The 72,089-nt window shown below is 38.6% G+C and overlaps 1 protein-coding gene and 1 long non-coding RNA gene across 2 annotated transcripts; one reads left to right on the top strand and one right to left on the bottom strand.

Annotated features, from left to right (window-relative positions):
- Nucleotides 1-31,902: 31,902 nt before the first annotated feature.
- On the bottom strand, nucleotides 31,903-68,161 carry SYT10 (synaptotagmin 10). The gene is made up of 7 exons (XM_062616490.1): nucleotides 67,872-68,161; nucleotides 53,694-54,051; nucleotides 47,511-48,072; nucleotides 35,350-35,470; nucleotides 34,881-35,052; nucleotides 33,267-33,396; nucleotides 31,903-32,194 (listed from the first exon to the last, which is right to left on the bottom strand). Exons 1-7 carry the CDS (start codon nucleotides 68,020-68,022, stop codon nucleotides 32,123-32,125), a joined length of 1,566 nt encoding a protein of 521 aa, XP_062472474.1. The 5' UTR covers nucleotides 68,023-68,161; the 3' UTR covers nucleotides 31,903-32,122.
- On the top strand, nucleotides 32,126-47,600 carry LOC134162557 (uncharacterized). The gene is made up of 3 exons (XR_009964366.1): nucleotides 32,126-32,205; nucleotides 34,016-34,166; nucleotides 47,424-47,600. It is a non-coding gene; the product is annotated as an uncharacterized LOC134162557 (long non-coding RNA).
- Nucleotides 68,162-72,089: the final 3,928 nt, after the last annotated feature.

Below are 72,089 nucleotides of genomic sequence, written 5' to 3'. Positions count from 1 at the left end.
CTCAGTGAGAAATCAAAAACCATCAGAAAATGCTATACCTTTTCAACTGCACATACATATCTATGTAAATGCATATGTATTCACATATTTACATAACTATACTTATCTATACGTATAATTCATGCAGCTGTTCAGAGATTTCATCCATCATGTACAAGGCCCATCATAACAAAGCACAAGATGAAGTGTCAGATGCATGCAGCTTGTATTTTTCCCACTGAGGAGGTTAACATACAGATGCAAATATATTTTCGGTCAGTACCAAAGCAGTGGATAGCCCCAGGTGAGACTCTCACATGCTGTTTCTCATTGGCTGTATCTTATCGACCACCTTTACGGACTTGGGACTTCTCTCACCTGGCCTAGTGAAGTGAATCAGTCCTTATCAACAGTAATTTTTTCAGGACACATGAATATAAAATGTCCTGCTGAGAGGTGGGAAGATATATTTCAATGTCTGCTATTTAAAACCTGATGATCTGTGATAAAGAAATAAATTTAACACAAGAATGTTTCATAAAAGTCTATTCACTTCACAGAAAATAAATCTGTAATTCTAGAGGGAAGTAAAAAAGAAAGAAGAAAGTAGTTATCCAGTCAGCTTCTCCAAGATTTTTCTTCCCTAAAGGGTCCTTCCGTGTGTAAATTAAACCACTGCGCTTGAAAGTGGTTGATTTGAGAAGAGAGTCTTTGTTTTAAAAGCTGACTTGCTATTATGTGTATAGCTCTGGGGTTTGTGTTTTAAAGGTTTATTTTATATAAGCTGTATATAACAGTTATTTATTATACAAATAGCTAAGGAACCAACTGTAATATTGCTGTCTGGCTTTAAGAAAAAAAAATTAGAGATCACTTGGGAAAGCCTGTAGCTTTAAATGGAAAACAGCAGAAAACAGTACTGAGAAGTCGTGAAGGAATACCAAACCTCATATATAATAAATAGACAAACAAGTGTATAAAAAATTTAAGTATTTATTTTCATATATATTATTTTTAAGGAAATACTTTGCAAACTTCTAAACATTTGCAAGCATAGATCTTTAATTTTAGTTTCATTTGCTTGGATGATTTTAATTCATATGTCAACCTCTTTTGCTTTTGTCTTTAAAAAGCTGCTGATTTGTCCAAGGGAAGATACAGATGCTTTGTGACATCAGATACTGACTTTCTCTTGATTTTCAGTTCCCTGGAAAACATAAGCAATCAAGAATAGCTTCATTGCTGCCAGCAGCTTTTCCTTGGTGTCACCCTGCATGGATGGTATCACTGACTTCAGCTACGTTTGCCTATTTATTCTGCCTGGGAATCTGGTCAAATAGTTCTCAAATGCTGTGCCCAGAAAGAAATATTAGAACTCACAATAGCTAAAACAACAATACAGATCTAAATTCACTACATAATGAAATATGTACCTTGGTGTTAAGGTAACTGTTTTCAGAATTTCTTTCCCTAATGCTAGGAAAATGGAAGAGCAACTCAGGATGTGTTTGTTGTAAACCATGTCCAACATTTGAGGAAAATGGCTGTTTCTAATGAAATTTCTGCCACATTGAAATCAGAATTTTAAAAGAAAGTAGAACTGAAATCAAGGAAGTGGAAGAAAGTTTATTTCTAGCACTTTAAATTTTAAAACCCATTTCTCCATGTTTTGAAAGTTGCAACTTTAGGATGCCTTGGGGTAAACTCCAGCATATGTCTCTATGTTTTTCAGTGTCTAGTCTCTAGGCAAGCTTTTTGATTTAGTGATTGACATCTTAGTAAAGTACTGTAAAACATCATAGAACTATAATTTTTACGTGAATTCCTTTAAGGTCCAGTTCTCTTTAGGCTTTGCAGAAAAAGCAGGAGGCATTCTGGGGTTAAGCTTCATCTTCACGCAAAGACTTTTATTTTCTACACTTAAATGAGTCCAGGAATTGACTTTGAAGACATAAATAAGGGAATCAAGTGCCCAGGAAGGAAGGAGTGGGTGATGCCTGAGCTCTGCTCCATCTCTCTTCCCCTTGTCCCAGCTACTGGGAGAGCTGAAGCCATGCAGCAAATCATGCTTTGTACAAGGATTGATCTGGATCATATCAAAGGTACCTTCCAATCATTTTTGGTTTGTAATTGAAATTATTATAATTTCTTTGAATTGTGCACAGAAAGTTGCATGCTTGAGCTGAAGTATTCCAGTTTATGCATTTGTGCTGGACCTGACTTGCTACAGCAATGCAAAACTGTTTCTGGTCTGCAGAAGAAAGGCTGGGACCTTGCCTTGAGCTGCCAATTTCTTATGCTGACCTGAACCTAAATCTCATTGTCACATATTTAAGTCAAAAGGGAGAAGGATCTCCAGCTGGATAACACCCTAAGTACCAGGATCTAACTGGTCTAAGTTAGATCAACAGATATAAGTTGGATCTGAGTTCAAAATTGGCCCTCCCGTGTGAAGGGTTTTGGACAAGAAGACCTTCAGAGTTTCTTTCTGGACTAATCATTCTAGAATTCCTCAGTATGGTTAAAGCTGTGATTTTAAGTTGCTAAGACAGGTGATACACAAGGGCATCTGGAGTGTAAAAAGGATTTAAGAAGGGCAAACCTGCTGCCTTAAACTTGCTGTGCAGACATGTGCACCTTCAATGGAAGCATTTTAAGTTCCGTATCAGGGATCTACTAACTGAGAGGACATTTAGTCAGAGGTCACTGACTGTAAAAAAGAAAAAAAAGAGTTAACGAAGTCCATGTCTGGTAGTTCCCAGACTGGCAAAGTGAAGATTCACGTAACTGTAATGATTAGGACTCTCAAGCTGTTGATGGGTGAGTACCTTTTCCTTAGACACCTCTGCCCATCCTTTTCAATCATTGTCTTTTTCCAGTCTTGTCAGTTCTGTGTTTTCTTACACAGGATTATGGAAATTCATGCCAATTAAATCTATTTTTGTTGGAAATTACATTATTTATAATGCACCCAAACAATTATGCAGTTGATTTTCAGATCAGACGTTTACTAACCATATTGTTCAACCTCTAGCAAAGAAAGTTTCTGCAGGAGCTGTCAAATAAAAACATTTTAGCTAAGGTACGTAGTCTCTGGTCTTCATCTCTGTGGGTTAAATACTTTTAAAATTTTTTAAATTTTAAATACTTTAAAAATTTTAAATACTTTTTACAACTTGGTTAAATACCAGTTGTTCAGTGGATTTAAGTGGGCTATGGAACAGAGCTTGGTTTCATGATACTATTTGTAAAAGAAAATGAAAATAAGAAACCCTGTCCCAAACCCCGAGATTATTTTTAGGCTCACAGCAATCAAACAGTAAAACTAACACACAAAGCAGTAGGAACTGACATCATTAAACTGATGTTGCATTTTTAGTTTTGCATTACCATTACCATTTGATTTTAAAGCAAAATGGCAACAGACACCACAAAAAGAATCTACTGCAAATCAACAGGGGTGTTAAAATGTTTGCCATCAATCTGCCAGGGGGGGCAAGACTGGGCTGGAACTGCTACAACTCAAAATTTTATTGTCAAATATATTGCTGATATTTTTCTCTAGAGGAGAGGAGGAAAAGAAGTACCTTCCACACGCTATATATGCAACAACACTAACACAGAATCATAATTTTAGGAAGGTTCATCTTGAAGGTGAGCCACTGTCAGTGATAAGTCTGTGTTGCTCATAAGCATCTCTTTTTATTGCTATTAATAATTTGTTTTGGAAAGTTATCCATTTTCTTTGTTAAATCACTCAGACTACTGGTGAAATTTGGCCTGTGTTTTAAATTGTCAAGGACTCTGCTGTCTCAGGGCTTCCAGAGGTCTTGTGAGGAGACAGCTGCTGAGAGAGGTACAAAAGACTTTTTTCAGTGAGAGAATTAGGTTTATCTGATTGAAGCACTTCCACATGATGAAAGCCTTTCTATACATGTAGTTATACTTTGACTATCCATTCTTCTAGGGTGTTTATTTTCCACCTACTCCCAGTGTTAATTCATATAATTTTTCCTTGCTGTTTTTTGATCTCTTCAGTCTTCATTTGTTACCATAGTTTTCTCTCAGTCAAGTCTACATGTTTTCATGGTAAACAAAACATATTCAGGTGAAGGTAGACCTTTTCTTTATAAGGACAGAAACAAACCTAAGCAAAAATCACGCACCTCTTCCACTTGGAGAAGGGTCAGGCAACATCTAGCACAGTTTCTGTGTGCTAAATGCTTACAGTGGAGACGGGATAGATACACAAGATCTCATTACTAACACACATCTTTGTACCATTCAGATACAGCAAAATGCCCATCTTTGCTTAGCAGAGTGTTGCCTTAAGAGAGGAGCTTGTCTTGGATATGGCATATTAGCTGCTTACCAGTCACTCTTCATATTCCACATGGAATACTTTTAGGGGAGGAAGGTACTCAAAAAGTGGCCAAAGGTTGCAAGAAAAACACATAACTCACCTGTACCAGTGTTTCTGGCTGCTTTAACATCAATGTGGAGCAAAGAAAGAGTAAGAGAATTGACTTCCATAATTTTACACTTAAGCAGCTTGGATGCAATGAAGGATTTTCGTTGACACACCTGGCAATGCAGTGCTCCAAAACCCACACAGTATTGTCTTAGTTGATCACTGACTCACTGGTGCAGTGCCTGGCTTTTTCTGAGACATGGTCCTGTAACAGAACACTTCAATCTTCTGCAGAACCTTAAAGTTAATTATATGAATGCAAGCTCATTTTTTCTTACCTGTTCCCTTGGATTATAGTCAAGCCTGTTGTTTGGCTGCATGAACAGTTGTTAGCTGAAGCTTATACTTTGTTCTTCTACATCTGACAATCATCTTTTTGAAACTATACAATGGGAAACTTCCCAGGATGACACTGTAAGAAACAAAAGTGCTAAATGTGAAGTTCCTCTAATGAGTCACACCTTCAATGTGGACCACATGGGGCTCACGCTTTGCATTTTCTTAGCACAACTAAACAATGGCAGAAGCAGAAATATCAATCTTCCCTTATTCTGATTGACACATGTTAATTTAAAATGAAAAATACATCAGGACAACCACACTACCTTGCCTGTTCTCTCTTTATTCCTTGATTTTAGCCTTTGGTATTCTTTTTTTTTGTACCTTTTATCTTAGCATTTTATCTTTGGAATTCAGGAACAGACTCAACAGAAATACAAAATTTAGTAGTTTACAAGTGAATAGGAAACATGCCCTATTCCTTCCTTTTTGAGGCACTATTTTGAAATTTACATTTCGATCTTTTGCAATTTTGCATTAAAAGGAATATTCTGATTGAAACTACAAGTGTTTAAAATTTGAGGCTTCCGGTATGGGTGCAAACCCCACCTGCTGGACTGCGTTCAGCTCTGGGGACCCCCAGCACAACAGGGACGTGGACCTACTCAAGTGAGTCCAGAGGAAGGCCATGAAGATGATCAGAAGGCTGGAGCACCTCTCCTATGGAGACAGACTGAGAGAGTTAGGCTTGTCCAGGAGAAGAGATGGCTCCGGGGAGACCTTAGAGCAGCTTCCAGTGCCTAAAGGGAATCTCCAAGAAATCTGAAAGAGACTTTTTACAAGGGCGTGTAATGACAGCACAAGGGGGAATGGCTTTAAACTGAAAGAGGGTAGATTTGGATTAGATATTAGAAAAAAGTTCTTCACTGTAAGGGTGGTGAGACACTGGCACAGATTGCCCAGAGAAGCTGTGGTTGCTCCGTCCTTGGAAGTGTCCAAGACCAGGCTGGACGGGGCTTTGAGCAACCTGGTCTAGCAGAAGGTGTCCCTGCCCATGGCAGTGGAACTAGATGAGCTTTAAGGTCCTCTCCTACCCAAACCATTCTATGATTCTATGATGTAGCTTTGCTGTGCAGCTATACAGTCATAGCTGTTTTGAACATCATGAATGTGCCAGCCTCACTGACCACTGCTCATGTAGTTTGCAGGAATAGCTATTGAAAGGGTAAGAGGTGATAAGACCCATTTCCCACCATGCTTTCCCTCATCCACCCACTGCACAGCATTATGTAGCTCCTTTGCTTTTGTGCATTTTGTCAGGCTGAGAGAAATGCTAGTGTTCTGTTAAGCTGTTGGCTACCTGAAAGCAACACAAAAAGTGCCTGAGGCAAGATGTGCCCTATCAATCTATCAACATGTAGCATATAAGAGTGATGCAGAGACTTTAAAGGAAGAAACATTTTAGAAGATATCTATAAGCCTTTCGGTAAAATTGTAGATGGAATTTGCAATGGTCCAGAGTGCAGGGACTGTGGTGACCTTCTTCATATGTGTCAGGGGACACTGGGGAAGGGTATGCTTTGTACAGAAAGGCTGCAGTCACTTTGTCTTTCCCACATAGATAAACAAAGGACATAGGGATCCTTGGACTGGCAAGGCAGGCCTCAGATGAAAAATCTTGTGTTCAGAACCACTGCTTTTATGTTTTAGTGTAAAGAACTTTGGACAACATGCATAAAAAGTTGCACGGAAAAGTAACCCTTGAGCTGTAGAATAACGTTGGAGTTCCATTAAAAAATGGCTTTTATTTCAGAATGATATGAAAAATCTGTCTAGGTCCTTGCAATTGCACACCACACCAGTTTACAGGTATAGATGTGTATTTAATAGGAAACGCTGAGATTTCCATTTTGTGCTTTCTCAGCTAATTGTCTTACTTTTTTTCTCTTTCAGTGAACTCTACAAAGGACAGTATTCAAATTTTCTGTCAAATACCCCCAAACATTTCTGAATGCAGAAGAAGAAAAAAGAGTATAAGCCTTGAAGGCTCAAAATCATACACAAATATAAAAGTCACAAACAAAAATGACAACAATCTCATGCACATATATTGGCCTAATAAAATATGTTATTTCTTCTGTCAATCCCTCCATCTCCTTAAAAAGCCAACGTGATATTTAAGGTGCTGTTGCAATTTTTAAATAGCTGGTTTGAGTTGGAGGGTCTGGCTGAAGGGAAAACACGTTTTTTTCAGAGGTTATTGCAGAAAAATTGCAGTATTACTCATCTATAGTCAGCTGGAATGCAACTCCATGCACTCCTTATGGTTATGTCTGCCAGATGATGGGTTTAGTCAGTGACAAGTCATAGTCTTTTCTCTATTTCTTGTTGTTTTTTTACATTACTGTTATTGCAAGACTCTTTACAGGCATGTATATTATAATAATATATTATAATCCTTTCCCAAGACTTTTCATTTAGTTACAATTAAGACCTGGGGTCTAACTTCAGTCTGTTTTTTTGCATGTTAAATATCCAAGGCTGAGGTCTCTATTTCAGTATTATGAGCAGAATAGAATTTTATCATTATAGCAACATTATTAGATAAAAGCTACAGAATTATCTTGACCCATTTAAAGAAGAAAGGTTAAGAAATTACAGGTATCAGTTGTACCGGTAAATGAAGTATTAGAGCAACACAATGTTTTTTTAAGTTTTCCGTGCATACAAAACAGTAACACTCCTCACAATACACAGTTTCAATGTTCAAGTGATTTTTGTCTTTGAGTTAAAATAAACTATTTTGTAATCTTAAATTTTATCTGCATGCTCAGGAAATCTGTGGTGAGATTGAAAGTCTGATACTCTTTCAAATGTCATAAAGATAGGGTACATATAATAAATTCTCAAAAGAACAGTGTTAATAACAACTAAAAACCAATCACAGTATTCCAATACTTGAAGGGTGGCTACAAAGATTGCAGACACTCTCTCTTCACAAGGAGCTACAAGAAGTCAAGGGGCAATGGGTGCAAGTTCTTCAATCCTGACATAAGAAAGAAAATATTTCAGAGTAAGAAGAATCATTCACTGGAACAACCTCCTCAGGGATGTTGTAGAGTCCTTATTGTGGAGGATTTCAAGATGGAATTGGACAGGATGCTAGATGATCTCATCGTCTCCCTTTCCATAAAATGTTGGACCAGATGGTCATTTGAGGCCCTTTCTAGCCTTGTGTATTCTATGATTCAAACGAGGCTTACTGTAAGTTTCAAGGTGACTATTTAAATTGCACAAAAGACCACACTGTACCTTACAGACGATATGAGCAACAGCCAAGAAGATTCAATCTAGCTGCTGAGATGCTAATACTCTTAACAAGTCCAAAGATCCTTCCTACCACGTCATAGAAGAAGTGTGAAATGAAGAAAATTAAAGCAGGCACTGATTCTTACCTTAAGCTAAGGCTGAACTCTGAGGACATCTTATTTTTATCTGGAGGAACAAGGAAGGTAGCGAAAAGAGGAAAGGCTGATTTTCGAAGTTAAAGAAGGATTTATCTTAAAGCAAAACTAATTTTGAAATAGCAGATGTGCACTGTCTGGAGTTAAACTATTATCCTGAGAATGTGAAATTACAAAAGCTAGATATTTCTAACTAATGAGTCTATATTTTATAATATTCATAAAAAACAAGAACTTTTTGGGTGAAACCACCCTACCACTACTTGATTTTTGCCTTTGCCCTTCCATGATACACACCTTCCTTGTCTAGCCTCTGTGATGTTTCTTGATGGCACTTGAGCAGGGAACCATTCTGCTGACCTCCATCCCTACACACTTGCAAAGTAGTTCTTATATGCCATAGAAGACCTTCACACAGGTGGATGTGACATATCTCATCTTTAGGTAGGTAGATCAAACAGTGCCTCTGTCAGTGTAAATATTCTCTTTTACGTCCATGGCCTTTGTACAATTCCATAAGATGGACATACCAACGTGGAAGTTGGATTTATTTTCAATGGCTTCTCATTTCTTTCCTTTTCCTGAAGACTATATTACTCACGTATATTTATACACGTGTTTACAAGATCACGTTTTTAGCTTTGTAAGCTGTAAATGTTCTTTCTTCTTTCTTTTATTCTTTTTTTTTCTACTTAGCAATTGCAAGCACACTGCAAGGAGACAGACTAGGGCATGAAAGATGAGGAAGGAAAAGATGTTTGCTGTGATCCAATTGACAGTCATGTAATTAAACTGCCAGGGAAAAATATACATGCTTTACTTGTCTAAAGAATGGTTTCAAGCCAAGCACATTTTGTACTGCACATTCAAGGAAGTAATTAGCATATCTGGCATTGTAATAGCTTAGGTGATGGGCAACAAGATATTAGTCACTGCAAATAGCTGCAGTATGGGACTAAAGTACATTACACGGATTGTTGTTTGACGCCATTTATCTGAGGAGAAAGAACGTATAAATGCATTTAAATAAATTAGAACGCAAAATTATGTTTCTCCCTTCCTTTTGAAAACAAGATTAAATTGACTGAAATAATTTGTACATGCTTGCCTCACATTGCCTTTTGTACATTTTTTAGAATAAATGGGTTGAAGACAGTGGGTAATCACAGATCTTCTAGCTTGTGTATTAGCCCATCCTCTCTAGGAGTAGCAGAGATGGGGATTACTGTATCTGAGTCCACACTTTCCAGTGATGATATAAACAAACTCAGTAATATCTCATAATTTTGTTTGTGTAGGACCCCATGTTCCTCAGATGAGTTAAGAAACAATTCGTCTGAATCAGTTAATCATAAAAACGCAGGTGTAATACAAAATTCAGTGTAGAATAATGCTAAGGTAAGGAAATTGATGTAAAAAACTATGCTTAGGTCCCAAATCTCTGTGGCAAAAAGAAGGCAAGTCAGCATCTGTATTCACACTGGACAGCCTGAAATCAAGGACAACCACATTATTTTTGTCTGGTAGAAACAAAACAAAGCATAAGAAATGTCAAGCTGTCGAAAGGAAATTCTTGCCTGGGGTCCAGTCTTCTTTCCAAGTATTGCCTTCCATAAAATTTCCACTGAGGGTAACTATTTGAGTCTTCAAATAGTCCATGTGACCCTGTGCACTCAAGGATAACACATGTTCAGCTAAACACAATATGAATGGCAGACTTAATACATAGCACTAAGTAGTTGTGAGCTTAGATGTGACAGCAAGTTCAGAATTAAATTATCCATCAACACTCACTAAATGAGGTGCTCTAAAAGTAAGGTCACAACTGCATAGCAGACCCTTGTGCACTGGGGATACTAACAAAAACTCATTGCTAAAATAGCATTGCTGATGTACACACTTCTTTGACACTTTGGTCTGTGGCTGTAAAACATGCATATAACCTTTTACAAGATGCTAATCTCAGATAAATTTGATGTAGACTGAGTGATAGAAAAGACCTATCAAAAATTCTACATTCAGGAATGCAGAGATTAATTTTTTCAGCTAGATGAAAACTCTGAATTTAGGCACACAGTGAAATGTCAACTGTGATTATTAAGATTACTACTGTAGGCAGGTATCCAAAAGCTAATTATAGAAAAGAGCTAAAGCAGCATATTACCTGCATCTGTTATTGATTACATGAGGAAGGTCTGGGAATATATGGAGGTCTGAAGAAGGCATCCAAAGAATATGTTTACGTTTCCTTGTCTCTCAAAAGGCATCAAATCAGTTTAGCTCTTTGTCAGAGGGCTTATTTTTATATTGACAAAAGCAGACTAGATCAAATGGAAATTCAGGAGTCTTAGATATAGTGTGCTTGGACTAGTCATCTATTGGGAATCTCTGTGTATCATTAACTAGTACTTGCTGGCAAAAATGCACAAATGGTAGCATCTTTTGTGGAGAAACACAGACATAGAACTGAAGACTTGCAGGTAGAATTGCAGTTTACATGTAAGGCGGAGGAACCACAAGGGAAATTTAATCCTCGTCAGAAGAAAAATTCTCTTCAGAAAGGATTGCATTCTGGTTTATTTTTCAAGAACTTCTCTCCTCCTGCTGGTTTTATTTTGATTTTTTTTTTTTTGGCTTTCTGCTACAGCTTATACTTTATAAATTGGCAGTGGGAGTACTGCATGCTTCCAAATTCTCACTACTGCAAATGTTCTCATTGTTCATTCAAGAATTAATCTTGCATCTGGAACACAGTTATACTCTATTCCTTGCCCAGGCAGTAACTGTGAAATGAACTATTCAGCTTTTCACTCTTGACATGAATAAAAAATTCAGATTATGACTCGCTCTGACTATTAGGACCTGTCCTTGTCTCTGGGATCCTTCCTAAAAGAGCATGACACGACTGACAGATGAGGAGTGCTCTCCTGAAATAATTTATTTGGGTGGTGTCACTGGGGTCTGTTTATATTCAGCTGATTGTAACACTGCTTTGTTCCTGGCACTCTCTGGGGCATCCTCTCTGGTTGACACAAAATCCTTTCTACTGTAGTTAGAGTTGAGTGGGCATTTTGTACATACATATATGTCTGTACAAACTGCAATATGACAGGCAGATCAAAGTTCTTTTGTTTTGTCTGTTTTTTTTGAGACTAAAATGACTTTTGAACTTTTTCAAGTAATACATGGGAAAATATCAAATAATTATTTGATCTTTTTTGTTACAATGCCACATTACCAAACTGCATGTTAGCCATGACTAGTATTAAATTTTGCTGATTTAAATTTTTTGAGGGTTTGTTGTGGGGTTTCTCTGGGATTTTTTTTTTTTAATTTATACTTCTTCCACATCAAATTTTTTTAGTGCAATTTAGCAGGTGAAATAGGCCACCTGCAATTTAGCAGGTGAAATGTTGTTTGGGTTAGTGGAACATCACCAAGTATACTAGATGGCAACTAGCTACATAATGTGCTGTCCACAGGAGCTTATATTTAAGCTAAACATGGATTCAATCGTTTGGCAGGGTAATTCTAGTGAAAAAGTGTGAGAAGAAAAACAATAAGAAAATTTATTAAAAATGCATTGAATTACTGAAGTATGCACGTGAGTGCAAAAGTTAGCAAAAGAGTTAGCAAAAGTTAAGCCTACTTGACAACAGTGTCAGCGTAAGTAGATGAGGTTTAGTTAAGCCCCTTAGAATCAGGGTCTTATGACTAAGCTAAGTTTTAGTCATAGGAATAGAGTAACTTAAGCATAAACAATCTGTTATTCACTGTGAATGGTGTAAATGTGTCAAGCTCCTTTAAGACAAGCAGATCATGAGCGTCATTGCTCATGGGAGCCAGTTAGGGTTACCAAGTGTAAGGAATGAGTCCACTAAAAATGGGGTATTCCCTACCCCACTGAGACTATTAGCAAGGCAGAAGAAAGGCCATGTCTTCAACAGTCAGGTTACAATTTTTATGTCCAATCTTCTGAGATTTCCTGTGTTGGAAGCTTCAAAATAATTTTAATGGAAACAAACCAACTGTTCTAAGCATGTATGTGTGAAATAAAGAAAATACAGTTATTTATTAGTAACAGTCTGTCATTATGTTAAATGAGACCAAAACAAGGAGTTTGAAAAAGTTAGTTCAGCTGCTTCATTTTTTCAGATTCAACAAAGTAAACAATCTTTTAAACCGCAAGTGTTCACAAAGAACGTGGGATATAAGTATCACACATTTAGGAATCAACATGTAATGCTCAATGTTATCAAGTAAAAGAAATCCAGTCACTAGTTATGGTGATGGTTTGATTTTACATTAATATTCTCAGAAAATGAAGGAATTATTTCTTCATCCTAATTCAAGCACAACACAAATTACCTTCATCTCCATATGCCTGTTCAGGTGACTGTAGTGCATAAGGAAACATAAAGGACAGCCAACTTTGTCCTTGCAAATGTTCTGAGGGAAGGTGGAGAAAAGAGAAAGGGAAAATTGCCTTTTTCTGTGACAAAAGGAGAAGATACACTTTTTATATTTGTTAAGTAAGTGCTCAGCAACTTGAGGAACATGAAGATGATGCAGCTGAGGGAAGCAGCAGAGGACTGAGGGGCTTTGGAAGGTACAGCTATGAGAAATCGTTCCAGAACAGGAACTATTTGTCCATACAGATGGGTAGAACAGAGAATAAATAACTTTGACTCTGCTCATGCTCTCTACAGCTCAGAAACCTTAATTCTGCCTTTCATTAAGAAGGAGCTATCCTGCAAACCCTTGCACTTGATCTCTCTAGTAATCTACCCAGCAACTGCTTAGCTTTAGTTGCCATATTTAGAAGTGAGTGGAACTATAGAATTTTCAAGAGCGTAAATGCAATGAATCTAATCCAAGCAGTCACAAATTCATCGAATTATTTAAAAGCATATGTGATATGTACTTGTGGATCCTGAATATCAACATTTACATGTATCTGAATTTGTAGTTTTCCACTTGTAGATATGCTACAGTTGCACTTTCAGATTTAGGGCACTATATAATGGTAGCATTTGGTTTGATAAAAGCTTAAAACCTAATGCTTTCTCTTGGAGACAAAGGCCTAAGTTTTGGGAAGCAAAACAATACCTCAGAACAAACACTGTAGTATTCTTAAGAAACCTAAGATATCTGGCAACTGAAAGTTCAAAAGGACCAGGTCTGTGTTTTCATTTGTACTTCATACAGACAAAAGCCTTATACCACTGTTAAAACAAAGGCTGTAGTAATCTTGAAAGGCAATAATTAAATCTGTCACTTTGAAACCCTTTTCAGATTATATACAGCAGCCAGTGCTGTAAACCAGTACACCAGTGCCTCTCATAAGTAAGAAATGAACAATGTTATCTTGGCAGAACTCACCACAGAGGGCAACAGGATTGCTTTGGAAACAGTCAGGACTACTGTAACGAATGTACCTGAATATTCAGAAACTCTTTTTTAGATGCAGGGGACAAAACCGCTCCTCTTTCAGGGAAAAATACGCCTTTGTGCATAGAGAGATATTACTGCTTTTTGTATTTCTCATTTATTTCTTTGGAAGACCTAGTTTGAATCAAAATGTTTGCAGTTTGAATGTATGTTCCATAATAAGAAGATTCATTAGTTTGCTAAATCTAAATAATACAGAGTGACACTAAATGCTCAAAGTAATTTGTCTGACTGCTGTCATTAAGCATTACCACTGAAGATGGATGATAAAAGGCATTGAGTTTTACTGTTTCCTAGGTAAACAGCTGAAGGAAATGTGTCTGTGTTCCTCTGTTCTTGCCTTAGGACATTTTGATTAATATTGACATCAGAGACCCTCATGCCAGTGGGCCAAAAGAAGAATAACATATTCTGGTGACTAATCCAATACTGACAGCAGCAGGCAGCCTGAATTCAACATAGAAAAATATTTCTAGTGGATTTCTCCTGAGCCTAGGACTGAAGCTAGCACTTGGCAAGAGTCATCACTCACCAGACAATCAGCTGCAACTCTGAGAGCTTTTGAAGATATGAAACAATATCTTCTTATTCTTTAGCATCTCACCTCACACAATAGTTTTTTTAAGGATAGTCCAATGTTTTAATTTGACTTCTTTGGACAGAGCAATTACTTAGAAATATTTGCCAGCCTGCAGTGTTGAACACACAAAGTTGTATGAATGAAACCAAACAACAGCAATTGTGGTATGCTTGCAGAATCACAACTGCATGACTTCAACTAGAATTTAGTAGGTTCAATATCATTCCCTTTCCCTTCCCCTTTATGTCGGTGGGAAACATGTTTCAGGGCTGTGCTGATCGAACTCCACCTTTGAGTGCAATAGAGGACCTGGATGTAGCCAGTTGTCTTGAGTACAAGACATGGTCTTGCTTACACACTGAAGGATGATAGACTAGCATCCCACAATATCTTCTAAAACTGTTGCATGTCAGGGCTGCAGTCACTTGGAAGAAAGTGGGGGTTTCATGTCATGTTCTAAAGGTAGGGAGGTAGAGAAGGTGGGAAAAAGGTTAAGCTCTTGCTTTTTTTGAAGTATCATTTCGAATTGAAATGACTCGGATTGAGTGGAGAAGAACTTGTGAGGAGAGTGGTCACGTGCTTTCTTTCCTGAAGCAAAAAGACAAGCCATGGAGACAGTGAAATGTCACATATTACACTTACTTCCCCAGGCTGATCCTGGATTTTGTAGATTCTTATCCTGGGGAGAGAAGTGAAGCTCAGTCCAGTCACCTATATACCAAATATGAAGGGTAAAGGAAAGAAGCTGATTGAATGGTGCAGAAGGATTTTGGGTTACATGCCTGAAAGGGAACAGTGCAGTAGTTCCTTTCAGTACAGTCTCACGGTTTGCTGTGGTAGTGTCTCTAGCTGAGACAAAATAGAAGTTCATTGGTGAACAGGAAAGAATACAAGTGTGAGCTTCCTAGCCACAGGTACTATTTCTGAGGGAACACTTTTTAACACTTCAAAAGAATTTAATGTCATAATATGCTTATAGAGTCAATGATACTGGATGCACTTTTAAAACTTTACTTACAGATTTTCAATTAGATTTCTGAAAGCTAGTCTTGATACTTGAGTATTCAGGCTGTATTTGTCTGCATAATATAACTTAAATCTCCAAATTCAATTAGCGCTCAATGTAAATATTTAAATCCAATTATTACTAACAGCAAGCGCACAGATAAATATTTCCAGGCAACAGCGTCAGTCAAAATTAGATGTAATTCACTGCACTTGGAAGACAGTCAGACTTTATATGAGCTTGTGAGTTCTTTATGCAATAAAATGGATACCAAAATTAGCCTGTATTACTGCACTGTAGGCAGGTTATCACAATCAGCTAGCTAAGACCCCATGTGGCACCACGAATGTGTAGTGCCAGGAAGCTTTCCTTCTCTCATTTGGAAGAATTAGAAATCAGGCTCTACTGCTATTCAGATAAATGGTTCTATCTGCCTGACTGACATTTGTTTTTCTGCTAGGGATATTTATGTAAAGACACTTTAAAATGAGGCCAAGGGAACTAGTGGGAGTCAGTGGAGAGCAACCAAACATTGTGTAGCTTGACAATACATTTTGTTTCCTTTTTCTTGTCTAAACTGGATTTCTTCCTTCTGTCTCACCCCAAAGGCTGCTTCTCTGAAACATCCTGAATGATGGTTGAATTTATGGTTATGCTGATCTCATTAAAGAGCATTTGTGCTGCAGACAGAGCATGTGAATCAGTTTTTGCTGCCAGTGAAAATGTCTGTGAGACAACAAGAAGGATCCCCTGTGTTTTGCAGTGGATGGTCATTTTGAATACATAAGTGGTTTCATGCAGCTTGAGAAGAAGAGGGGAGAATATTTTTTCATATACTTGCCACTGTTTATGCTTGTGTGACAGGTTCAGTTCCTAGCCTTTAACTTTATTGTATTGATTTTATGAGTTTTTAGGAATAGAGATATGGATTGACATTTTAGAAATAAAGAACAGACATACCTTTCCTAGAACATCTACATTCACTTTTTAGCCAGCAGCCACAACTCCAAACCAAAGTTTTGCCAGAGCGTCCTCCTGTGAAATACTTCTCCTCCTGATTGTAAACACAGATAAAGCTAAGCTGCCAATTCCCTGTGCTAGTGAGCTGCACGGAAGTGGTGCTCTCCAGTCAGGTGTTTCCCATGCCCACAGTTAGAAGGCCTGACATTAGCTGTCAAAATCTCAGCATGTTTACGTTAGAAGTGCAATCCACAAAGGAAAATTGAAGAATTGCAGGATGTTGTCTCTCTGGATAACTTCCAGGTTTGGGAGTTCAGCTGCTGTGCTAGTCAGGGCTCTGGCCTTAAGGATCTGGGCATGGGTACTTTTCTGTTTGGTTGTAGCTTATGAATGATATCAAAAGTGGTGGATGCCTATCTAAGATGGTTAGCTAGCTAGTTTCAGACTGACTTGGTATCAGAGGGATTTTAGCAAGATGTTTACTTAAAAGAAACATACCTATTTCATTATTTTTAATTCAGGGATATCTGAAACTGATAGTTATGACTTGCTTTTAACAAGAAGGCTTTAACAAACGTATCCTAAAAAACAAAATTAACAGGCAGAGAAGCTTATTAGGTAGGTATCTTTGTGGCCTTAGTGGACAAGGAACTCAGAAATTAAGAGCTCAAAAGTCAATAATTCCCAAATGTAAGTTCTAAGTTAAATAAAATCTGAGTATAAAGAGACTTATGTTTCAGTTAGTTTTATCTATATTTTAGTACAAAATTAATATCATGTTTCCATCTTTTTCGGATTTTTTTTTACTTTTGACAAAATTAATCTTCAGTGAGTAAACCACAATAGCTCTGCATAAAACATTTCTTCCTAATCCCAGTGTTGCAAAAACTTTACAAATAATTTGGTTTTCTATAACATCACATATGGTTTTGGTATGTGAAGAATCAGATCCTTACTTGATTCTTGAATTTCAGTGAGTGCCTCCTAACAGCCAACCTTACAGAAAGAGTTCTTCAGTCACTCCAAAGAAAATATTGATCCTCAAAGGTTCTATGTTTGAAATTCTGTTAGAGCTGGGACAGGCAACAAACTCTTGTCAATCTCACTTACTTTTTGGAGCAAAGAAATTTTCTTTGCCGTTTTCCTTGAGAAGAACATTGGAGCAGAGACAATTTAGTTTTTAAAAGCTATGAAAGAAATTAAAACGGGAAAGTGTCGCTGGTCATCTTAACTGGAAATACACTACTCAATGGGATGTATTCACTAACGCAAAAAAAAATGCTGTTTTTTGAAGAGGTGTAGTATGAAGCCTGAGGACATTAAAAGATCTATGCTGGAAAAGGCAAAAAAGCTCCTGAGTGGGAGTGAGTATGCTCACCACTTCAGCAGAAGAGCTTAGGCTTTGATTGCTCCATTTTAAAATTCCAAAGGAGAGAGTAGTTGAGCCATTTAAGTGTGGTAGGCCTGTTAAGCAAAATCAGTACTTGCGCAAATCAGAGCACTTGCACTTCTCCAAAAATACCACCTTCAGCAGTGACAAGTGATAAAGGTTTTTGTCTTTATACTGCCATAGACTTAAAGCTTTGAAAATAATCTGGTTTGATTATAGCCAACATTGTGATCAACTGAGCTGCATACAAGTAGCATAGAGAATGAAGTTCATGCAGAAACTTTTGTTCTAAAAATATATGCGTCTTTTAAAAACCAGATTCCGTTATCTACAGTAGCAGCAGGAGGGCTTTTAACCAACTTCCAGAATGACATAGTAGGCAATACTCTGAGAAACTAATATTTGTTTCCTTATCTGAATCAATGTTTTAACAGGATAAGAGGGCACTAAACACATTTTTAAAAAAAAATCATTTTCTGCCGCCCACATGCAGGACAACTCTTCCTTTGGGAGACTGTCATATATTCCATGCAAAGTACAAATCCATCTAGAGGAACAGTAGTTTTGTGGTCTAGAAGGCAGGAGATCTGGATCCAGTTCTGATCCAGAATTTTCTCTGCATCTCTTTTAATGTTGTGGTAATTGTGTGTATTGCCTGAGAAACAGTGCTCTTCTTTGTGTATAAACCTATTTCATAATTTGTGAAACTGTGTCATATTTATTTTTGACTGGGACAAAGGGTAGAAAAGGGTGGCTTTTTACATGACCCATTCTCCCCTCTCAAAGTCAATAGGATGTAACTGGTTTAGTCTATTTCTGAGGCAAGCTGGAAAGGGAGGCAACAGCCACCAAAAGTTTCCCCAAACCACAAGATTGTTTGAAAACACAGGGTAGTCGGGAAAAAAACAATTCACAGTGCATCATGAGCCTTTCACTTGCAAGAGGAAGTGGAGGAGAGGGTAGGGGCAAAGCCACTATGCAGCACAACCTGATCCCCACTCTGGGTCCAGGCTGGGGTTGTGGCACTGCAGAAAGGGGAGACATCTGTACCACCAGCTTGACACTATGCCCCATGCAGCCTGCATTGGGGAGCTGAAGAAAAGCCACCACACTGCCCTGGAGAATGCCCATTGCTTGCTTCTTGGTTGGAGCATAACAGTAAGGCTAAATTTCTCAGTGCTTTGTCTGCCCTCTTCTTTTCCTAACAAATCTGCTCCTGGCTTCCCTTCTGGGTCTTGCAACATTTTAAGCTGCATGTTCTCCAGCTCCTCTGTGGGAAGGTAAATTTGATTATTGTAAGGAATGCAGAAACATTCAGCAATTACTGAAGTAGAAGATATAGGACTTTAAGAGGAAATTGTATGGCACAGACTGCAATGCAATCTTAAAAAAGGTGGCACTGTTTCTAAGTTAATTACAGCTAATTTTCCAAAAAAAACCTATACTACTCGTGAACATCAGAACCCATCCCTCTAATGAAAATGAGTATTTTTTTAATACTAAAGAGGAAATATTAAGACTAAAGACAGCGGCAAAATGGAATGACATTACCCATGTTTATAAAGACAAGCAGTTTTTCAAAGAAAACTGAATCTTTCAATCACAGATGCAAACCAAGTCCCTGAATTGAAGCAGAGATCGCATTTAATATAGTAGAAATTTGACTTAGAATAGATTAATGCTCAGCAAGAGAGTTCAGAAACAGGATTGGAACCTCATACCTTATATCAAATTTCACTTCTGGAGAACCACAAAAGCATGTCAAGGGGCAATTGCTTGAACTTGTTGAGCTTGGATACTATTTTTGTCCAGACAATATTCTCCAGTGCTGCAGATATACTACAGCGGTGTATTTTCCAAATTTTTATCAGATCAAATTTAGCAGCTGTTAGAATGAAAAAAGATCACAACCAGCTGAAACTGAACCCTTGCACCTTAGGTTTCCTCTTTTAATGCTGCTGTCCTGCTAAGTGCCAACTGCTTAGCCAGTACTTAGCCAAAGTATATGAAGTGCTTAAGTATGTCTGCCTTGGACCATTGTAGCCTCATAAATGTCTTGCCATTAGCATTAATTCAACTTAAACATAAATTAAGCCCTGTCCAAATCTGTCTTTTTTTTTTTCCTTTTCATGGTCCTAAATTTCTTGTATGTTTGATCTAAACAATTAGGCAACTAGGAACAAGGAAGTTGGACATTAGGCTTTTGTCTCAGTGAAATACTTTGATAACCTTAAATACTTTAATAATCTTAAATTGAATAATTAATCCATTATTTAAAATATGGTCTAATGACTGAAGATTACAGTAAACAATATCATAGCAGGAAATGGAAGATAATGTGAAAAGCATTACACAAAGTACTAGTTAATAATGGAGCTGCTTGATTTAATTGCTTTCATTGAAATATATTCTGTCTTCAACCCTGCAAAACTGGTGGCAAATATCCTACACCTCTTCACAGTGTAGAATTTTACAGTAATACTTTCACGAGAAGAAAACATTTTTTAAGATACTTGGTTATAGGCAGGAGTGCTCAACCTGGAGTGGAGTCAAAAGGTTAAGAAGGCTAGTTTTCCCACCCATGGAAATTAAAATGAAGTGATTTTCCTCTTTTAGACTTGATTTTAAGGCATTAAGTCAATGGAAATATGCTGTAGGTGCACAAGGAATTCTGGCATGGGAAAGGGAGAGAATAAATAGGAAAAGATGACCTCTTCAATTGCAATCCAGTGATCTCTATTTACTTTTGAACAGTTTGTTTTTGTAAGAAAGATAAAACCTGAATAATTTTAATCACTTTATTTCTTTTTCAAAATACATATGAAACAATTAGAATAAAATTATTTCAAATGAGTTTTCACTTGTATTTTTAAATATAAAATTATCACAAACTGTACACTTCATAACATCTTTTGAGGTTTCATTGTTACATAGTTTTTCAGAACTGACAAATAGATTCACACTTTCTCAAGAATACATTGTAAAAATACTGAAATGTATTACAGCTCTCAAAGGCTAGTGCAAAAGAAACATTTACGATCAGTAGTACAGTTTTATGCTGTCAAGTTTCACAAATGGCCATTTAGCGCATACAAAAAGCCAGTAACACAGGTTCAAAAAGTTTTTGTTTTATTGTCTCTATAACGCAGAAGCCAAGGATATTGACTTGAACAATGGCTAGGTATCAATTCACAGACTTCATTTAAAAAGTCACATCATGAACACTGAATAAAGGGTACTAAAACAGTCAGGTATTTAATATTAGATCTTGGTCAGCCAACACCACATAGCAAGAAGAGACAAAATCTTAGAAGGACTCTGCAGTTCTTTGTAAGCTACATAGACTCGGCAACATTTCTGATCTAATCATAATGATTATTTTAAAGGTAGGGAGTTCTGTTAGAGTTTGGGCCAGTTAGGTCCTAATCTAGAACCCCACACTGTCATAGCAAAAATACTTCTGGCAGGCATTGTATTGGATGTTTTCTTTTAATATTTCAAAATATTGTTTAAATTTTGAATGGGCTTGTTTGTTTTTTTTTTTTTGTCTGTCAATGTTTCCTATGGCCAGGAACTCCAATTTAACTTCCTACCTTTTGAAGCATACACTCTGGAGAATGCCTTCCCCACAGATAAGCATATATTAGGAAAACATAATATTCTGTGCTGAAGAAAAGATGTGGCTAATTTCTGTATTCTATTCCCCCTCAATTCAGTACTCATGAGTGTACTGAAGCCATCCAGTTTGAGCACAGCATGGACTACTAGCTCATGAGTAGAAAGGAGAAGCTTTCTGGGACAACCCTTGCAGTGGCTAGAGGAGTCTCTGCTGGTGTGCAGAGAAGCCAGTGCTGCAGACCTGCTGCCTAAGGTGGTGAAGACCAGTCAGAGCAGGACAATGAAGAAATGCAACTTGGCTTTGCCCACTCTCATCCTGGCTAGCATAGCTATGCCATCAAGCAGGGTGCTGAGATGTGCTTTTAGTACAGGCTAGCCATGAGACTCCTCATATCACTCCATTCCTAGCCAGCAAAGTACCTGAGCAGCTGCCCTACTCAGGCTGCCTGCCCAAGCCATCATGACTTTGGGGGGAACTTGATTAGCAGGTCATGTTTGAAAAATACTTCACATGGCTTGCTGAACCCCACCAGAAACAGGAGAAAGCACAAGTTAGCAGTGTGTCTCCAAATCAGGATGCCAACAGTGCCTACTTGAGAACTATCCATACCCCATCCTTAGATATGTGTGTTTAAATCCAATGTATCCTACTGAGACTATTCACCTAAATAGATAAAAATAGAAGGAATTTAGACTCACACTTGGAAGAAAAAGAAACAAGAAACAATATGAAATTTATATCTATACTTCTTCCTTTTCTTCAGAAACAGTTTTTTATTTCTTTAACAAAAGTAAATTTTGTTCAATATTTTTCCATAGAAATATAGAGTGAAAAGAAGTGCTTTATATCTGATGTGCAACAGGACTCTCTAAATATTACATATTAAAGGTTTAGTCTATACAGACACCCTCTGAGCTTCAACAGCAAGATGGCATCATGTGGAAAAATGTGGACCACTATCAAAAAGAAAAAATCCAGTGAAAATACACCTGACCTCCATTCCTGACTACAGAGACCAGAGACTTTTATTTACCAAATCAGGCAGCTGAGGCCCATATCTCTTATCAGTATTAGTAAAATCATAATTTTCAATAATATTTCATCCCCTAGAGATGCGCTGAAGACTTTTATATAGTCTGAGTTGTCAGCAAGCCACAAGCATCCATGGTGGATGTAAGAATATTCATTCTGCTTGCTTTGAGATTTCCTACTGGGTTCATTTCATAAAATGATACAATACATAGTCACATGTAACCTGATGCAAAGCCATCTAAAATCAACAGCAGTGCTCCTGCTCAGTTTCAGTGGTGGGTTGGTCAAATATGCAGTGCTGTGCTTTGAAATGGAGTGACATATTAAAAAGACCTACAGAGTAAGTTTGCTGGATATATTTAATGGTCTATTGCCATGATATTAAAAATAAATATTTTCTTTTTAATTAACATGAGAACAACTGTCATATAAACTAGAAAGTGACCTAAAAGAAAGCTCCTTTTGAAAACATAATTCTTCTATATTGGAAAAAGGTAATGAATAGATTTCAGTAAGCTTTTGTATTAATGCAAAATATATGAATATGTATTGTTAAAATTACACCTGAAAAGGCTGAAATGAATCACTTTTTTGTGCTATACTGTTTCAATTAATATTAAAGTTATATTAGATATATTTACCACTTTGTGTTTCTCTTGAGATAGCGCATAAAAGGGAGATGAATTCTATTTTAAAAAAAAAGAAAAAACCTGCAGAAAAAGCAAAATTTCTTTTTATCAGCATCTTTATGTTTTGCTGCCTCAGATATTTTTGCTAAAAGTCTTTTTAATTTTTTTTTATCAATATTATTTCCAGTGCATGAGTAGATTGGTACTTTAGTACCACTAGTAGCACTTTTTGCCCTGCTAGAAATCAATTTATAAAGTTTTGTCTTAAGAAAACGTTCACTTTTAGCAACAGTACAGAAAACGAGGCAAAAAATTCTAGAGGATGCCTTGGAATAATATGAATGAAATCTCTCTTCTCAGCACAGATTGCTCATTATCAAGCCCTCTTTAGGTAGGACTGCTCTTTGACTTCATAGGCTGCCCTGTTTCTGGAGGGCATGCAGATCCAAGATTTTAGAGTTTAATCCTCAAAGCTTTTCTGAAACCTGGCTATGACCTACAATTGTCTGTCTGCTACTGGCAAGTAGCTAAAGTGCAACAGTGCCAGGCTTCCTTTCATAATAATAAGGAAAAGGTCTAGCTGTGCAGATTCAGTTGCTGGCTAAGATAAAGCTATATTTTTTTGTTAGTGATTGTGATTCCCTGGCCCCAAGTTACCTTGGTGGACTAAGAACTGAAAGGTTGTAGGTTTAAATAAATGAATTGAATTATTGAACTATAAGGATAGTTAAGATCATTAAACACACTGTATAAAGCTTGAAAGGAATAAATGTAAGAGTGTAAAGTGCTCTTTGGAGACTATGAAATCTCCTCTTTCATTTTCTGTGGTAGCCAAATCTCCATTTACATGAAGAAGAAAACCACACCCATTCACACATACCCATTTGCAAAAAATAATTACAGATGGCAATTCTGTGTCTTGTTCAGCTATGCAGTCATTTCTCTCATAACTACTATTACACAGCTAAGCCTCAGAAAACCGTGGTGAGGGAAGTAATGGTCCTCTATTGATCACTCTGATTTTCAGTAAAAGGCAGCCACTCCCAGGGTGAAACAATCACGGTACTCCCATTACTATGTGACAGTTTAGGACAAAAGAATAAGAATTTATTATTCAGCTGAATCTCCATGAACAGGAACAGGAGGAGATGGGATTTGTCTGGAACATCAGTTCCAGGACTCTATTCATACACAAAGACCTGCGGGATATTAAGTGAGAAGTACCCCGTAATTATGACTTCAGTTTTCTGAGTCATTGGAGAATTAGCACCTGCAACAGCCCAATGACTCGTCCACCATTGTGTGACATTAGTTTAGGCTTCTCTTGAAAACAAAACCAGCACCTTGTGTATCACAGCAGCATTTTCAGAGGTGTTACCTACTGGTAATTCAAGTACTGATTATCAGAAGCTTTGAAAATGTGAGGAGGTGACATTATATAAAAATGATTCTTCACCTATTGGAGATTTTCCAACCTATGCCAGGTGCAAATAAACAGGAGGCTATTAGTGCATCCAGAGAGGAATACATCTGAACACATGCTGGTAATATGCCTTTTTTTTTGTCAATTATGCTGCAAGAGAAAGACCAGAGGGGGATGATGTGCCATGAGCAACTTCAGTGCTCTTTGCAGTATGAATCCTTTGGGATTAGGATCTGTGGGGTGGAGGGATGTTTTTATTTTAAGAGAAGACTCAGATTCTGCAAGATGGCTCCCACTACCCTTGTAAGCTTGCAAATGGCTGTACAAGATATGAGGTAGGGGAATTACATTAAAAAATTCTCTTTTTTGGAAGTTTTTGCTATATATATATTTTTGACTGCTGAAAATACTCTCCGTTCACCATCTTTTTATATTTTCCACTTTTGTTTAAGCTTTTTCCTAGCAAGCTCTTTGCATACTCAGTAGGATTTTCCCCTCCTCTCTCATATGGTGGCTCAGATGTCACAAAGATTTTATACATTTTCTTGTTCTGTCCTCTTCACTTCTGATGCAATTATCAGTCCCATAGTATATTGAAAAAACACCCCCACCCTTTATCTATTTCCTCTTGCAGACATATTCATAGAAATTTATGTTCTTCACAAAAAAAAAGCTAGCAGACCACAAGTTCTTCTCCCCTGAAATTAACCTAGAAACCATCCCAAACCCCAGATTTCTTTCTGGTGATGTTAATCTTTAGTGCTAAAATGCCTGTCTGTTATGTTGACAAGCGTTTGTTAGAACACCTCTGACACTAGGAATCACATAGGGACTAGGCAAATAGGAATTCTGAACCTGCAGAAAAACATTCTTTTATCATAAGAAACATAGCCTTTCCTTTTACCCCTAAGAGGTCTTAAGATATCGTGTCTTAAATTTACACATTATTCTACACATGAAAGCAACTTCAGGTATGCTCTAGAGCTTTATTTTTACTGAAAGTTTGATTCCCCCCCCCCCCCCCTTTTTTTTCATGGGTAGATGCACCAACTTCAGAAGTTTATATTCCTAAGGTATGAAAAGTTCCGAAACTATTTTGAAAAGCAATCCCTCCAAACATTTAAATGCTTGTATTTTGAGGGAGAAAACTGTACACATGAAAATACGTTTCTGGCACTCTTGCAATACTTTGTGTAATACATGGGTGGCAAAGCTCTCTGTGAGCTTTGAAGTTGTCATGGAATAACTTGTACCCTCATCCTTTCCTTTGTGTCTTCAGCCCTCTTTTCATGTCAGGCTTCCTGACTTCACCTATCCTGCAGAGAGGCAGAATTCACAATTCTCCTGTAATTATGCTGGGTTCTGGGACACTGTTTGTGTCTGCAGTAGCTGCGTTAACCCAGACAGTCTGAATGGATTTGCAACTTCTCTTTCAGGAAGCATGTGAATATTCCACTTCCTTAACAATAGAATTATAATTAACTATTTAAGCTTAAATATGTAAACTTAAATATTTCAAATAAATTAATTTGAAAATAGCAGTTTATATGCATATCTGTCCTGCCTCAAGCTTTCCCATGTATTAACAGTAGTGCAACCTAACTTAGTTTCTCTGTAAACAATAGCAACAGCTTGCATGCCAGCCTGCTCAGACATAAATCTTGTCCTGAAACATCTCTTGATCTTTCTTATACTTTTTTTTTTCTATGCCTGCTTGGGTTTTCAACATTTGTTATGAGATGCATTTTCAGACTGGCTGTAGAATCATTAGAATCTCCTGGGCCACCAGGATGGACATTAATGTTTTGTTAATCTAACTTTCTTCTAAGAGGCACTCCCTTGTCAAACATTTTTTTCTGCCTGTTGTTTTTTCCCCTAAAGCCTACTTACTGAATTCACCTAATTCAAGACCAATAGCCAAGTCAACATATTGTATTCATAAATTATTACAGAGCAGCTCCACTTTCATCACAGCAGCTTCCTGCAGATCCAACTTTTGGAGCACGCTGTCTTGACTTGTGTATCAGGGAGTCGATATGTCTTTCCCACTGGAGAGAACTCTGGTACTCTGATAATGTGTATAACCTGTATTTATATTTATCAGTTTTATTTTGACAATGCTTATTCTAAGGGTCTTCAACAGCACTAAAATGTTTCACCAACATGAGCTTAGCAATACAGAGTACTGTATGAAATGTACTCCCTTGGATCAGTAGTGCACCAACACTTGCCCTTAGTATGAACAAAGTAAATAGCCCTCTTGATGGTAGAGTGCAAAGCTTTAATCGATTTTTCCTGTTCTAAAAATTCAACTAGCTTTGTACCCCCCAGATGATTGAGTCTGATGTAACATAAGAGTCATGGTCTATACTTCGGTCGAAAAATTTTACATAGCAATATCAGAGCTCTTCTCTGAGCCAGTAAAGGAAAGGTTTCCCAGCAACAGCAACATTGTAGAGGTACTATCAGATAAAACATAAAATCACAGCCCTGAGCACTTCCTATCATCAAACATCCCCTAACACTCAGCACAAGATTGAAGGTTAGCTCTATTTTCCTGGCCAGATTCCCCTGCGATATTTAAATCCCACCTGCAGCTTCCCTTTCTCTTAGAGTTCCAGATCTTGGTCTCCTGTGTGCAGTTAAAAACTGCCGGTTTCCAGCTGGGGCTACAGAAAATGGGAATTGTGCAGAAGATATTTATACATTTGGGTGAGTAAAGAAAACAAAACCCACACTTTTGAAATTAAGGCATTATTTGCCTTGGAAATGGCAAATGGCTGTGATCAGCACCTCAATTAGCTCCTCTGCCTAATGCTGACTCCTCTTCAGGAACTCCCCTTTTTCTTCCTGCTTTATAGTACAAAAAAAAAAAAAAAAAAAAAAAAAGAAAAGTGATATGAATATTTTAATGTTTATCAGTTTTGAAAGGAGGCTTTTCATTTCAGAGTGTTCGCAGTAGCATTGAATAGCTTTGTGTCTACTGCCACATTTTCCTTTGTCTTTCTTAGCTCTGCACTCTGCTCTGTGCCATGATTTAGGTATTTTCTGACAAGAGAGCTCAGTTTAGAGCAGCAAGCCTCAGAAACTAAGTGAAAGTGAATCTTGAGCAAAGGGTTAAACTGAATCTCAGCTGTTGTGTGAATAAGAAAGAAAATTTTCCATCCAAACGTGCATTAATAGTCATGTCATATACAATCTACTTTATTCATACTTTGGATGGTCTAACAGATACTATGTGAACTTCGTCCAAAAGTCACCTCACTGTCTAATTAACATATAAGTCATATTTTAAAAACTGCAAAATTTACAAGCATATACATTTGTAGAAATAATGGCATATGAACTTTTCAGGTCAATGAACTGTCCGGTATTTATTTATCCAGTATTTATCATAAACTGAAACATATTTCTCATTAGACATGGGTGATCTGTTGTGATAGAAGTGCTGAATAATAATGATCATACATTTTGCAAGTGCAAGTACTTGTATGTGCAAATCTAGGTTTTTGCATGCTCTAATAAGGTGATTTTCAAATTTTGAGGCACATTCATGGGTTTCTGAGAAATTTTACATTTTCAGCAGGAGAACTCTGTTATTGAGTTATAAAATAATTCCCCTTTTAAATGTTTACATACCTTAAAAATATAGTCAAAGGATTTCAGAGGTATAAAGCTTGTTAAATTAATGGAGTTGTAATAAAAAGCTAGTACCTATAAAAGTTTCTAAGATATAAGCAGTTAATTAAAAAAGTATAGCAAAATAAGTTTGGAAATAAACTATCATGTATTTGTTGTGTACCATCATCTTAAAAACTTTCAAAAAGATCACACTGAAGCCAATTAAAAAAACTAAGGAATAGGACAAATGGATGGATCAGAGAAGTCTTTTTTTGAAACTTGAAGTTTTCTTAATATTGCTCAAAAAATGCATATATAAAAGAAATTAAGAAATAATTGTTTTGCCTTTGCAAAAAGTCAACCTAATGAAAACATTTCATGTTTGTTCCAAATTTTCTTCAAAAATATTGAATGTAGTTGTGATTCTTTAAGAAAAATACATTGTTTTGTTACTTATATATAAGAAATCAAAATAACTCTGTAGATTGAAGAAGAAATTTGGTTGGGGACCTTTTTTCCTGATAGAATAAGTTTTGTTGTATTTTAATGGCTCTGGTCACTTTTTCTGTCCCTGACCAATATACACATCCCTGAAATATGTATATGGTTCTTTCAGTGCTTGCTAGAAGCATAAAGCCAGATGGGATTACTGATTTCTGAATGTCGGATGATCATAAGATACTGCAGAGAAGGAAAGTTACTTCCTGGACATCTCTTCATGAAATGAAGATAAGCGATGCAGCTATCCCTACACCTTTTGGCCAAGACTCCACAGTTTCATAGTTCTACTTTTTTAAGGCCATGAGTCACATTTCAGCACTGTAGAAAAAGTAAGGGTCAGGTCTCTACTGCTTAACCGAAACCCAGTATAGACAAAAGATGGTGGGAAAAAGATGGTTACTTGCTAGGAGTGAGAGGAAGAGCTATATTGGTAGGAGTATGCAATACGGTGATCTAAAGTTGAGTTCATGGAGTACAATATGTGACTTACATCTTACTGAGCATTTGCTCACCAATGCTACTCTGCAGTGTGAAAGTATAAAAAAACTCTGCAGTGCTAAGTACGATTACTATTAAATACTGTTATTATTTCCAGCAAATAATAAAAAAGACTTAGGCTTTTAGGAGTGCCAGTTTTTCACACTGCTGTAGAAGTACTACAATAGATTTTACACCAACCGCTTGCAGTTTTGATTTTGCTCAAATTAGGCTAATGCTTGTGATACGGCAGAAATGTGGATAAGCAACAAAAAAACCCCAACAACATTCAGGATGGGAGCAGGGAGTTTACAACTTCTCCAAATTAAAATATTTTAAATGTCTTAATAAAGAGAAACATAAAGCAACATATTCATTAACTAAAACTGTGCTAAGCTTTTACTTTGTGCTTCTGTGATTACACTCAGAGAGTAACTTTTGGACCAGGCTCTGATGACAATGGGTTAGTTATGCTAAATACACACCCTATTTTGTAAGGTAGCTAAGGAAGCAGTGGGAGAAAAAAAATAATCTTTTGCATTAATTATATTAATCACTGGTAAGGGACTAAAAATAATTAATTAGGGGATCATTTAAGTTAGATGTTCTGATAATTTTGCAGCCTGATTTTTCCTAGATGCAGAGCACCCATAAATCAAGTTTAGATAAAGAAGTCAGTCACTACTGTTAATAACAATACCAAAAGTAACACAACAAGAGGGCACAAACTGAGCTATTATTCCTTTGGTGTTTGATAGCAATTTAAATTTAAGAAAACAAATACTGAAATACCTTAATACTCATTATGAAACATACAGGATAGTCATAGAGAACAATGAAATAGTTAAAAAGATGTTGCTCATTGCTGAACACTTATGCTACATTTGATCATGAAGTTGTTAGCTTTTTGGATATCAGGTGCAAAAAAGTGCAAAGAATATTTTAGTTAACTGTTACAGTACCACATTACAAAAAGTATTTTCTAGGCCACAAAGGTCACTGCTGATACCATTTATATTAAGATAAATATATACACAAAATAGTTTTTCAGTCTCCACATATATAGATATATATATATATCTTTCATGTCAATCTTGCAAAATCATGATGAAAATTATCTAGGCCACAGAATCTCAGGATGATAACAACAATGGAAGGGAAGAAGCCCACAGAGGAGAACTTGTTCTCCTATTTAAAAATTACCCAGAGCAAATGGAGGAATGAAATTCTGCAAGGCTGCTCTGTATTTATGGTGATGAAAATACAGCCTTGAGCAGGGAGGATCAGTGTTCAGAGTTACCAACCCTCTCTGGGAAAAACTGTTTCTGCCTATAGACCACGAATAGAAACCTGGAACACAATTTATTTATTTGCTTGCTGGAATTTTAAGACCAGCCTTCCTAACTTTTGTGGAGCAGTTAAGACACTTCAAGGCATATTTGCCTACCTTAGAGGTTAATTAATGGACTGGAGGCACTGGATCTGCATAAAAGCATTGTGTGTCAACCAGGCCAAACTAACCAAGCCAAAATGGTTCTTCCGAAGCCTGTCTAAACTGCTTTTTCCCTTTATAACTAGATTAATTCTCACAAACTCTTCTATTATCATAAACCAATCTTCCACTGGCATTTTTCTCATGTACACTTCTGTAAAAACACTGTTTTGGAAAATATTATCTATCTTCTCAGTTTTCTTTATACTTTACAAAAAAGCCACCACCTCAACTCTTTTCCAGTTGCAGTTCAGCTCTCAAAATCTGAGTCGCAGTCATGAAGTCTTTGCTATGCTCTTCACAGACAAAACACCCCAACCAACCGACCACCAGCAACAGAAAACCAACAACCAGAAAAAAGAAAGAAAATAACTATTCAATTGAAGTAAGCTTCAGTGTTGAAATGAGCTAAATCCACGAAATATGTAGTTCTCTTCTAGTTTTTAAAGCAGCTCACTTCAGCCAATACATTTTTGTATTTGCTGTCACTGTGTAGTCTAGTAAATGAGTTTACTAGTTCATAAAATTGTTACAGTTCAATTATATTGACAGAAAACATATCTCAAATTCATATTTAGCATAGAATACTAGAGGCATCGAGCCGGGGACCAGAAACTATTGCATGTGAGCTGTGCACTTAGTCAAAATAACTTCAAAGAAATCTAATACTGTCACACTAAATCCAGAATCAGAAAAATGTTATGAAAAATTGCAGTTTTTCATAAAATTTTTTAACAGCTAAAAGTCATTATATCAATTCCTTTAAGGTGTTTTCACATCTACAGTTTGACCTCCGTGAAGACCAAGTAAGGACTGCATGATGCTAGTGGCAAATGAGCTGCTTCAAAGGGGCTGGATGCACCTTCTCAGGAGACACCTATGTCTGTGGAGCTGCATCAACTTCCAGACAACTCACTGCAGACACATTAGCTTTCCAGATCAATACCTGTACATGTGCTGTTCAGTGTCATGCAGAGACATCCGAGCTAGCTCTTCATCAGCCAGTGGGTAGCTGAAGTAAAACAGCCTGGCTGTTTTGGTGAACAGGCTAACAGGTTCTTCTAGGGCAGCCAGCATCTTGATTGCTGGAAGATTGTAACTGCACAGATCCAGTTGTAAGACCTGTTCCAAAGGCTGAACTAAAACCCAGGTGAAGCCAATAGGGTCCTTCTCATTGGCTTCAGTGGGCTTTTGAGCAGCCCTTCCTCCCTGCCCAAGGGATGAATTGATCTTCAAACACCCAAAATGTGACAACAGTTGTTTTTTTCATGCAATATTCAGTTTGAATTATTATTTTGAGAAATTACACAGGATGTAGTGCAATTTAGAAGAAATTTACTACATTAGCTATACATGACTATTTGCTCTCTCTCAAAAGAATTAGGCATTACAAGCTGCAATGAGTGGTTTTGAATTGCTTGAGAGATTAATTTTTTTTCTGATTTCTTTGTCTATGCAAATATATAGGTCATATCAAAGCACTGCTTGGATATGACGCTGGACACATGTCAGCAAGAAAACAGGTAAATGAATTTGTATGAGGAAAGCTTATATTTGGCTCAATTCAACTTCATTCATACATTAAGAAATTATTATAAACTGTAATAGAATACTTAGAATAGGAAAAATGTATTTTAATAAAAAAATATGGATACAGTTCATCTGCAGAAGCCAAACCTTCTGTTTATGTAAGATGTGAGCTACAAGGGAGCTTTGGACACTAAACATGATGAATCCACTCTTGGTCCCTAGGGTGTAAGCGGTGGTTTTGGTGATGAACAAGATCCCTGGCTATCAAAACTGGTTGCTCTGCCAGGTAACTGCAAGAAAAGTGTTAAATGTTAGCATATCACAATCATTTCAGAGGATGAGAGACTCCCTCAAAGAACCCAAATCAAATCTAAACCCTTTCTTGATCAAAGTCTCCAGCAGAACTACTAATGGGAAGAAAAATCCTAAAGTGAACTAAAAATGACTCAGTCATTTCAGAGGAGTGGGTTTATTTCACTAATTGGGGGTGGTACCTCTGTTTCCCAATTTACATAATCCAGACAGAGCCACGCACCTGTAAAAATAGGTTTCTTTGCTGCATTGATTCGATTTAGTTGCACTCATACTATTCTTTAGGTGTTTTCTGCTGGGCTTTTTCTACCTGTCACTGGACATACTGTGCAGTCATGTCCAATGCAGTGGGGAAAACAAAATGGCCCATAATGCCTCAGACAGGAACTCATTTTTCTGCAGAGGTTGCTTTTGGTAAGAGCTAAGCAGTGTGTCGTCTGTGTCCCAAAACACTGCCGTCTGCTTCTTGAGTCTTCAAATGAATCTTTCCGAATCCAAAGCTGTGAGCATTTTGCATACAGAAAACCAGTAAGATATGGCTGCAGCAGGTTGAAGAGGGAGTCCAAGCCCACAAATTTGTAGGTATAATTACTCATGCACTTGAATAAGCTTCCAGTAAGTGCCTGGTCGAGTAACTCTGGAGGTATCTGCTGGTATGTTGCCTTAATTTAGCCTAATTAGCAGGCCAGCTTCAGATTAATATTTTAGCAACATATCTGATCATGTTAAAGATTTTTGAAGAGGAAAGGATTTCTTCTGAAATATTTGCAAATGATCTCTTCTAAGTGGATATATGTTCCTTATCATAATTTCTGGAAATTTATTATGTCTTTATTTAATCTTATAATGCCATCAGTGCAGCATGGAAACTTTTGAAATGGCACACTTAAGTAACCAATAAACCCATGTAACTAAATTTAGGTTGTGCTAAGGATCATAGAGCTTCTCCTTAGAGACTTCACCGATTTTCATGATTTTTAGAAGCACGGAAGCATGAGAGAGGCAGAACATTCAGTATACTGAGAAGCAGGAAATTTGGCTACTTCTTACCTCTAGTAGTGGATGCCAGTGTGTTATTGGTTTACGTGGGTAAGCCAACATTTCATTCCAGTGGTCTCTTCCAAGCCCTTCAGCATCAATTCCTGTCCGACATACCCCAATGACCTCATTGTGCCCTACTCTGAGAATTGAAGAAAGGCAATTTTTTAAAAAATAAAACCAGTTTTAGTAATATCTGATGTAATTCAGTGTACTGGTTTAGTGCAGCACAGAATACATGCACAAAGTTTCCACATTATCTATCACAGATATTAGTTTTAGCAGTAGCATAGTAATATTATGGTCTAAAATGGTAGTGTCAAAAAACCTCCAGCCACTACATGCTTCTAGTAGCTATAAAAATTGCAATGAAGACTTAACCCTTGCCATTAAAACGTTACAACCCAAAGAATACAAGGAGAGAAACGGAGCGTAATGCACCAAATGATCTAGAAGGAAAGCATGCTGAAATTTTGTCAAGAGGAAGGTGAAAGAAAATAGTGCAGAATACATTTCCTGCTTCAAATCCTTCAGATGTTATTTCACACTCTATTTTCCAGCTGTTACTGTTGTCATCATTGGAACTTCAGTCAGAATTGTGAAAGGCAAGAGGCATTGCCATGACAGGCTATGCCTTAATACTTCATACTGCTGGCAGTGCCATACAGACTTGTTGAGGAATTCCAGAAAATAATTTCTGTACCTTTCCCATATGTACGTTAGAATGTTTCCTAACTTTCTCTTACCAAATACTTTGAAAGGAGCAGCTGAAGAGACTGAAAGTGTGCAGGCTGCTGTTCTTTTCTCTTCCCAACGGCACCATAGTGCCCTTTCACATCTGACTGAGAAAGTCTTCCTGACAGAAGTTGGAGGACAATCAGAAATCTAATGGCAAGGAAAAGCAATCTGAAGGTTTGTGTTACTAAATTTGACTTTCCTTGTTTATTTGCCCTGCAATCTCAAGAGCTCACTACTAATAGCACTTGAATGAAGCAGACTTGGCTTGGGCTTGATTCTGTCAGTCACTGTCTAGTTTAACCTAAAGTCCTTGAACATCTCTAAGTAGGAATCTCTTCCTGAAGAGTTCTCGGTGAGGACATAGAAAATTGAGGCTCAGATGTTTTATCAACCAGGGCTGAACCCAAAGGTTACAAAGATTCTCTATTGACTCAAATGAAGAATTAATTATTACTTAATTCAATGAGGCAATTAGCATCTAATTCTATTTTAGTAATCCTTTTTTTTTTTTTTTTTTAAGTTCAAATATGTGCCATTTAAATAGAAATTAGAAGTGTGAGAGACTTTTTTAAACTGGGAGACATATGTGATTTATAAAGATTTTACATAGTCCAGCCACCAGATGGGGAAAGAAATGTATGCCAAGGCTAGTGGCCCGTAAGAAGTTTAAGACATGTTTCTTCTGCATCACATTTATTTATGACACAGATAAAATGGCTTGAGCTCTAAAAGGTGTGGGAGCTTTAAACCTCTACTTCCTTTTAAAGCAAAAGACCCAAAGGCTTTATCTTTTGTGACACTAAGTTCAGGGAGATGGAATGCAGTTGCTTGCAATGATCAGGTAACTTCTCACTGAAGATTAATGGCAAGAAAGCAAACTGTGCTTACCGATCGTAATCCATCACTGCAATGGAGAGGCTGACCTGGTCCACATTCTCTGGAGGGATATCAAAGATGATGGCCTCATTATAAACGGGATTGAGCGTGTTTTTCTTTGTGGTAGTCTTCCGCTTTTTCAGTCTTCGCCCCTCACACATCAGTGACACTTTGACATATGGATCTGAGTAACAGACAATCAGTTGCGTGCATTTGGACTCAAAGTCATTTAAATGTGTAGTATAAGAGCAATATATTTTTTGTAGGAATGTCATATGAATAAAACAATGCAAAAGAAAAACACGGGCATTCTGAATAAGACATGGTGACTGCCAGACCAAAGACAGCCAGTAGATCTGAATAGTGTCTATACCCATTCTCCTGCTTCTTCCATTTCACAACAATGTTAAGCACACAAAACCCAAGGAGTTCTTATTTGTCCCCTTCTTGCCTGCCTTCTTATTAAAAAAAGTAGATTCACCTGATGCGCCAGTTATGTCCATTGCTTTGAGATTCCTACATTTGATGACAGTTAATGTCATTCTCCCGGCAGTAGGCAAATAACAAAGGGAAAACATGATCTCACCCAAATCTATGCTCTCCTGAAAAAGAAAATAAATGATTAGCAATCTGACCATACTGCCAATAATTCAGTTCAGATCTCGCAGAAACTTAGAATTTCTTTTTTAACATGAAGAGACTTGTTTTGCAGCCTCAGGTGCTTCTGAGGATGTCACAACCAGTGTCCAGAAATTATTTCTATAAAATACTGAAAGGGTGCCAACAGGATAATATTTTAGTGACAGGATTTAGAATTACCAAATAGAGAAATTATTAAAAAGCAGAACCAAAACTTTCTGGATTCCTGATATGTTTGTGTTGTATTCACATAAATGAAAAGGTACGGAATGTGGAAAGTCAATTTCTGCTCTTGAAAAGACTCAAACTCCATTATTTCCAATAGAAAGAAATTTGGTGGGATATTTAGATCACATACATTTACATTACTTTTAGCCACTGGAATTTATGTAGGAGATATATTCCTGCACATATGTATGCATATAAAAAGTTTATCCTGTCTAAGTGCTTTGAAAAGATGAATGTGCTGGTAAAAGCTGCTAGTTTTATTGCTCTTACTGTGCTTTGAGGGGGGCTGCTCTGGAAGAAAAGCAAAATAATGAGTAGCACCTACAACTTCCCTGGCCCAACAGCAATTTTTTTGAAGATAACATATTTGGAAAGATGGATAAGGTCCATGTGGATCTTGATAATCCTCACAAAGAGATAGTTTCTATGTTGAGACAATGTGCTGTGAATTCATATAATATCATGTTGCTGTACAATACAGATGCTGCAAAGTTTCAGAAATGTAATCTAAGGAAGAGAGGTTCCATCAATTCTTATTTCTTCTTTTCTCACAGTTATATAATTATCCTAATACTACAAAAGTTTACTTGTTGAGTTGCTAGTTATGTCCTAAATTGTTCCTTTTAAATATAACCCCAAAGAAAAGAAAGTTGCATATTAAAAACAACTTAGGATTTTTAAATACAAGCTTACAAGGAGCGTGTAAGGAAGTCACTTCTGTATGGCAGCCACTCTCAAGCATGCTTATGTGATTGCAAAGGACTTTCTCTGACCTACTACTAAAAGGTTTATTTTTAATATCTCAGGTCCAATATTTTATCTGTTAAAACTATAGCTACCCTGAGAGTACAAATTTGTTTGAAAACTGCTCTATTTATAGTACAGCTGCTCTAACATCAGAAGGCAAGTGTGATAAATCTTTAAATGATACAGTATGATTGCTGCATAGATGATAAATGCATTACTTACAGTTATAAGACAGACTGGGACTTACTCCTCACATTTAGCTGCTTATTTGAACATTTTTATTGACTTTATTTGGCTTAATATTCTGCCTAAATTAAAATAAGCACTTCAGATCTTTCTTGATTAAAGATGGACTTCATCACATGCTTCAGGGAGGTATTGTTGTTTGTTTATTTAGGGTTTATTTTTGTCATTTGTTCTGTTTTTTTTTCTTTTTTTCCCTGCTTTTCAGTCTTTAGATTGAAGAATGCAGTCTTAGAATAGCTTTAAATTCTCCGTTGCACTGTTAATGAAATATTGACTTTTGTGTAGCTTGGTCAACTCACATGTTCAGTCATTTTTCTAGGATTCTGTTCTGAGAATTAGTAGATTGATAAGCATGTGAACATGTACTGTGGGCAAATTTCATGCTTGTCAGGATTTCAGGATTTCAGATTGCTCAGGATTTCAAAATGATTTAGCTCATTCAGTCCACATAGGATAAATACAGCTATTTGACATCTCCTTAGCTCAAGTCCCGTACATTGCCACACACAACACAGAGTTTTGTGCCACAGAGTACATTAATAAATTCACTTTTCTATTCCAGAAAATATAAATAAAACTTGAAAAAATGAAGTGTAGTTCTTTTCACTCATTTGTTAAAGTTGCAAGTGCTCTCTATTTTGTCATATCTGAAATCTCTTTAAAGCACAGCTTCTGTTATGAGCATTACTTTCTGAATTCAGAGTCTGATTGTTGTTCCTCATATCCATATGCCAAAGAGATCTCGCTTTATTGTTTGAAAAGGAAATAATGTTACCCCACATCCAGTGTTTCAAAGCTTAAGGTCTATGTTGAGAAAGGTGATGAAGATGGGCTGGATCATAAAACACAATGGCCAGCTCATGAAAGGGACTAATTCTTTGTTTTTCAGCGAAATTACTTATATAAGTGAATAGAGAAAAAATATTTTTTGCAAGATGTGAGTATGAACTTGAGTATTCTATTATTTCTTTCTCAAGAGAAATTGGGTAAACACTCAAAGGTTTGGGTTAGCTCAAATGATAAACGAGAATACAGGCAGAGCTATTTATCATCACTTTTATACTTTAAGAGAAGCATTATTCAAAAGACTTGAAAACTCCATATGGTGGTTACTTTACAATAGTTTTTTGAAAAGCAGAGAAAAGCATCAATGCTTAACAAAATGGCAAGCATTTGATGCTTATGCTCAGTCCTTTCTTTCCTTTCTGAACACTATGTACTGAAGACATATTGGAAAAAAAGCTTGGAAAATCCCCTGCAATCAAATCTAGTGTTTCTGACTGTGCAATGAATAAGCAATATGACTTAACGCAAAAAGAAATTCTTGATCAACGAATGGGTCCAAGCACAGCAGACTGCTCAAAGGGCAGATATACTGAAGTTTACCAAAGTTCTGTAACCTGTGTATTGACTACTCAGTCTGACATGGTAAGGTATGATTTTAGGATTAGGAAAAGGCTCTCTATCACACCACTGTTTATGCAGGCATTTTCTGACACTTAACACCTGGAAAAAATGTGGCTTGTGCTGCCCTGAAAGGCCTGATTTTCTTATTATAGAACGACAGTCATTTAGCTCTGTCCACCAATTCAATAGACAAATTCTGCAATACACCAGAATAGACATTATTTTAAATAAACAGTCCTACCTATATCAGAGATATTTGAGTCATTCATTGTGATTTCAATGGGCTGGAAATAAAAGTAGTAGTTACCCTGCAGTAATCTGTAGATACCATTTAACTCTACTCCTGGTGGAGAGAACTGGCCATCATAGAATGCCATCACAGACTTGGATTTCCCATGGTCCCCAGATTGAGTTAAAATAAATGTTTGCTCAGAATCCTTCAAAGAACTCTGATATTTTTATATCTTTTTAATTTAATTTGGTACTAGTTGTGGCATCTGATGTTTGCTGACAGTTTTGTAGACAGTATCTTTTCGCTTAGTAAGGAGTAGAAATTCCAAGTACTTTTACTTAGTTTCTACTTTTAGTATCTCCTGAAGTTGGTTATGTTTGAGTGAACTGATTATATTTTATTAGGACCTCTACAAGTCATAGGGCAACTGGGGATTAAGGCATTAAAATGCATCATTAAAATAAATATTCTTTGGAAAACAATCACACAGGCTAACGCCCGAGACTTACAATCTTTCAAATGTTGTTTTGAAGGATTAATATTCTGCATATATATGATAGCAGCAGAAACTTGAACAGGGATATCACCATTTCCCCCCATGCACTTTTTTGTTAACTTGAGAACTACAGGTTCATTAATTTGGGGCCGAAAATATAGGTTCAGAGCTAAATAATGAACAAAGTAAGGTTCAGCATTTAAGCTTCTCATGGCAGTCTTTCTCTGTCTACCACATTGTTTATAATGAGTAGCATTTTTAAATGCCCTGGATCCTTCAGTATTATTGATTTTAATTGAGATTTAAAAATAGAATTTAATTACTTCAGAATCCCAGTGCTCCAGCAAATTCATATTTTTCTCACTTTATAATACACTAGATAACTAAGTTCACACAAATCATCTGAGAGGAACCATTGAATTCAAGCAAATCTGAAGACACCTAGGCACAAGCCACCCTCAACAGTCATGTCTGCATTACAGCAATCATGTCTGCATTACAGTCCACCTCAAACAAAACACAGCTCAGAAGACACAAGCCTAGACTGGGTGGTTGCGATCCATACAGATTTTTAACTATGCTTCACAGCGTCTTACATGTATCGTATATTCACCTAGAACCGTGCCTTATTTAGGTAACTCACATGAAAATTTCCCTCTTTTTTAGGCCTATTATGAGTCTTTTTCTTCTTAAATTAAACTTAGATTTCAATTAACAGCTAGCTTTAAAGATGTTTGTAATGATTCCCCCCACTGACTTCCAATAACAGGTAAAATAGCATCAAGCATAGAGGCACTAATGCAAAAGGAAGCATTTGTTGGTACTCTATGTTTCTTTCATTTATTTCCCTTTTGTGTACACAAGCTGTCATACAGTACTAAGGAACTGGAAAGGTGGCAAGTGCTATACCAGCTTCAGTTACTTTTATGGCTCTCAGTTTACCTTCCTATCCAACCCATTTTCTGGTACAGCAACGCTAGAATAAAATAAAACAAAGAAAACACTGATCTTAAATGTGTATGTCAGCTATTGAGATGACCTTGGGTTTTTTAGCTATAGAATACAGATTCTTCAGATAGATAGCGTTAATTCTCATCCCACACAAGCAATCACACCCGGATGAATGTGCTAATAATATTTTCCATTAGGTTACCATGGATCTATCCACATTGCCTGCTTTAGGGACTCTTGGAGAATCAGGTGTTGGCAAAGTTAGATGAAAAAAAGGTCCTTATTCTATTATTTTTATTATTAGACCAAATGGACAGCAGTGCTCTCATTTTCACATTTATGCCTCTAGAAGTAGCATCATTTCTACAGAGGCTGTGATCCCTCTGCACAATGCGTATACACAGGGTAGTGATGTGAGGATTAGTATGAAGCCCTTGTAGGAGAGCACCAATTAGGTTGACTGAGTTTTAGAACTGTTGCTGCTGGAGAAAGCTTTGCTGTTTTGTTATTCTAATTAACTTTCCCATTTGTTTCCATTAAATTCAATAGAAGAGACAACTTCTAGCTAGGAACCTCTGCAAATTCAGTGAGGAAGTTAAGACAGAGATCCTTCCATGTTCAGGATAGTCTCTTCACCCTTAATCCTGAACTGAACAGGAAAAATTATTTATTGTCTATACTGACAGTGTAAGAACTTTCGTAGTCTCCCTCCTATGCTCCAAGATCTTAACTAGTTTCCTATGCTAGCAGGAATAAAAAGCTCATAGGGAGCTCATATTTGAAATAAGGCGTCATTTTTGCACCATTTTTTGATCACAAATGAGCTCTAGGCAATTTTTTTTACTGATGTTTGTGTCTGTTTCTTTTCCCATAGATTTTTAAATTTTGCAATTAAAAAAGTCTTAAAAGAGCAACTCTTTATGGATTCTTACAATGAGCTATATAAATGTTACTGGAACTAAAGAATTTATACACTTTTATTATTACCATTAATATCCATAGTTAAAATAAATATTTGTGTAATTAATACTGCATTAGAAATTAAATTCCCTCAGAAACTTCCTTGTTGCTATTTTATGACTCAAGTTATCATAATTCACAGTATTTTAATTCCTAATCTCAATTTTAATATCCAAAACTACTTTCCTATTAATTATAATTTAAATGGTGTTTCAAAAATTGATTGCATATGACAGTAGTGTAGCAAAACTATCGAGGGTGGCATGAATTTATCTTTTACTTGATTCCTAAACAAATGATTTGCAATTTTTTTCTTTTAATTTTCCTGCTGTATTTTGAGTAAGCATCTTTACTAACTAATAATATTTTCTAGATATCAAAGAAGTTATCCAGGCATTTACATTCCTACACTTTTAGCTGCTTCCTTTGGTCACAGAAAATTGCTTTTCTGTATAGTATGCAAATGTAAAGAAAAATGCAGTGGCAGAATCGGACCTTTGGATTACTTGGGTACTGCAGAAATATAATTTTCCTAAAGGAAAGATTTTTCTCTTTTTTTCTCTTGTTCTGTTTAGAAACATACTGTACATATTCCTGCTTTCCAATAAAAACTACTGACCTCAAGTTTCAAGAATCAGGGATAAAATAAAACATCATGATAAATGTTGGGCATTGGATGGAAAGAAGAGGCAAACCTGTTCCCTCACACAGTTAGTTAAGAATGCATTAAGATGTTCGTGTTTTGAGATATAGCTTAAGAGTTGAAAGAATAATAGTAAAAAGCCATATATAAACCTACCAATCTGCCTGTTTTCTCATCTATGCATTTAGAATTTGATGGTATTTAAGCTATCACAGGAGCTATCAAGAGTTACATGAAGAGAACTGGAGAGCTAATTTAACCACCTTTCAAAGGGATTTTACTTTGGAAACCTTGCCCCCACAGCTAATATTTATCTTCCTCTCCTGTTATTCTTTGCATATCAAATGCAGATCTTTTTGTTCCTCCCAGCACCACTTACTGATTGAGCTGCTGTCCTGGGAAATGAATCAATGAAGTTTGTGTTTGTTCTTGCCTCTGCGGAAGACAGTGGAAGCAGTGGGGCCTGTTGCTCTATAATGACTGCATCTTCTGCTTGTGGAGGCCTAATGCCTGTTTTTGCCAATCAGACATTCTGATTGCTCTGGTTCACAGTTGCTGATTGCAGTCCTGATTGCATAGAGAGGGCTCCCTGAGAAAGCATGCTGAGTCCAGCAAGCTGAATGCTCTCAGTAGCGCCTTGGGAAGCCTCCTGGATGCTTCTTTTGTTACTCCCGCTGTACATAACCATCTGTCTTGTGCACCAGGGAGGTAGTTTCATCTTGCCAGGCAGAAAGGAAGCCCATTCCTGCTTCAGAAGAGCTGAGAACAGAGGTACTTCTGTGAACTAACTGTAGCATCTACCAGCACATAAATGAACCAAAACATATTCGGCTTCCTGCATAAAGAAGCTGTTCTGAAGCAGCAATGCATTGACTGCAAAGAGACAATTTGCAGTGAGAAACTCAGAGAGCACTTAGGACATAGCACGTCAGTCAAGGGTTGCACCTTAGTATAGCTGCCATGGTACTGCCTGGATGCAGAGATATTAACTTCCCTCGAGGAAACCATTTTCCCATTTTCAAGGTAGACTGAAAGTAGCAGTTTGCCTCTAGCAAAGCAGAATATTAAAATAATTTGTCCTTTCAAACTAAAAGAAATGGTCAATAATAATACAAATCTTTCCTGCTTTCAGTAATGGGTCAGAAACCTATTCTTTCTCCATTGTCTTTTCTAGTTATCACTCTGACACAAAGTAGTCCCAAAACTAATGATAAGCCTCAATACGTTTCTGGAAAGACTGACCTAGAGTATTCGCTCATCTACTCAGGAGCAGGTAATCACGTGAAATCTTTATACTGCTGGCCTTGAGTGGAAATTACAAATGCCAGTGACTCAGCTTTAAAAATGCTATTCTCTCTATAGAGATGGTAAATGTTTGTATACTGACAAGTTTTTACTCTTCCACGCCTCTTTAACATTGGGTTAAAGCTTTTATGTACACTTCCAGAAGCATCCATTCTGAAGGACTAGGCTAGCAAGTTAGGATGACTAACTGTAGGGCATAGTCCACCACATTTCTGGTGATAAAACATTTCCTGATAGTGTTACTCTTTGAACACTAAGAAATAGGACAATCCTTACAATGCGGCCTCAACATTTGACTACCATAAGACATACCTTTTTCAGCCCTACTATTGCCTTACTCAGTGTACAGTCTAGTGTGCCATTTTTTGTCCACTTACGAAATAGTGAACTATGGAGAAAACTAAGCAAAAGATAATGCCTGTAATTGCTCTGGGTGCACTGCAGAGGTGGGCTTCATTCTTGTTTGGTCAGGAAGTCAGAAGAATCTCCATCTATAACAGGCAGGATTACCTGTGTGACATTCTACTCTGGCAAGTTTTGAGACAAATTAACTGAGACAAATGTTACTGTCCCGCTTATTAAAAAAAGAGGTATTTAAGCACTTCTGTCCTTTCCAGCAACCCTATTCACTTGTATGCCAAGCACTTTAGAAACTGCAATCACACATCATGGGCATCACATGCAGTGTGTGTCCTTACAAAACCTCCTTTTATATCCCACTTCACAAATGAGAAAGCTGTATCAGTGAAATGTCTGGTGTCAGAAAACTAAATAATAATCAAGTTCCATCTGTCTACATGAGATAATTCAAGAGGCTACAAATACATGACAGCTCCATGACTAACACCCTCAAGACTACTGAGGTGGAAATGGCTTTCATTTAAATTCTGGGCCCTATTTTTTTTTTTTTTTCCAGTTGCATAGTTTCCTATAACTGGTTCCCTAACAGAGCTCACAGATTTTTTAGGCAATGATTTTCAAAGCAATCAATCATTTTTAAAAGGATAATGGGAAGTTAATAAACTTTTATACCCAGGTGTTAAGATCACTAGAGGTTTTTTTTTTTTGTCTAAACATATTTACAACACTGAATATTTGCACTAGTGCTTGTTAACTATTCCAATGCATGAGTTTTCTTTTTAAAATATTTTTAAAGTATGTGGTATATATTGACAGTAGCAAAACATCAGAAATGTATGCAAAACTCACAAGCCCTTTACAAAAGCATAAGCTAGGTATGTTGACTAACAATCCATTTGATGCTGTTTGTCTCTGATGTTATGAATTAACTATTATTAGTGTATTAAGACTTACAGTATTCCAATGTACTGAACAACCTTCACAGGTGGTGCAAAGCTCCATCTTGAGGTTTGGGGTTTTTGTTTGGGTTTTTTTTTTTCAATTAATCAAACGAACAGAAGTAAATGATGGATTATTTATTGAAAACTCACCCATATATAAGCAAAATTTGGGAGTATTAATATAATATGATAGCTAGGATACTTCTTTTCCACAACTGATTTTATACCAAATTTACCTTGATAGTTTCACATTAAGAAATTGAGGTCCTTTAGCACTTACAATAGGCACATGCTACATGGTATATACAATAGCTGTAGGTTTTCGAGATGTTATATAACAGAGAAACGATGATATGAATGAAAAGTTAAAAGGAAAAAAAACTCCAAACTAACAAAGATGAATCAATTCCAACAACTGAAAACCATACGGATAAAAATGAGGGTGTGTGAGGGCCAATCCTGCACTTCTACAAAATAGTTTCAAACTACTATTATGAGAAAAAACAAAACAAGTATTCAAACTGTAGATTTCAACAATCATTGATTTTATGGCCAACAGGACTCAGTGCAATCACCCAGTCTGATTTTTTCCTCAGACCAAGTATTTCCTGTAACAAATAAAAACTCCTTAAAGATGTACAAGCAAACCTTGTTAAATTATGTTAACTACTGATGAAGAATCTTTGCATAGTAGAGAATCTCCTGATCTCCTGAGGTAACTGCCTTCACTAGTAAAATGTTGTCGCTCCTTTCCTTGGTAAATCTGTCTAGTAGGTGTTCAACTCCAGGACTGCAGAAAATTGTGTCATAAAAATGGGTTCTTTCCAACCAGGTAAAAGGAATGATTTTTTACCCTCACTCTACTTTCTGTATAGAAGATTATTGACTACGAAAGAGATGTAAAAGACTCAAAGCTGAGGAGAGGCTACTTCTGCTGTTTTATGAGTTTTGGACTAATCCTTTGATCTATTGCTACCATCTATCACAAGGAAACCACTGGGTGTAGAAATCATGACTGAACAAAGGGCTTGAGAGAACATACAACAAAACAGAGCAGAGGCAAAGAGCAAAAAAAGCATAAGAGAAATAAATCTGCAGAATGGCAGCTTGGTTCCTGCACTCTACAGTGCAAGTAAGGACCTTCCCACTGAGACAGCCAGTTTGGCTTTTAAAGATTCTTTATGAACACCAAAGTATGCCTGCCTGGAGTACAATTACTTTTCACTAACTGTAGAACCAGCTGGATCTTTTCTTTTCCAGGCTTAATCCAAGTCTGTTGACTCTGCCAAGCATTAGTTATATATTTAATTGCTAGTTAGCAACTTTGGCAAACTTTAGATCTGGTGCTTAAGACTGTAATTCCCCGTTGATTAACATTTTATGTACTGTTTATTCCTGTGCAGGATTGACTCCCTCATCTTACGACTTCTGAAATGGCACAACTAGAAACTTTTGTTACTAACCAATTTTAATCTACATGAAACAGCTAAGTAAGACACAAAGCAGCACATTGCACATATAGTAAAAAGACATAGGAAGGTTTCATTTTGTCAAGAAAAAAATATCAATTCAATCAGTTTCTCACACAATTTTCTGGGAACAGTGTAAGGGTTGTGAAAGCTGGTGTGGTCACCCCATACTTACTAGAAGATACCTCAACGTTACGTGTTTATTGTTAATAGCTTACGTGGAGACAACTTACTCATACACACTCAAACCTGTAAACTATACTGGCTGAAAGGCTGAAATGTAAAACCTTCATGCTTTCTCTTAAATTTCAACACCAGCAGAGTGAGTTAAGCACTATAACTGCATATAGTAATTAAAGTACTTAAGCATTTTTAGCCTCTCTGTCTTCCTTCACAAGATTCCCAACCTACTATATTCTTCCTCAGTGAGGAAGAAACTTCAATTAGAATTCAGCACCAAGATTAGCAACCATTCCCATTCAGATGTATATTAGTATCTCTCCAGACTGTATAATGTGGTAGGGCATTTTGATCTGCTCAAAACTGGTGATGAACAGTCCAGGGATTCTAATTTGCTGAAACCATTCTATCAGTGAAAAATGTCATACACACACGTCGCACAGGACCAGTGAGCATTTAAATCATTATTAAAGTGTTAAAGATAATATAAAATCTAGAAGAAATCTAAAAAAAATGTTACCGGGCTATTATTCCAAGGCCTTAAACACAGACACAATTCTCCGCTTGAGAACACAGTTCTTCAATTTACCCGAAATCAGAGCTCAATTAAACTAAGCATACACAGAAACAATTTTCTGAAGGTGTGCCAAAGGCTATTCATACCAATTTGGTAGACCCAGAAAGTAAAATAAATAGCCATTTTTAGAAATTCACATTCAAAAACTGTCTCCACTATGCTCCGCTCCCTAATATATCTCATTTCTTCTTTCTCATGCTCAAACTGGAAAGGAAATACCAGTCTGTGTCTTTATAGTTATGCAGACCTAAACTTCCATGTCTAGCAGGAATGAACAGCATGAAAACTTTCAGGGAAAAAAGGCTCTGCTGAAGGGGTCGTATGAACCTTCTGTGGCTGAAGCAGTGTCTACTACTGCTCTGTCCTTTGTGTAAGTCCAGCCCATGCTCAAACCCAGAGATGACTCGGACATTTCCACAGAACATGGGATGGGAAAACTTGTATATAAATCGCATAGTAGTTAAAAAGAAACAACAAAATCAAAACAAAAACCAAACCAAACCAACCAAAAACCCCAAAACAAACCAAAGCAACAGCCCACACCATACCATAACTCCCCTCCCCCCCCCAGTTGTAGACAAAGATGAGTTTGGATTTCAAGGTTAATAAATATAATGTTTGGAGACTGGAGGTTTTCCCGCAGGTAGCCTGTTATCCATCCTGTCATCAGTGCACTGGCCTCCTTTTCTTGCTTGCAACAATAAACAAATGATTTCTGTTTCCTAACTCTATTTACTTGTGCCTCTTGAGTTTTGCTAGTAACCAGCAGCAATGCAGATACATTTACTGAGGACCCTAACCACAGGGCAGACAGCAAAGAACATTTTAGACTTTAGACAAGCATTTTTAGCCTTTCTCTCTTCCTTCACAAGATTCCCAACTTACGAAAATTTGCTATGAAGAGCAGAATGGGCCCTGTTCCCAAATATGTAGTCATTTTAAAGGACAGGGTATTTTGCGAACAGGAAAACATTAATTGTTCTTGGTAAGTAGTGACTTTCATGATGTAGTATTTAATTAACAAACCTAATTTATATATGCATAGTGAGCCGTAACGGTGACGGTATGTTCCCAGAAGATTTTATTAGTAATTAAATTTTATAGCTTCCTAAGCATCTTTTTCCCTACGTTCACAGGAAATTATTGACAACTTTTTTTCTTTTTTTCGTTCCAGACTCTGTTGATAAACAGGATGCTCTGCCACAAACTACAAAAAAGACATAAAAATATTATGTTAATGCTTTTGGAACACATTACTTACGGTGGTGGCACAGTGGATGTCTTTCCATACATTGGCTTCCCTGGAGAGATCTGAGACTTCAAAAAGGTTATCAAGAATAACTTCCCCAATCATGTCATGTCTAGAAAATCTGTCAAAATCATAAACACTGAAATGCAATTTCCTGTTGCTGAGTTGATCATAGGCTACAGGAAACTGAAAGGTTTCATCAAAGACAGGATTTAATGTCTTTCTGTGAACTCGTGTCTGAAACTTCTTTTTCCTATCTGGGAGCAGATAAATCTTAACGTAGGGGTCAGATGTTCCTGTGAAGTCTTTAGCAGGCAGATCTAAGGCTTTGACAATTGTGACAGCCAGAAGTTCATTCTCATAATCATACCGGAGAGTGAAGTTAAGTTTTCCACATGTTTTCACATCTTGTTGCCCATCAGAATCCACAGACTTCTGTTTGTAGAGTTCCGGTTTTATTCTCCCAATGCTGGTTGTCGTCTCTCCCCTTTGCAAAATCGGGTCTGTCCCCATGTTAAAATCAACACTGGACACTTGCATCTGCCTTGGCAAGTGCCTCCTGAAAGAATTGTGCCTGCACACATACACACACACACAGAATGGGCCACGGTTATCTCTGGGAAAAGACTTGGCTATTACTAAGTAGAAAATACAAGAACAAAATAGTAAATGTTCCTCTCTTTAGAATAATTTAAAAATACCTTCCCTTCTCTCCCATTCCCCCCAGATACTTCTAGTGTTAAAATAGCCTTCAGAATAATCATTCAGAATAAACTTCTTAACTTCTTGGTCTGAGAGACACCCAGTGTCCTCACAATTCATATGCTTATAACCTTATTTTCAGGCTATGCAGCTGAAACTTAATTCAGGTTCTTTCACAGAACAAGCTGACAGTTCCAACATTGCTTGATCCCACTGTGCTAGGGCTTGAGTAAAGCACAGTCAGGCATAAAAAAATTACTTTCAGAATTGTATTTCCTGGTTTCTGGAGGCATTCCATGGTGGTTTTCTAATTAAATATTTACCAAGCTTCACACTGATCACTGTGAAAGGCACCTGAAAAGGCCATGCAGAACTATGTCTGGGGCTTTTCAGCACAGTTCTTTGCCATCCTACATTTTATATACACCCGCTTGGTATTTGCTACACAGAGGTACAGGTTGCCTTCTCCAGTCCTACTTGGAATATTTTGTTCTGGCTGCAATGCATTTCAAAGTTCTGGTCAACATTTTTCTGTGATAGCTTTTTTCCATCTGTTCTCACACTCTGCCATGTGGTGTATTAGAAAGCTGATTCTTATGCCCCTAGCAAGAATCAGCATGTTTAAATCCTCCTAATTCTGAATTCAGTGTTGCATATGTATTTATCGTGACTCATGAACCTCAACAGAAATGTGTGCCTTTCCTACCAAGAGTGAAATCAAACCCCTGGCATGCAATACAGCCTTACAGCAGGATGACAACACTGGTCAAAAAGCTTTGTAGAATTAATCATCAGCAGATGGATTATGACCACACTGTCCGGTTTATTTTTTGGACATTTTCATACTTCTTTGGTACTTCACTACTCCAACAATCTGTACTGAAAAAGCTCACTACCTCCTCCAGTGAGCATGCTTAGTTGCCATTAAAAAACAATTTAATTGTCAGACTTTCCTGTGCTTTTTGAAATCAATTGCTTATTAATGCCAAATGCAGCCTTGCCTTATTGCTTGGTTTCCCTGTGGTGCTGTGTTCTGAAAACAAGAGGTGTCACAACTGTGTGTTTCTTTCTTTAAATCAGAAATGCAAATTGTCCATTTGAAAACAACCAGGACTGATTTCATAGATATTATTTGTACTTTTGCTGTAAGTGAAGTGGTTGCAGAAGGCATGAAGCACAAAACTACCACAGTTCAGCTGAGCAGAGATACAAGAGGGTAATCTGCAGCCATTAAATAAGAGACAAGAATGTTTCCCCTTTCAGCTGTTAAAGTACTGCTTGGTGCAGGGAGCAGTCCTAGCATAATACAAGACTAGGGGAAGGAGAATATTATAGTATAGATTTAAAGAGGCTCAAAAAAATCCATCTGTCCTGATCTCAAACACTCCTCTTGTAACACCTAACCTTCTACCTTTTATTTACAGACAGACAAGTTGAAAGATTTGCAAATGTTAAAATTCCCTGAATTCATAGTATATGATGGAATGGAGTGAGGAGTGGAAAATTCCTTACTCAGAGAAGTACAATGCTGTCCTCAGGGAGTTACAGGTCTGTCCTAGTGCCCTTATTGTCTAAAAAGCCCAGCCTCATATGTGTGTGAAACACAGGGAAGGAACTGAACTCCACCCAGAATGTAGTAGCAATACGTATTTGGGCACGCAGCAACTTAGGCACTAGCTCTCTAGTATCTTTGACTCATAATGAATTTCAGGGGGACCTGTGTTGTTGCTACTTCTATCTGTGCTAATGAAACCTGTGCAGGCAGGCCTTCCTGAGTACTCCTCACACCTGCAGCTTTAGTACTGAGATAACCAGATAACCATGTTCAAACTCTGCCATAGACAAGCAGTGGAGAAAACTGTGTATGCAGGGGAAACAGTGAAGCTGACTGTATGGCATTTCCAGTTTCAGTGAAAACAGATAATTGACAAAATCTCTTTTCCTCAATGTCTCTTGAATTTATAAAGATCTGGGTTAATGCTTGTAAATGCAACCTATAAAACCCAAATCCGTGATTTGTAAGGTACAAACCTTCTTTCAAATTTTCAAACTTTATGCACGTAAGATCTTTCAGTGAATGTTTCAAGATGACACTGAGTAAAACAGTGCAGCTATATGACTGTTCCCTGTGGGAAACAGCAGCACTTTTGCTCTAGCAAGCCAAAGTCCTAATTACATAGCGCCTAGTATCTGTTCTGAGTCACAGCATTTCACCAAGATAGCTAATTGGTCTCTTAATTATTAAGATGTTTCATTGTTGTCATGGCAACATATTTATCTTCCTTTGTTCTGCAGTAACAAAAGAATTAATGACTGTGATAACGAAGTAAAAGGATGTCAGGCAACCAGGTTGTGAAAATGCTTTGAAGCTACTAACATGTGCAAAGCAGGTACTTTAAACTCTACTGGTTCTTACAGATAACACTCCTGTAATAAACATACCTTCCATAATTTAGAACAAATACATTTTGAGTGGCAGTAAATCTGTATTTACATCTCTAATATAATATTGTGGAATACTGGTAGTATGAAGCTGATTTCTAACTCAGTAAGACTGCCATATGTACAAAAAAAGAGAAGGATAAGATGATAATTTATGATATAATGTCCTGGGTTCAGCAGGAGCAGGAACCCAGCTGAACCTCAGCTGAACCCAGGACATATGACTTGAGATTTATGAGGTGTGGCTCAAATCTAGCTTTCCTAGATGACAGACCAATCTTTTGGACTAAAACCAGGAACGGACAGAAGCACTTGCAGTATTTAAACAGAACAGAGGCTGCTATCTCCTTCTTGCAGTCACTAAAGTCAACAGACGTGCTTGTTTTTCTTTAACCTTAGCATCCCCAAGAACCTCACTTTTGCTTTTGTGCCTTTGGGAACTGACTTACTTGACAAGCTCGTCTCCCACCTAATGCTAAAGAGCAAAAGTCATGCCATTTGAAAATACAGAATTTGAAGAAAGGAACATTATAGAAGCAATAAGCTATATCAGAGAATACTTTCACAAAGTACTGGGAAGAGTGCTTCTCAGTAACAGGGCAGAAATGTTTGTAAATGAATACCATTGGTGCAGGACTTCTTATATTGTAGTTTACTAGTTTATTGGTATCAAGGACTAAAGAGCTTGTTGTCTTTATTTTTAACAAGCAAGTCTTTTCATATTATCAGGAACTATGAAAATTATATAGTTATAACTAATCAGAAACACATAATTTCCCTACATTAACATGCCTCCATGTTAAACGTGCAGTCTATAAAAAAATCAACAGGCACCTTTTATTATTGCTCTGAATGGCTTCTTAAAATTGTTATGCTTCAATTACAATGAGTTAATATGATTCTATTTCTTTTACTAAAATCCAGAAAGCTGGATTAAAAGTCCAGCCTTCATCTCACACATGATGTTCTTGGCATCAATAATTAATATGGGCTATCAGAAGGTTAAGACTCCCTTAAGTCAGGCAGAGGTATAAAAAAATACCTTTACAACTACAGAAAGGACCACTTCTGAGTAATTTTAAAAACGGATCTTATTCTAAATATGTTTTGGAGCAAGGGTGCAGAGTTTTTCAGTAAACTGTAAAAGAAGTTGGTGTCCAAATATACTGCTATTATTTGGGTAAGGTGGGACAATAAGGGTTATTCAAAGCAAAGGAACTGTCCCTCACAAGGACAGATTTAACCCTGATAATCTAGAGAAGGTAAAAAGAGAAAGCTCCCTTACAAAGTTACCAACATATGCAAAAAGAGTAGGATTGATGGGAGCTTTAATTTCATAAAACTGTCCTTTGCTTCACAGATATTTTATACACATTTAGGTCCCAGTCCAAATCACTCTAGAGGTCTTTGGGAATATTTTCATAGCCTGAAGTAGCTCTGGATCATGTCCCTGAAACTTCTTACTTTCCCTATAGTACCACAGGGACTATTCAAGTCCTCTTGCCAGCCAGCTATTTCTTCTGTCTGCTCAGAAAGTCAGACTGTCTGATTACCTACAGATTTACCTGTTGGTACATAATGGATAAAACTCTTCCAATTAATATCCTATTAGGTACCAGCGAGTTGTGTAATACCCTTGTCATGCCAAGCTCTATCAGTTTTGGTCTCTCTTTGTCTGGTGGAACAGTTACAATTTCAAAGTTGTCCTCCCAAGTGTCTTGGAAACATTCCTCAGAATGCCTTGGATACTCTGCTCTCTCCCATAGCAGATGGATACAGTAGCTGGAGCCAGGCATAGCCGGGCAATGTGGCTTAAAGCCACCTGTATGGTCTCATAATTCAGGAGATGGTTCAGCTGTGGAAGTCAGCTAGACCTCCCCTGACTGGAGTGCTTTTGTTTTTGGGAGCCTCCTGTGGTTGCCTGTTGGCTATTCCACATTGTTGGAATAGCTGGGAAAAGCACTTCAGCACTCACCACCACAATGAGCACAGTGAGCTGGCAAAATGATGTCTTAGGGACTCACAAAAGGCCAGCAAAATATGTGCCTGATAAACGTAAAGCACATCTTCTCTGGTCTTGCCTCCAACAATTATTGTGAATGTAAGCCTTTTGCTGTTTGTTTGCTTTCCTTTAGTAGCATATGTTCATTTATCAGATGGTTTATTGAGGGAAAGCTGCTTCCTATACAGTGCTTGTATTCTAACTTATGGCATTGTGCAATACTTCAGGTCTCCTTTAGCCTTTATTTTCCCCTTCTTTGTTTATAAAAAATCTGGGTTTCTTTTTTTATGTAGAAAGTGATCTTTGCAGTTCACTGTTTGTTTTGAATGCATTAAATTTGCTGACAGTATTTGAAGAAAATACCATTTGAAGCTATAGGTCACTGCACGTCTTCAATACTTTTCAGTATAAAGCAGTACCTAAGACAAAATAAAACTTTCTGTACTCCATTTCAATACAAAAGAAATTACTTCAGGAACATTACATGCTTGTCACTTATTTAAATATCTATATAGAAACTGTACTGCTCTAAGATCAGTCCATAAGCATCTACATTCTTAGACTGGGATTTTAATTCCCTTAAAAGTGGCAAAATATGCATTAAAGAAATGTGTCATCAACAATAATCTCATCATTTATTTAGTGGAGAAGGAAACTTTCATTTGCAAAAGCAACTGCTGCATCTATAAAAATATCTCTGAAAAGCTAGACTTGTGGTATTTTAAAAAAAATCACATCAAAATAGATTTTCCTAAACACAAAACCTAAAATGGAAATGCTTAAAGCAGCAACATATGCATTTACAAAGTAGTAGAAGATGTAGATTTGATCTTCATATGTTAAAATAATGATCAACTGAAGATACACTGTATGTTTCACAATATTCTGTTCAAAGGACACTGTGGCTTTGCCTTCATGTGTCTGCTGTTTCACCCATCAGTGCTAAGAAGCCAGTAAATAATCCAGGATCCTGGAAATTTTCAGCAGAGCATTTTGGCTCTACCTGTTCCCCAGGAAATGTGCTACAAACACGAGTGCCCCTGACTCACCTTGATGATGATGTGGGCTCAGTGATCTGCCTCTGCATGCGTGCATGTCTGATCAGATGCTCTTTCAGTGCATTCTGGACCTCTGCTGGTATGTCAGGAGAAGTGTGGCTAATTTTCAATGCAGCTTCAAGTACCTTTGTTGTAGGCTTCCCATTTTCTTTAACTTCCTTTTTCTCAGTGGTCTCAAAAACCTCCGTAGGAGCACTGGAGTTGCTCTGGGGGGCATTACTGGCATTGGAAGTGAGAGGTTTGCTTCTCCAGCAGGGCCAACACAACTTCCAAAAGACAAAAAGCGAGACTACCAGCAAGGCGAGCCCACAGAAGCTGACGACTACTGCTAACAGACTGACTGAGATGTCTGCAAGGAATTAGAAACAAAGATCATCATGACAGACAAACATGGAGAGAAAAAAAAAATAATTAAAAATAACACAGGTAAGGAGATAGAGGTATTATCTTGCATAGACCTTTAAAGTCCCATTTAATATGTGGTTTTTTTCTTTTTGATATCTAAGCCTGTACCTTTAAAATGTTATCATTCTCTAATATTCTATTTCATAAATACCCCATTAATTTGTTTGTTCAGGCCAAGGGCCAGTATCTGTACCACTGGCTACACACTCAGACTTCTCAGGAAGTAAGCGACTATCCAAATGTTCTCAACAACTCCTAGCCACTGTTGTCAAAGTGCGTCTGCTCAGGAACACATCTTGTGTAAAAAAAGTAAAACCTCAGTCGACATTTGCTATGAGTGCACATGAAGAAACAGCAGTTCTAAACTGCCAGACTGATACACAAATTTCTTCAGGACTTGACAGTTTTTTTTCTCTGTGTGCTAACTGCTTCAGAGACATGTTAAAACCTAACGTTTAAGTGGCACAAATAGGGACAGGATATTGTCTGTCATAAATAATAGATTTCTAGGGTTAATTCTTAAACTCTGGACCAAGACTGTGTTAGACCGAGACAGCACACATACATGTGCATCTAAAATTCTGCTCTGAAAATGCAGCTGGCTTTAGTGTAGAGGATAAAATGCCCTGAGTTATACAGAGATCATACCGCATCCTTAGCTCGGCCCTGCTGCCCCGTGTTTGACTTTTTCTGCCACAATTTGTTAGCATATCCAGTTGCATGGTCAAAGATAGGAGAACAGTTCTCATACCAATGAAATTCTGTGAACAGAATTGCATTTTAGGAGATTGTGGAACACCAGAAATGCCAGTAGAGCCCTAATTAGGAGTTTTATTCTATGTGACATGCTTCAGTTTGATTTCTCCAGTATCATTTAACATTATAAAATATAACTAAAAAAATAATCCCTTTCCTTTTGAAAGGAGCTTTTTACATGTTTAAAAAGTATTCAGTAAACCCTGTAGAAGTCCCTCGAGTAATGGCTGCTGCTTGTTACAAGTTTTGACAGTTTAACAGCTAATATTTTGTATCTATACCTCCAGGCTACTAAACTGAACCAGTGTAAGAGTGCAACAGGAGTTTGAGCATATTGAATAGTTGAGAGTCACAGGAAGAGAAACAGTCCTCTAGGTACGCATTAGCTCTACAGTATGTACTTCACAGGTCCCTTTGAGAGATGAAGATTCCAGTAGAAAATCTGGGAACATTTTCTTTATTAATATATAACATCCAGATGCATCTCTCAGTAACCAACACTGAACTTACAGTCCATTCTACATGAAAATGAGTGAGAATAGCAAAAGCAAACAGAAAATGTTTGTAGTCTGGTGACTTGAAAGATACAGTTCTGCTCAACCTTACTTCATATATGTCTTGGATAGTGTCATGGGAGAAATGGCAGAGGATATGCTCCTTGATTTAAAGAGTCTGGCACAAGCTGCTGCCCTTCCTTGAGCATGAGTCTGCCTCTTTGACTGTTTCCAGCCAGTTTTGAGAAGGGTGTCCGCATTTTCTGTCTGTAGTTAAATGTCACAATGTAGCCTTTGGAATATGCATGTCATCTTAATGGGAAATTCATATGGCAAATTCTGATTTAAGATGTTTCCATAAAATGAATGGATGCATAATTATATCTAATAATGATGTAACACAAGAAGCAAATGATACTTTTGCATATGATCTTCCTAGATAATTTATCCCCACTAGGGATTATTAGGCTATTTGGTTTAATCTACTGTTTACCCTCATACCCTTCCTGAGCCCTGTAATTTCTGCTTGGCTTGCAGCAGACAGTCCTATCTTGACAAGAAAAGCATTAAGAGATGTTGAGTTTACAGCTTGTTTCAATGGTTAATCACTTTGTTGCAAATCTGTATTTCTGATTTGTGTTTTTGTGGTTCTAATTTACAGTCTTTGCTTCTTTTGTGTCTTTGAGAAATTAAGATATAATATGCTTCATAAGACATGCCCATACAAAATGCAAATAAAATACGCTGTACCAAGAAACAAACCCAGGACCTGAAATTCAATTGCCTACACTAGTCCCTGAAAGAGTTTTAAACGGGGCCAGTTTATACAATCCCAGCCAGTTCCTGGGCATGGATCAGGAATCAGAGTAGGCCAATGATCATTCTTAAGAGGTGGTTTGGATGTGGCCCTTCTGTTTCAGCAGATGACAGACTTTAAAAGTATGGAGAGAGTTGGCCTTGCTGCCAGATAACGGCCTATGGTGGGTTGACCCTGCTTGGACTACAGATGCCTACCAAAGCTTCTCTATCATTCCACATCCTCAGCTGGACAGGGGATAGAAAATATAACAAAAGGCTCATGCATCGAGATAAGGACAGGGAGAGATCATTCACTTACTGTCATGGGCAAAACAGACTTGACTTTGGGGAAAATTACCAAACAATCCAAGCTGGATAATGAGAAATAAAACCAAATCTTAAAAACACCTTCCCTCCACCCCTCCTTTCTTCCTGGGCTCAACTTCGTTCCCTATTTCTCTACTCCCCACACCCTTGCAGCAGTGCAGGGGTCAGGGAATGGGGGTTGCAGTCAGCTCATCTCATGTTGTTTCAGCACTCCTTCCTCCTCAGGAGAAGACTCCTTACACTCTGCCCCTGCTCCAGCATGCGGTCACTCCTGTGTGAGACAGTTCTTCACTGACTTCTCCAATGTGAGTAATTTCCACAGGGTGCAGTTCTTCAAGACCTGCTCCAGTGTCGGTCCTTTCCACAGCATGCAGTCCTTCAGGAACAGGCTGCTCCAGCATGGGTCCCTTGAGGGGTTACAAGTCCTGCCAGCAAACCTGCTTCAGTGTGGGCTCCTCTCTCCATGGGGCCAGAAGCCTATTCCAATATGGAATCCCAAGAGGATCACAGTCTCCTTTGGGCATCCATCTGCTCCAGCATGGGGCCCTCCAAGGGCTGAAGGTGGGCATCTGCTCCACTACAGATCTCTATGGGCTCCATGTGCTGCAGGGGCACAGACTGTCTCACCACGGTCTGCACCAGGGGCTGCAGGGGAATCCCTGCTCCAGTACCTGAAGCACCTCCTCCTTTCCTTCACTGACCCTGGTATCTGCAGAGCTGTGTCTCACATATTCTCACTCTTTAGTTTTTCTCCCCTTAAATACATTATCCCAGAGGCACTACTACCATCACTGACAGGCTCAGCCTTGGCCAGCAGCGGGTCCGTCTTGGAGCTGACAGGCATTGCCTCTGTCTGACACAGGGGTAGCTTCCAGCATCTTCTCACAGAAACAACACTTGTAGACCACTGCTACCAAAATCTTGCCATACAAACCCAATATATGGTCATAAGTGAATTTAATATATTATACAGAGGCGTGGCCCACTGAAGGAACTTTTCTGATAAATTGAACCAGCTGAATTGTCAATCAAGCTAGACAAACCATTTTCCCATTTTCAAAGCCTGACAAGAAGCAGAACACTTAAAAACTAAGGTCTATCAGAAATAAAAAAAGGAAAACAAAACCCAAACCAACTTAATTTTGGGTCATTTGCAATATTTCCAGCTCAGTCTAGAGATGGCTCCCATAATTAGTTTATGTTTTGAGAGGAGGCTTTTAGAACTGAAAATTGTATTTTTTTTTTTTTTATTTAGAAAATGTTGAAAGAGGATGTTTTAACAACTCTGAAATTGCTGGAAACATCTCAAAACCAGAAATACAAAAACTGATCCTTTCCAGCAGAGTTTCAATTTGATGAATAGATACTATCAGCTGAAAAACATTCCATCAAAGCATTTCTAGCCAATTCTATTTTAGGTTTTTCACTGCAAGACATTTTTCAAGCTTTCAAATAACTTGGTGTCTCCTTTCAACACCTACTCCAGTACTTCAACTTTCTCTAAGCTTTTTTCTGTATTTCCACTAAATTATTTCAAATTCTACGTCACTCCCAATGTTTACAGAAAATGTATGTTTTATAGCCCTAAAATAATCACATGAAACATATCGAATGTCAAAAGTAGAGCAAAGGAGCTAATTCTACAGTTGTACAAATTAGTCTTCAATTTTGCTATTTTCTTAATAAAGAAAATGTTGTACATCATAATACAACAAATAGGTGCCAGCAATTTGAAAAAAAAGAGTTAATTTCAAAAAAGTATTTAATTACTGCCATAATTGCTAAAAAAAAACAGTAAGTATGCCACATAAATAGACATAAAAAGCATATTGCTTTATTTCCTCACTTCTGACAGTCACTCAACTGAGCAATTGTGAGAGATTTGATGTTATGCAAAGACTGAAATCGTCTGTAGAAGAGCAGTCAAATGGAGCTTTTCAGACCCTTTGTGTGTTAGATCAGATACGTCTCATATTATCTTTTTATCGGAAGCCTGGTTTAAGAATACAAAACACTAAGAAACAGTTCTGCAGACTAGGAGTTTCTTCACACCCCTTTCAAGAAAACCTGGCTGGGAAGGAAAATGGGTACTGAAGGATGGGTGTATCATCAGACCAGGGCTGCATTTCACATACGTAAGGTTTTGTTTGTTCTGGTTGATTGGTTGGTTTTTGAGGATGTAGAACTGGTGACAAATTCAAAGATTGCCTAAGTTTTTAAAGGCAGAAGGAGATATACTCTGAGAGGACCTTAACTAGCAACATTGTAAGCAATGTTCTCACTGGTCTCTGGTGCAAAGGAAGAGAAAAATCATCTTGAACTACAAGCAGTTGCTTGACAACTCTTTTTCCAAACTGCTAGTTGCAGCTTGTCTTCAGTGCTACACACTTGCACAGAACAGGACATGTTTCTGAATACTCATCTGGACATGCAGCATTATGCTTTTGCCATTCCTGTTCTCATGCTGGGTAAATTCAGCATGTGAAGAAAATGTGAAGAAAATCCTCCTCACATACCCACTTCTGATCAGTGGGAAATCTTCCAGCAACTTCAATGGATTTATCATTTCACACCAGGTGATCTTCCTTTACTGAATTCTGTCCTTAAGTCATCTTCATAGTCTTGGTAACATTTCCTAACTAAAAGAAAGTATCCTGTTCCTTCAAGGTTTTCTATCTAAAACTACCCTTTCAAGATATGAAATTTGGACAATCTTATATTTCTCATTTGAGAAAGGCATGTAAAAGGATGTTAGGGAATGTTTTGAGCAATGGTTTCTGTACTATGGCTTCCAACAGTTTGTTGTTTGAAACTTGCCTTATAAAAATTCTGCCCATGAATCTATTCACAAACATCCATGTTGGCAGATTTCCATTTCCAAACCAAATCAAGTTTATTTACAATTTGGTAACTGTCCTGACAGCGTACACCCCTTGAGGCTTAACTTTGGAAAAACACACTCCACCAACCCATGATCTTGAACGAAGAGAGAGAACAAACAGTGCTGTGATATCTCTGCCCATGCATATAAGAGGCAGGCACGTGTCTTGATGTGAACCATGTGAAAGAGAACATACTCTTGCCAGCAAAGGAAAGGAACTGGGAAAAAAGGAGGTTATATTGTCTTTCCACCCATCTCTTGGTCTGTATCTGATCTTGGTTCTCAAATATTTAAAGTACAATGTCTGTAACTTTTTTCAAACTTATTTTCCTTTAATTTTTAATTTGTTATCTTGTTCATCAGCCATAAAGAACTTCAACTATTCCCTAGTGGCAACTCTAAATGCAACTCTTGTGTCTGGAATATCAGGAGTAAGCTCAATCAGATAAACTAATATGTCTCTGATTTTCTTTGGACGAAAGCAGGAGCTTTATCAGTTATAAAAGGTCTGCATCCAATAAATCTCCCTTATCCCCATGCATGTAAACTAGTTAGTCCAACCAACCATTTCTGCTGTTCAGTTTTCCTAAGGGAAATTTGAAGAACATAAATAGTTGCTGGTGCTCATTTTTACTCAGCATTAGCAGATCTTCTGCAATTACCTGTCTCATCCAAATCCCTGCAGATGGTGATATAATACTTTAGCATGTCTCAAAGTGGCAGGTGTAGTCTTCTATTTTCTCTCATAACTTGAATGTGTCAAAACACCCAACTTAAATTTCAAATGGCAAAAATAGCCTTTCACTTGAGAGTCTATGTGTGATCTCCTTTCCTGTTCTCATGAAGAAATATACTTTGAAGATCTTACTTAAATCTTTTTACTCTAGCCCCATCATGAATGTGGTCCCTCCTAGGCTGTTAATTCAGTCTGATGTTCAAAAGTCATCACCATCTACTGGCTGATGTGTCATTTCTTAATGCTAACAGAGCACTATGGCAGTATGTTTCTTGACAGTAAGGGAATCAAATGACATCAGGTATCACTGTAATGATTACAGCACATGAAATTATTAATCTCTTGTCAAAATAATTTTATCTAAGTTATATTACTTGTTAAACCATCTCATAATCTATATCTGTACAACTACAGATGGAACACCCTCTTCTGCCATTTCAAAGTCCATGTACAGAACTTTAGATTATGTGATATACAGCAGATACAGGGTATTTCCCAAAAGGTTATTACACACACACAGTACACACAGCATGCTAGAGATTGGAAGGGACCTCAAGAGATCATCTAGACCAATTCCCCTCCCAGAGCAGGAGCACCTAGAAAATGTTACACAGGAATGTGTCCAGGCGAGTTTTGAATGTCTCCAGGGAAGTAGACTCCACAACCTCCCTGGGCAGCATGTTCCAGTGCTCTGTCACCCTCACTGAGAAGAAGTTTCTTCTCAAGTTTAAGTGGAACCTCTTGTTTCCAGTTTGTACCCATTACCCCTTTCCTATCATTGTTTGCCACTGAGTAGAGCCTGGCTCCATGCTCGTGACACTCCCCCTTTATATATTTATAGACACTAATAAGGTCACCCCTCAGTCTCCTCTAAACTAGAGACCCAGCTCCCTCAGTCTTTCCTCATAAGGGAGATGCTCCACTCCCTTCATCATCTTCGTTGCCCTGCGCTGGACTCTCTCCAGCAGCTCCCTGTCCTTCTTGAACTGAGGGGCCCAGAACTGGACACAATATTCCAGATGGGGTCTCACCAGGGCAGAGTAGAGGGGAAGGAGGACCTCTCTCGACCTACTAACCACCCCCCTTCTAATACACCCCAGGATGCCATTGGCCTTCTTGGCCACAAGGGCACAGTGTTGGCTCATGGTCATCCTGTCGTCCACTAGGACCCCCAGCTCCCTCTCCCCTACACTGCTCTCTAACAGGTCGTTCCCCAACCTATACTGGAACCTGGGGCTGTTCCTGCCCAGATGCAGGACTCTACACTTTCACTTGTTATATTTCATCAAGTTACTCCCTGCCCAACTCTCCAGCCTGTCCAGGTCTCGCTGGATGGCAACACAGCCTTCTGGCGTGTCAGCCACTCCTCCCAGCTTAGTGTTATCAGCAAACTTGCTCATAGTACACTCAATTCCCTCATCTTATTAGGCTTCTCCTGGACCACACTACCTTCTGCTTTCCAGCAATCAGAAGGAATTTCCCAGAACAGAGGTATATTCATGAGCCTCAGAACATGTTTTGTGTGCTGTATGTAGCTAGAGAAGATGGCACTCACTTTTGCCTGAGTCACCGTGTTTTGCCTGCAAATTTGCCTCTCCTAACACACCAAATGTAAATTATTTGTCTCCAATTCCAAGGCTTTTTCTGGCCTACCTACTTTTCTACGTTTTAACTCTCACTTAACCTCAACAGGAGGTACTCCCAACTCTGCTCAACCCACATCTGCCCACCTTGCCTTCCCTTAAGCAAAAAAACAGCTTTGGGATTGGTCCCATGCTGCTCTCACACTTGCGAGGATGCCTTTGTAAGTATCTGCAAGAACCCCTCATTATCCTCTTTCAGACAAGCAAATGAAATGAAAATACATCCTAAGCCCCCAGGACTGCTATTATTCATAAGCATATCATAGCTGTAACAAGGTTCATGCAGCTCAAGTGTTATTTATGAATTGTCATGCTTATGTTTATTCTTACTCAGTATCATGTAAGAAACATCCCACACATATGGTAAGACCCAGAAAAACAGTGTCACTTTATCTTCATCACCACAGATTTGTCCTCTAGCTGTTATAAGTGTTTCTGTGTTTTTCATCTGTATTTCTCTGCAAAATGCACATGGGGGAAGATTCTTTCATCAGCTCTTGTTTTTACTGTGTCTTGTTTTTGCTGCTGCCTGCATGTTGAGCACTTCTGCATTGTTGTGACTGCCTTCACATTTTACTGTAAATAAATCTGGTCTCTGTGGTATGTTTATCCCTCTGTTCTGCCTTTATGCTGCTGAATTAGATGCATTTCTGGTTTTCACAGCTTGTTAACACTGATTTTGTAAAGCATACTTTTCAATAACCCTGCACTTTTTTCCTCTTAAACCATATTTCTTTCTGGTAATAACTTTGTTCTGACCAGGGGATGAGCTGTACCAAAAATAATTTGATCAGTCTGTTAACTGCTCAAATGTTTATTATTTAATTTTACCACATTTCTCTGCAATGGAATGCTCAATTGTTTCACACAACAGTTACTTTCTCATGAAGAATAATCTTCTTTTCCTGTATGACAGTCCTAGTCTTCACATTCGTTCAAGCCATTTCTGGTCCCCTTTATGCTTGCTTTGGCACAGTGAGAAGAACTTACACCCTGTGTGGCTGTGTGCAATGCGTACTTTCACACACTTGTGTTTAAAGGAACCAGAACTAAACATAAACCACCAGCTGCCATCAGCAGGTTGAGAGCTGTTAGGGAAGCAGCTGACAGCCAACACGAGGCTCATGGCAGGTACAGCCAGAGGACCCAAGACACTGCTCTTCAGGGAAAAGCAAGACTTTATCACCAAATAGTCATGTGCAGGATGCTCCAGGGTTTTCTTATTCCCTCTGTACTTCTATACAAAACTGTCAATCATTAGTAGGGCTAGAAACTTGGTAGGTTAAACTTTCATGTTAATAAACTAATTGTGAATGAAATATTTAGATGAATAACAAATAATCCTGTAGAAGCTGATGATCTTGGCACTGTCAACTTAAAAAATTCATTGTCTGACAAGCAAAAGAGCAAGAGAGACTATCACCCTCTAGAACTCTCTACCCACTCTACATGGCTAAATATGCCCTCCTGGCAGGAGCGCAACTGGTTTCCCATCTCTGTTATAAGCATCACAGATATGCTTACATCAGATAAGTGAGATTGTGAAGTTCTGGAGGAGCAGCAGGCTAAACAAGGGCAAAGACAGCAAACGTGCCCACCATTTGCCGAGGGCACACAATGAATTTTAAACGTGTCCCTAGAGCAGGATGCCAAAGCTCCCCTCACTACACTCCCTGCAACTGGCTTAACCTTCAGAAATGCTCCCAGCTGGGGCTTTGATGTGCTTGGTTCCTTTGAAAATGAGAAGGGATGCTTAACTGGCAAAAATTAATTAGAATCTTTTATTAATCAGATAACCTGAGCCAAAATATAGATATAACCAAGCTGTATGTATGACTTTTGGACACTTCTGGAAAATAATTTACTTGGATTAAAGATAAATTTCACCAGGAGCAATCTCGCACATCCAGCTCCTACATATTTTCCACCTGAACTCTTCCTATTAGTTGACAAACCTCTTAATCATTTTCCCAAATCTACTGGAAATCAAGGAGGTGTAAAATAAAGACAAAACAATTGCACATCTAATTCAGCATTTTGCTAAAAATTTTATATGTTCCAGAATAAAGCTCGCATAGAAGTCTATCTATATAAAGGTACCATAAAAGTAAAGAGCTTCCTAATCTTTTCACTTGAGCATTCTCCTGAGATGAGCGAATTAATAGCCCTTGTAATTACCAGGGCAGAAAATATAACAGCAGATGTCTATCTTCACTAATTGTCTAAAACTGTTCGAAACCTACAAAATTATTTACCTCACTAAGATTCTTTGCTGTGACTTCCATAAATTAATTATCCATTACACTGAACATGATTAACCCTTCTTGACCCAAGCAGTGAGCAGTAATTGCGGGTCCTAAGGTGGTGATTTGATGTACTCTGCCTTCTCAAAGCCATAGTCTCCATTTTTTGTTCTGACTGTGTCCCAGGCTCCCTATTATTTGTGTTTGATTGTTACCCTTTTTATGCTTGTTTCTCATACCTAGACAACTACACTGTCAAAAAAAAACCAGTACTCAGCCTCTCTTCTTGCCAGTGAAACTTCTTGGCTTGCAAGGTTAATGTTGTCTCATATTTTGCTTTGACCCTGTGACTGGGTGGTGCATTTTTTGTCTCAAGTAGCTGATTCCTCTGAGAAGCTTGGCTGCTTTTCATGGTCTAGCTGAACTGAAAACAATCATCACACCCACCAACATAACCATATCACAGCAGTTCTAGTTGCCTTTTTTGATGGTTTTGACTTCCAGAGCATGTTTATTCTTGTATTAAATAGAAATGGTCTGCTTTCCTTTCCACCATCTACTCTTTTCCTTTCTGAAATTTTTCTTGCACTCTCTTTTCCAAGTATGGAAAGGACCCTTTCCAAGGGTCTCTGTATCTTTTAGACTTCTTTCCCCCAGTGAAATCTCATTAGTGATTTTTACCTATGCTACCTTTGTGACACTTTTAGGTATCGTCTTTCTGAGTTGTGGAAAACTGAATGAACCTACCACTTAAAGAAAGAATATGCTATCCCTATTTAGTCAACTACTATTGTTATTTCTTTTCTCTTCTCTTTATACTGTCTCCTGGACTATTTAGTTTTGGGGGTTTTACTGAAAGTTTAGCTATGACTCCATAATGTAACAGAATACAATAATAAACCATTATTTTGCAACAACCCTCTCACAATCTTTTATCTTCTCCACATCTTCCAGAACTACTACTCACAGCTCAGGTGTTTACTTACTCTTACTGCAGCAGTTTCTTCTCCACACACTTCAGTGCTGGTTGCAAAAGCCAATTCCCAAAATACTGCTATAGCTGCAGCTTCAGGGAGCAAATAACTGAACTGGCTGCATGATGTGTTATCACCCAGTGTGAGCATATATTAGGAAAGTGCTTTTGGGACGTATGACAAACTGATAGGGCTGAATTAGCCATTCCTCCTCTCTGCCACACAGCTATGGCTGCATGACACCAGAACTGTGCAGAATTTACGCAGCCACAGGAGGATATGACTACATGATATGGACCCTCATGATAACCAAATGCTACTATCGTATGTGTGAAACGGGTATTTCAGAAAAACACATTTATGACTTCATTCTCAGAATAATGATGGAGAACACTTAGTGTTTTTACCTTCAGTGAACTATGGATGTTCAATACTGTGGACAAGGTTAACATTATCCATAGAGATAATAAGGAATTCCACATGCATTTGAAAAGAGATATGGCATGGTTCACCTTTCAGTGACCTCATTTTTCTCAGCCTAAGCTGAATTTACAATGTTTCAGTTCATAAAATTAATGCAAGTGATATTTATATCTTGTCTATCCAAGTGTTCCCATATTCAAATATTTGTCAATTATCAGCGATGGCAGTGTGTGTGTGTGTTCCTCCTCTGGAGATACAAAATATTAATGTATGCTCATTACCAGCGTTATTAATGAGACAATGTTTAATATAATGTGTGTGCCAATAAAGTTGACAACCATAATCTAATGATAGCTTCCTTTTATGGGGAAAAAGTGAGATTTAGGAACTCAGCTGAGATGTGGGACCCAGGGGCTCAAGCCCCGGTCTTTTAATTATTGGGCTTTTTTTTTTTTTTTTTTTCAATCCAGCAACTTCAAGGTAGTTAAGGTTTATAAATGAAAAAGGAAGATGGTTGATTTTGAAGACATGTCTAAAAAGAAGCTCCTGTTACTCTAAACAATGCACTATCAAGGCAAGTATTGAAGCTCACATTTTCTAAACAGCAAACCTTGTTTTACCTCATGGGGAGATATTTGTAGCCTCCATATCTTACGAGTTTGTACATCAGCTTTGTTTCTATATGACACCTAATACTGACTGCTTGTGCAGTACTCTGTAAAATCACATCAACTAATCTTTCCAGAGCACAGTTTTCCAGGCTCTGTAGGGTAATTTTATTTTCATGCAACCTTCTATGATTCAGACCAAGACAACTAGCACATGGTGCAATTGAAATATACTTAATAATTGGCTTTACAAAGCACAAACCCACAATCCATGTGGGTGGAAGCTTGCTACAACCCCCACAACCCCCCCAGGTGTGGGGTCAGGACATGCCTACCTTCATTAGTCACAAAATCAGAGCTCGCCTCCAGCACAAAGACCTGGGAGAACCACCTGGGTACCAGGATGGGAAAGAAGAACCCCTCCTCTTTCAAACAGGATTTTTGTTCTGAGATACTACAAGTAACCTGGAATTTGCAGTCATTGCTGTGGGCATTATAAGAGAAGAAAAAGTAACAGGTGTGGCAGCAGCTACAGCACAGCTGGGGCACATGCTGAGGACCTGCTGCTTTTCATGACCTGGTGTTAATTTATTTAACTTGCACTGTACACTTGGTATTTGTTGGCCATAATGCAAGCTGTCCATTTTCATTTATGGTCAGGCAGAACAGGCTACCAATCCCGTCTGGCAGAAATAAAGCACAGAACTTGGACTAATGTTCAAGTCCTGTCCTAAAAATAGGACACAAAAGCCCTCCTTTGAAAGGCAAAGGTCACATAAGAGTACTTTACAGAGTAACGCAAACACAGCATAGAGTCGGTTTCAAAAGAACCAGACAATCCAGAAACCAATGACCAAAGATACCACCCGCAGGAGCCAAAATTCTGGTTCCGACCCCGAGAAATTTTTTAATTACCCCGAGTTTCCTCCTCTTCCGAATTTTCCAGGAGGAGTCCTGGACCTGACCGGAGGGGTGCCCCGACTCCACCGGCTCCCACGCGTTGTCCTAAAGCCCTCCTGCCTCCCTCAGCCACAAACAGGGTGGATCTGACTCAACCCAAACCCGGCTCGGAAAGCACCAGGGGCTCCGCCAAGTTTCATCGCCAGGGCTACTCTGAGCCGCGGCTTGGCGACCTGTGTTCCTGGACCAGACTGCGTCCTAAACTGCGGGGTCTACCAGCCGTCGGCTCCGCCGCACCTCCGCGCAAGTTCCGCGTGCTCGGGAGAGAGCCAGCGCGAGACGACGAACACAAGAGGACGGCCGGGGAAAAGAGTGAGATGGGAGCGGGCGCAAACCATGTCGCAGGGAAAGGCGACCGATAAGAACACCTCATTACCGGTACTAAGAACACCGACCGCAGCGCTCTGCCCCGGTTTCCGCACGTACGGCCCCGCGCACACAGGCAACAGCCCGAGTCCGAGCTTTGCTGAAAGAGAAACTCCCACGGCGGGGAAAACCTTGCTGGAGCGGAGCTGCGGGGCGCAAACGCGCGGGCTGCGGGGGGAAGGAGACGTCTCCGCGGCGGCACGGCTCCGGCAGACGGACGGACTGGCACGTCGGCGGCGATTTCTCTCCCTTCGGCACGTCTCGGTGCTGCCCGTCCCCATGGTTGCTCCCCCCGCCCGCTGCCCCGCGTCTCCCCTGGGGCACTGGCCGCCACCCCGGCGGCAGTGCCGACGCTCCCCGCGCTTCTTAACGGGAAGCTCCGCGAGCTGCGAGAGAGATGATTTTAGAGCGGGCTGTGTGCCTACCCCCCTCCGCCCCCTCCGCACGCAGAGAAGGCGAAGGGAAAAGTTGCTCTCTCCGGCCGCCCACGCCGGCGCTGCCCGCCCTGTGGCGGCGGCAGAACGAGCCCGGTGGCGGCGGGGCCGGTAGCTGTACCTGTGCCGCCGATGCCCTGTCGGGCAGTCTCCAGGGGGAAGATGCCGGCGCACTTCTCCCGCTCCACTTGTCCGCCCAGGCACAGCTCCGAGATGATTTGCAGCGCTTTGTGGCAGAGGCTGCCCACGCCGTCCTCCGCGGGGAAACTCATCTTCTGCCCCGGCAGCCCGCTTTAGGCCATGGCCGGAGCGGGACGGCTCCGCGCCCGACCCGCGCAGCCTTCCGCGGGGAGCGGAGCGGGGCGGAGCGGCGGCCGCGACGGCGCGAGTGAGCCCAAGAAGTAGTGAAGGGGGGAGAGGGGGGAGGCAAAAAGGGGGGAGGGAGAGGGGAAAAAATAAAATGAGGGGGGAAATGAGCATCCACTTAGCAACGCCTTTTGTGCCGGGCGGGCTGCGGTAGGCGGTTCGGCCAATGGCAGCCGGGGAGGGGGGGCTCGGCTCGGGAGGGGGGGGCTCTTTATGCCCCCAGGGAAACTTTTCTTTCCTCGCCTCTCTTCCCGGAGGGACGGCTCCGGTGGAGGTGGCTTCGGGCTGAGCGGGGACGAGTGGCGCGGTGGGGAGTGGACGGGAGGGGAGCGGTGCGCGGGGTTGTGGCCGTGCCGGCGTGCGGAGTCCTGCCCCCTCTCCACGGGAGGGCAGGACCCCCGAGCCCCGCGGAGCAGAGACGGCAGCGGTGCGCTTCCGGACGGGCTTCGTGGCCGCTCACCGCGCCGGAGGACGAAGCAGAGTGCGGTCCCCGCCGCTCCAGATCGCTCTTCTCGGAACGTTATTTCTTAGGTGACCTGGGCAGTGTAATTTTCAGTACGGGCTACCGTCAGTTAACTTCATGAACCTAGTCACCATCTCCACTACACTTTCCAGTAGCAGAGTTACGGGATAGTCGACTTCGGCTGTTTCTTTAACTTATGAGAGAGTTAAGAGTAACCTGACGATTGTTTGGTCTATTTCCCCAACAAGTTCTGTAAAGTTGTGTGGGGTTTTTATTAATAGATTAAAGAGTTCCAGGTACTGCATGTGCTTGAACATCTAAAAATCAGTACAGCATATACTGCTAGTGGTTGTTTCAGTTACTGGCTGTATAGCCGAACAAACCTTCAGCTGTTTATTCATATACTACTGAAATTCGGATACGTTTTTATATTTGTGAAGAAAAATGCTTCTACTTCGATGGCATATGTGTTATCTTGCAATACTTAATTACACATAATTGAAACAAGTCTGCCAGCAGTTTGCTTAACAGCACTGTTTGTAGTCTGCTGCAAGGGTGTCTGGGTTTCATAAGCATGAGAAGTTAACTTGTGTATTGATGGCTTTTTTTTTTTTTTAACCCAGATTTTGACTTTTTTCCTTTTTTATCTGCTACCTGAAAATTAACAGCTATCTCTAATAAACTGCAAAGTTTAACATTTGAAACTGTTATAACCATCAATCAGTAACTGTAAATGATGAAATAATATAAAATGTTTATTCTAGATTATTCTGAGTTAAATTCTGAGATTCTGTACTTCATACAGCTTGCTGTAAGAAACACAGGATGGTACTTCTAAAAATCAGCTTCTTGGCATTTTGAAGTCTCATGCATTTATGCATATGAATTCATACACATGTATTTTTGAAAATCTTATGAAAGTGATAGACTCTGTTGTATACAGTCTTTAACACCAACAGAAATTCTATTCTGTAAAGCTTTTTCACAGATATAGCAGGTATTTCAGAAATATCAACTGCTACTAAAGAAATCATTCCCTGTTCAATGCATTTTCTGAGACTAGCATTGTCAAAATTCTGTGTTATTTCTGCGAAATGTTCTGACAAATCCTAGAATGTTTAGACTATAACTAGTCAGGGCACAGAACTGTGTGGTACTATTTGAAAACTCATTTAACCCCCATAGGGACCTAAATCTGAATAATCATCTCATGAAAATAGGCTTGCAACCAGTAGAAATGTATGTACCTATTTTCCTTACAGCCAAGGCAACTAATGATGCCTACTTCCAAATTTCAAAATATGAACACATTTACTGTTTGTGTCACATTTACACTCTTGTTCCCAAAATTCTGTCATGCATCACCAACTAATAATTAAGCAGTCTGTTTATCTTTGAGACATGTTCAGAACCCTAGCAGAAGCTAACAGGAGGTACATACACAGACTGACAAAGGAAGGGTCTTAAACACAAATTGGTTTTAATGAGAGTGAGGACTGCATTAAAAGGCTAAAACCTAAGTTCTTCTATTTCTGAACCTTTCTACAGACCGTCTTTGTGCCCATGAACGTATCATGCAGTCCATGAGTCAAATTTTTTGTCTCTGAACTTACTAAAAGCTTTGCCGTGAATTATAATAGGGTCAAAGTTTGCTACATTGATCAGTTTATCACCCTGGTTGTTTACTTATATAGTGGGACTTAGGTACATTGTTAAATTGTTCACTTTTGCACACAAGAACTTCATTTCAGTGAAGATCATGCACCTTAACAGGATTACTGTTGATAGCATTTCTAAATACATAGACACAGAAAAGCACAAGCAACTATATTCTACATTAGTTGTTTTTTGTTTTGTTTTGTTTTGTTTTTTTAAAAAGGACAACTGAGATCCCATGGGATATGGCTGTAGAAGGTAGGGGAGTCCAAGAGCACTGGTATTATTCAAGCATCACTTCCTCCAAGCTTAAGATTGGTGCATCCCTATGAGTAAGAAATCAAGCTAACACGGTGGGAGACCTGCATGGATGAGTTTTGCTTCTGGCAAAGCTCAAAGAGAAGAAGGAAGTGTACAGAATGTGGAAAGAGGGATAGACCACTTGGGAGGAATATAGGAACATTGTCAGCATATGCGGGGATGAGATGAGGAAGGCTAAGGTCCATCTGGAATTAAATCTATCAAGGGATGCCAAGAATAACAAAAAGGTCTTCTTCACGTACGTCAGTAGCAAAAGAAAGACTAGGGAAAACATGGGCCTGCTGCTGAATGAGGTGGGTGCCCTGGTAAGGAAAGATAGAGAAGGTAGAGTTACCTACTGCCTTCTTTGCTTCAGCCTTTACTGCTAAGTAAAGACTGTAGTAATACTGCTTTACTACCTCAGGATCCCAGACCCTAGAGGAAAGAGAGAAAGTCTGGAGAAAGGAAGACATTCCTTTGGTTGAGGAGGATTGGGTTAGAGATCATTTAGGCAAACTTGACACCCACAAATACATGGGCCCCAATGCAATGCACACATGAGTGCTGAGGAACCTGATGTTTTTGCTACGCCATTCTCCATCATCTTTGAGAGCTCACAGTGAACAGGGGAGGTACCTGAGGACTGGAGGAAAGTCAATGTCACTTCAGTCTTCAAAAAGGGTGAGGGAGGACCCAGGAAACTACAGACCAGTTAGCCTTACCTCCATCCCTGAAAAGGTGATGGAACAGCTCATCCTGGATGCCATCCCTAAGCACGTGGAAAAAAAGAAGGTTTTTAGGAGTAGTCAACGTAGATTCACCAAGGGGAAATCATACTTTAGCAGTCTGATAGCCTTCTGTGATGGAATGACAGGCTGGATAGATGAGGGGAGAGCAGTGGATGTTGTCTACCTTGACTTAAGCAAGGCTTTTGATACTGTCTCCCATAACATCCTCATAGGCAAGTTCAGGAAGTGTGGGTTAGATAAGTGGACAATGAGGTGGATTGAGAATTGAATGAATGGCAGAGCTCAGAGGGTTGTGGCCAGCAAGGTTACTGATGATGCAAAACTAGGAGGAGTGGCTGATACACCAGAAGGCTGTGCTGCCATTTAGTGAGACATGGACAGGCTAGAAAGTTGAATGGAGAGGAACCTAATAAAGTTCAGCAAAGGCAAGTGTAGGGTCCTGCACCTGGGGAGGAATAACCCCACACACCAGTAGAGGTTACGGGCTGACCTGATGGAAAACAACTCTGTGGAGAAGGACCTGGGAGTCCTGATAGACAATTTAACTATTAGCCAGCAACATGCCCCTGTGGCCAACAAGGCTGATGGTATCCTGGGGTACATTAGGATGAGTGTGACCAGCAGGTCAAGGGAGATGATCCTCCCCTTCTATTCTACCCTGGTGAGGCTGCATCTGGAGTACCTTGTCCAGTTCTGGACTTCCCAGTTCAAGAAAGACAAGGAACTACCGGAGAGGGTCCAGCAGAGGGCTATGAAGATGCTTACAGGACTGGAGCATACCTCCTATGACAAAAGACTGATCGAG

Source organism: Pezoporus occidentalis, unplaced genomic scaffold (genome assembly GCF_034315485.1).
Source record: "Pezoporus occidentalis ecotype Australia unplaced genomic scaffold, CSIRO_AGI_Poc_V1 ctg19, whole genome shotgun sequence".
Taxonomy (NCBI): domain Eukaryota; kingdom Metazoa; phylum Chordata; class Aves; order Psittaciformes; family Psittacidae; genus Pezoporus; species Pezoporus occidentalis.
This window is presented reverse-complemented; position numbering and strand designations above follow the sequence as displayed.

What these genes read in the sequence shown, in the direction of transcription:
- SYT10 (XM_062616490.1), bottom strand. Translation starts at nt 68,022, where the DNA reads ATGAGTTTCCCCGCGGAGGACGGCGTGGGCAGCCTCTGCCACAAAGCG. An exon ending in GAGCCCACATCATCATCAAG is followed by an intron (nt 48,073 to 53,693) that starts GTGAGTCAGGGG and finishes GTATGTGTGCAG; the next exon opens with GCACAATTCTTTCAGGAGGC. An exon ending in ACATCCACTGTGCCACCACC is followed by an intron (nt 35,471 to 47,510) that starts GTAAGTAATGTG and finishes TTTCTTTTTCAG; the next exon opens with GAGAGCATAGATTTGGGTGA.